The sequence below is a fragment of the Carassius carassius genome, chromosome 40 (genome assembly GCF_963082965.1).
Source record: "Carassius carassius chromosome 40, fCarCar2.1, whole genome shotgun sequence".
Classification (NCBI taxonomy): domain Eukaryota; kingdom Metazoa; phylum Chordata; class Actinopteri; order Cypriniformes; family Cyprinidae; genus Carassius; species Carassius carassius.
Genome location: NC_081794.1, coordinates 19,305,440 through 19,375,317, shown reverse-complemented (window position 1 = coordinate 19,375,317; position 69,878 = coordinate 19,305,440). Strand labels below are relative to the sequence as shown.

Below are 69,878 nucleotides of genomic sequence, written 5' to 3'. Positions count from 1 at the left end.
TAAATGTAGCACATCATCCTCCTCCTCCTCCCGGTCCCCCATTATCTCTGTCATTCCTTATCCCTATATATCCCTGAATCACAAACTCTAAATTTGGTTTTAACCAAGTTTCTTGGATACATACTACATCTGGATTTACTTTCCTGTCTTTGATGAAATGTTTGAATTCCTGGCCGTTGGCCAGTAAGCTTCTAGCATTCCATTGTAAAATAATAACCATTAATATTAACCAATACATGTTGCTTCCTGGCTTGACTGATTGGTGAGGTTCTCCCTCACTTCTTCCCATGTCAGTCCCACTAGTCCTAAATGATTTACTGCTGCTTTGACAACCGGCTGAATTTTATCATTTTTTGATTTAACTTCAGCCTCACTGTCTCACTGGGTAGCTCATACAATATTCTCCCCCTCAATTTCAATCAAAACCGTTTCACTATCCCTTTTCACTCCTTCTCTTGTCGCTTTTAATCTTTGTGCACTCACTACCCCCCCCCCCCCCCCCACCTTTAATATGTCTCTTAAGTTCTTCCATTCCTACATTCAATGGTATCCCTGAGATCACTCCTTTGCATCCTCCACCATTTCGTGCTCCCACCCTCCTTGTGTTTATCACTTTCAGTTTTCCTATCTCTTTTACTTTGAATGCTTTCTCAAATTGATCTTCATTAGCACACTTGACAAACAAATTTCCATCATTTAGGACCTTTGCATATAATATCTCCCCTATCTTACTTGCCAGATGTTTTGTTAATACAAACGGGTTGATAATCTTCATGTTCTCTTGATCTTTATCATTGAATCTTATTATGACTATAAGATTATCATGTATATCCTTCTTATTTTGCTCTTGTCCTTCTTCCTCACTTTCTGACCCCTCATTATTTTCATTTCTTATTCTTTTATTCCCTTTTGCTTGACTGTCTTTCTTTTTTGAAAACTCTCCCTTTAATTTTCCCTCATTTTCTGCATCTTTCCCTTCACTATAATCCATTTCTGCCCACCAACCTACGTCTGATCCATTCATGAAGCAGTCGTGCTCAACCGCTCCTAATACAGTATTTGCAATGTTTTTTGAATTTCCCGCTTTTAGTAGATGACTATTTCCTCGATCACGTCCTGCTGATGTCGCCGCCATTCTTTCCGGGCGTCCCAGCCGAACGAGCCAGCTCTTTTGGCTCACAAACGGCTCTTTAAAAAACAATAATGTTTTGACTATGATAGGTGTGAAAACAATTCTAATTAAATTATTAAATGAAATCATGCTCACGATTTCTTTTAAAATGCATGATTTGTTATTAAAAAAGAATACTATTAAACATTTGCATTTAAATTACAACTTTTGAATGTATAGAAACAACAACATTACAAAACAAATACAATCTGAATCTGAACAACATAACAGAACCCATATTAAAGAAAAATAAATAACTGAAAGGATTAAACTGGTCCCTCTTTTTTGGCATGTTATAAAGTCAGCATGAACTATCTCACTAGTTATGTTTTGTATAACTAGCATAAACACACACACACACACACACACACACACACACACAATGCTGATCATATTTTTATTTTATGAGAGGTTTGCATTCAGAAATGCAAGCTGCCTTACTTTCGAGGGGCTGATGATCATTAAAATGATTCCAAATGCGGCTGTGCTTCCGACTCATTTTCCTGCTTTTGTTTTGTTTTCAAAAGCTGTTGTGTTTTTCCTCTCCTCTCCTCCGAGTTTGACACTGTGTGTGTGTGTGTGTGTGTGTGTGATGGCTCGGCCCCTCCCTCATGCCCTATGGTTGACACCTCGTGTATGATTGACAGGAACAGAATGTGAGGCTGATCAGACAGTCGAAATATAATATATATATTTTTTTGAATTAGTCAATTTTTTAAATAAAATAAAATGCATTCATTATTTCATTATTACATAATGATTTAATTTCTATAGGCTATATATTTTTTTTAAATAGAGTCGGCTCTTCACATATGCGAGCCAGCTCCAGTCGTTCACCTTCAAGAGCCGGCTCAGTCGGCTCATTCGCGAACGACCCATCACTAGTGCACGTACGGGATGAGATCATTCATCAAAATTCCCCGTTGTATACAAACCTATAAATGAAACTATATTTTTTAAAACTGGTATCTGTCTGCTATCTATTTAACTTGGTTGTCCCGCCTTTATTTTTTCTTCCCTTTCTTGATGAGCTCCGTGGGAATACAATATTGGCGATATTTGCACTATTATGAAGTGGTACTGAAAGTCACAAAATTATTGACAATTACTGACAAAACACTGACTAGAAATATTCTGATACTGAGACTAATTAATGGATAATGCTTTATGCCAAAAGGGTCATGTATCGTCATATGGGGCTAGTTGACACACTTTTTACTCCAATTAATATTTCTTAGAATATTGAATATTACTTATCTTTGAAAGTCAATTTTCCATTAGTCTAGGCTACAAAAACGTTTCTGACGACATTTAGAAAAATGCAAACCGTTCATTTATACATTTATTGACCATAATTCCCCCTGTCACAATGCAATTTCATCAGCCATTAAATAAATGGCATGTTATAGGCCTTTTATCAACATTTCAACATTAAAACAATTATAAAACACACAAAATAGCAACAACAGCTCATTGTATTAAATTATATCACTTTGGACAACTTGACTCTACAAAATACTTTACTATAAAAAATGCGTTTAGCTACTTACAGCCACTAGATGGCGCTCATTGAGCGTTTTTAGGCCAGAGGTCGCGTGTTCTAGGGTTCAAGATTGAGTAACTACCCTCCTCAGTCATAACATTATATTATTTTGTTTGATGAATTTTGAATTACAGATATTTTGTTCTTTAAATATTTTGAATAGATATCTACATCAAACATGCCTCTTTGTGTCAGATGCTTGCGTCAGTCAGCCTTGAGAGGCAGTGGGAAAAAGAACTAAATGCCTCCAAGTTTTTATGTTTCTCTCTAACTCACTTTCTCTCTGAGGCATGTATTAAGAAATTAAGATAAAATGTTTTTATAGATACAGTAAGGAGAGTTATATATAAGAGTTCTGATAGTATTTGGTTGCACTGCAATTTCTTGAGGCCACATTGAATGTTCAAGTATGTTAGTACAATTAAATTGACCATAGTTCATCGCAAAATTGTTGTTCATAAAATGCTGCTATGCTGCACAAGTCAGGAGTTACTGAAGAAAATAAAATAGCATAACAATTGATTACTGAGGAAAAAATCTTGGAAATGGAAATGTCATTTGGAGGCAGTAAACATCTATTGCCATTCAAGATGTCAAGCTCAAATTCATGGTAATCACTGGATCAGTCAGGAAACATTTCAGAGAATGTGTTTATTCTAGAAAACACATCTGATACTTGGAAATTAGTCTGCGTGACTGCATGTAACCTAAATAGTAGTATTGTTTCTTCCTTCCACTTATAAACTGATGTATTCACGTTTACTTAAGGCTCTTCAAGACTTTAAATAAATAATTTTAAGAAACATCCTTGTGTGTAGGTTTTCAACAATTACAAAAGCAGAAAGCTGTCATTGACCTAAACTGAAATTGGCACTTTATTCAAAACAATGCCCAATTTTGCTCTTGAAATGAACACATCATAATACAGGATCTCCTATACAGTCCAAACATTATTTTAGTGATGTCTAATACAATTTTAAAGTGGTCACTTAACTATATGGTATTTTAGGTGAAATTGACACTGGCACATCTGTTTTGTAAACAGTCTGATATTAATATTAACTGATCTTCCTCAAAGCAAAGACTCAAAATAAGACTCAACTTATTTAGTTGACGCCTCGGGAAATCTTTCTTAAAACTGCATGACGAATCTAACTTTATCAATTGTCAGGCTAAACACGTGTAAACAAGACTGTCGTTGGAAATACACTGTTGTTTATGAGCGCATATAAAATATGGTACATATCAAGGGGAAACATGAGTTAAAAAAGCGCCCCTTATAAATATTTACCGTGGTAACCATTGTTTCTGCCGACATACCATAATTACTACAGTAACTGTTACTACAATAAAACTGAGGTAACTTGGTATTCGGTGACAGTGCATTCAATAAAATAAACCGAGATTCTGAAAGCTTCTTGAACTGTTTGAAAGATAATTTGTAATGATTTATTGCGGTTTTACAGCTGTAACTAGGGTATTTCGGCGGAAACTAGGGTTACCATGGTAAAATATTTGCAAAGGATTTCCTGTTGTTGTGAGGATCTGCCATTAGATTGAATCTAGACGGGACTCGAGCTCGTGCCACGTTACGCTACGGTGCGTTAGCCTCAAATGTGCTCCCTGTCATTTCTCGGTAAAGTGCTGTCCTTCCATGGATTCACTCAAGTATTTGAGCTGAAGTAAAATAATCGCAAGGAGCATAGTTGTCGGTATCCGTAGCGTCTAAATCTCAGAAAGAGAGGAACAGTGTCATTTTAGTCCAATAGAGCGTAACTGCATTATGCAGAGTGGAGCCCTTTTTCTCGCTCGCAAATAAAATAATGGGAGAGAAATGAGAAGGAAAACAAAAGCGCAGCGAATTCTTGACTACGAAAATGAAGAGGATGAGGAAGAGGAACAAAAACCGGACTGCTTCAGTGTAAGATGACTGATGGAAACGTGTTTTTGAGTGTTTAATGCCTCATTGTTTGTTTGTAACTGTTAATGGCATATGTCTGATCCCAAAAGAATAATTAGTATCATGTCAACCCGACTGTCCAACAGAACGGTGCACAGAAACGAAGAAAAATGTTTTCCTCCAAAGAGAAAGCAGAAGAAAATAGCTCATCCGACGCCGGGTTTCAGAAGTTAGACATCAAGGTTTGGGCTTTTTCTCATTATCGGTGTTTAATCGGATATTTGGATGCATTGGATGCACAGAGAGGACGGACAGCAAAACCTTTCTGTTTTGATTCTAACAGTTGTTCCACGTCGGATATTTGCAGCATTTTACGCAACAATTTCCCCCATAATTTACTGTTGTTGGTTTACTACTGCACTTTTCGCACCGTGTAGCAATAGATTGGATGCTTTGCTATCCTGCAGCAGTGGTGTGAGGCAGGCAGGGCAGGCGGCCATGCCTGGCCGCTAATGGAGAACAATGGGGTAAAGCATGGTACAATACACCCTTTAACCGAAACCTCACCAGGCGCGCGCACTACGAAAGCCGTGTACTAGTACAACCTCACCAGAGGGTAAAAAGTTTTGAAATCTGAAACTTTAGAAAGTTTGAAACAAACTCTTCTTTTCAAGTTATTTTGTTGGTACCCTTATAAAAAATACCATGGTACTTCCCCTCATGGAAAACACCAGCATTGTGTGCGAGGCCACAATATGGGTTCTCATTGAAAGAGTTTTAAGAAGAATTAATTAGCTTTGCTTTTGCATGACAAAAGTGGCTACCTTTGCTGACAAACATCTTGAACCATCTTAGGATGTTTTGCCGGTCTTCTGTCCCCCCACGCTGGCCTCTTCAGTGGTTTTAGATGGGTTTTAGAGACCTAGTCAGAATTGGAGGTCAGCTGAACCATTTTTCCACCAGCTAGTTCACCACAATTGCGTTGACTGATATTTCAGTGGAAGCTTCTTCTCATGGTAAACAAGGTATCAACCTCGTCAATGCAGGGTTAGGGTTAAGCGGTATTAAAGCTACTGTTGTTGTACATATCAGCAAGGCTGTGATTTGGATATACTCAATAACACATTTCTGAGGAAAATTAGCCTATTTATATACTTTTTCCCCCTTTGACTGTTGCTAGATTATTCCTGTATTTCTCAGTACTGTCAAATACTTTTGTCGTTTCATTCACCAATGCAAAGTTCTGTTTTGGTCAAGCTTCTTCAAAGTTTATTGTCCAAGCATCAGCTTTTATAACTCTTTAGTATGCAAAAACAGCATACAGTATAATAACTATTCGATTAGAATAAACATTACGTCATATAGAGATCAAATATATATAAAGAGCATAATAACATTTGAAAAACAACAGTTGTTTTCTGGCCAGGATACTCTCAGTTCTCTGCATCACATCCTGTCTTAGTTTCGAACATCAAAAAAACAAAAACAAAAAAACAAGTCATACTTTATCAAACTATATAAACAGCTTCCCAAAGAAAATAGTTTATTCACCCAAAACATAAGAAACAAGTGTATTCAAACAGTCAGTAATTATTAATGGAAGTTTATATAGTTTAAAACTAATATTTCTTTATTTTCTTTATTTATCAATCAAGCAACACACAAAATCACATCTGTTCTTAGAGAAAGTGTGAGAGAAACCTCAATCTGGTCACAGGGAGAGAAAATGTGATCAGATTTGACTGCTGAAATGAACTGTTGTACAATTATCAATGACAACTGACTGAGTAAATAGAAAATATTAGGACTCTTTCTTGTCATGACAGGTTAATGAGCTGGATTGTTCTTCCGCAGACCTCTTCACTGACAGTCCTCCTGCTTCTGAGTCTGAGGTAGGATGCGAGTTACTTGTGTTCAGCATTCGGGACATTTGCTTGTTGATGTACTTGTTTGCTTGCGAGACATTTGATTCCAGACCTAAGCTTGTGTACTTTTGTGGTGGCAGGAGGCTCATTATTTACAGTCCTATTCGAAGAAGGAGCTTATTACCATGGTCTTGTGCATGCAGAGGGAAATGGACGACTTGAAGGAACAACTTAGGTGCCTTACAGGTCAATATTGTTTGATTCTGTTAGGTGTTTTGATTTATCGAATTGCATAAATCAAATCTTCACATGTGATGTACGCCCTTCAGCATGTGGAAAGCTGGCAAGAAACCTGGAAATGCTGATTGAGAAGACCCAGATGTGGTCAAATGGGAACAATGGGACCTCTCTCGGGACCCCAGATTCTCAAGGCACGGTGCAGGCACCCACCGTGGCAGATGCTGTGATACCAGATGTGCGTTCTCCTCCGGCCATTGTGTATGGGCAATGGCTGAATCAGGGTCCAGGACCACAGAAACCTCATGAGGCCACTCAGAATGCTCTAAGGGACGGGCTCTTTACAGAGGTAATCTATAAAAGTCAGTTAGACATGGTTGCACAACAAATAATCATGTTTTCATCCTTATATTGTAGCACTCCGTATTTTCAATATGACTTCTCTTGGTCATATTGAAGTCTTTGTATTACACTGTCAAAATGATTTTTCAGAAGTTGTAAGTAAAACATATTTGTATGTTTTACAAGTATTTTTACATAAAATAAAATGGTTAAATTTAGTGTGCTACTTGTTGATTATTTATAATTATTTGTTAAATGTATTAGCAATTTTTGTTTAAAAGTAAATAAAAAAAGTAATCCTTATAATTTAAAAGTAATCTTACATCATTTTTTTTCAGTGTACGTGTTTGTTTTTTACAATTGTTTTATGCTTTGCAATGCATAAATGGTTTATCTTTAATCTTTTTTTGTTGTTACTTTGATTTTTATTTTTTTTGTAGGGCAATTAGAGCGGTTTTCAGTACTGCTCAGTAAATTGCAAAAAGTTTTATAAACAAGTATCCAAAAGAATTCCCATAAGATTGTGGATTGTTATCCTGTCTTAAAAAATTGCTATACAGTATTTTTGTCATATCAGCCACTTCTAATATACATCAAAGAAGAACATGTCAAGTCTTATCAAGCTATATATATTTCACAAGTTCTAATAGATAGCATCAGTAATCATTTTGTGTATTTAATTTATTTGTTGTTTTATCAGTTTATCACTCCTGAACTTTTGGAGAGGTGTAACACAGGCACCACTGCCCAAAAACTGACCAACGACCTGCTCCGTGGACTCTACGAGAGGGAATGCCTGGCTTCCCACTCTATATCTGGAGTCGTGTGTAACAAGAGAGGCCAACCAAAGCCTGCTCTCCCCACTGAAGAGGTCCAGGCAATCCTGAGTAAGACGGTGTTCTGTCATTTTGAAGATTGTCAAAATTTACAATCATTTGAATCTATTCCACCTAATTTCTGGAAATATTCCTGTGCAGGAACCGTTCAGTATTTCTTTCCTGGCAAGACTGACGCAGAGATCAAGGGCTACATCCGACAAAAACTGCAAAACGAAGCCAAGAGGCTGAGGAAGAAACCTTCACTCTCAGGCCAATATGAGTCTAGAGGTTTCAATGTACCGTTAGATACGATCGACCAGAATTGAAACGTGGATATTAATTGCGTGTACTCCATTAAATTAGCTTTATTCGGTGTTACTTACAATTAAAGTCCTCGACTCAAGTGAAATTGATGTGCATTGATAATAGTCTTCAAAGAAAGTCACAATGATGTACGATTGCAGCTGCCATTCAGCGCTTGACAGTTCTGGCGTCTCTGATGTGAAAATGCAAATTAGCGAAGTCCAAATGTTGCATTCACGAAAGCCTCTGGCTGCATCGAGCACAGTCGACGCTTAGATAACGAGATGTTTAGATATTAATGAATTAATGGTGTGTCTCTGTGAACGTCTGTTTTTTTAATACTTTGTATTTAACAGATGTAGGATTTCAAGATGTACCATTGTGCGCAGAGCGTAATAGGGTGAGACCATTATTTACATTGTATTTTCAATGTATTTCTTATTTGATGATGTTATTTGGTCTATATGACAACAGCTTTATGTATGTTTTTTGTTATTAAATGCTGAAAACGCAGATCTGCTTATTGGTATTAGTTTTTCAGTTTTTTATTCAATATGCTTTTTGGTTGTTAATGTGTGACACGATGAAATGGATGTGGGAGAGTTGGTAGGTGTATTATCGTGTACAATGGCTTCTCAATGAGGGCCATTGAGAACAATGCAAGCTGCATGTGGAGAGCTGGTGAGATGGAGAGAATCAATGACTGAGCGACACAGGCAGAGTGACAACAGCAGGGGTGCTGGGCCAGTTGTCTTGGCAACCTCAGTCTACTGGGCCACAGCAGTCTAGGTCTCACCCTGGCCATCGCCTCCGAGCATCTGCCCGCTGCAGGGATGAGGGGATTTTTGACAAACAAATGAAAGGCGAAAAGCTTTTAGGGCCCAAAAAGAGATTAGGTCTGTCACCCAGTGGTAGTCTTCGTTTGATCATCAGTATGATGTTATGGTGGAATATTTGATAAATGCTCAGACCTTCGTATTGTTTTTCTGCTCTTGTCGACTGGGCGGAAAACAAAGTGTTTTGTAATGGCTGTTCTTTAGAGCTTCTGTATCAGTAAACGGGCCTGTCTGGCCTGATTGATGGCACAGGCGATGATTGGGCCGAGCACAACCCTCTACTTATCATAGCTTCATCAGAGACAGTGGGGGGAAAGGCAGAGACAGACAAAAGAAAAAATGGATGCATGTGCATTTTGCAAACCAATGACGTGAGAATGCGCCACAGATAATATCTTGGTTAAATGTCGCCATGATCGACGACACAAAGTCTACAATACCAATATGGTATAAAACTTGGGTCTGAAATTGAGCTGTAATGCTTCACTGTTCCTTGCCTTAGATGTAGGGGTGTGCAAAAATCATGTCCATTAGATCCTCAATCTTGTGAGCATAATGTGTTTCTGCCATGTGATTATACCAGCTGCCCCAGGGCAAAACAGAGACAACACAGTGATGAAACATCAGGGGAGATGTATGGCTAGAGTTTTAGATGAGTTGAGCTGCAGTTCCTATGATAATCATATGCTGTTATAAAGTAATTATATTTCAATATAAGTTTACTATAGAATACATTAATGGAATACATCAGCTTTTAATGTAATGTACACAAGTTCAGGTCTGGAATCAAATGTCATTACATTATTTAATAAATATAACTCCGCTTTACATCACATTAATCATTTTTAAAACATTACACAATACATTTGATTTGATTGTAATGTAGTAATTGAAAGTAAGAGCTTTAATCAATGTTAAATGGATAGTTCACCTAAAAATTTAAAACTGATGTTTATATGCTTAACCCCAGGGCATCCAAGATGTAGGTGACTTTGATTCTAAAATAGAACACTAACTGAGATTTTTAAAACAAACTGTTGCAGTCTGTCAGTCTTATGATGGAGGTGAATGGGAATCAATGCTAAATCATACAATAAAAAAAGCTTACACAAACAAAACCAAGTTAAACCCTGCGGCTCGTGAAGATACATTGATGTGTAATTGGTCCACTTGATCATACATCTTGGATGCCATGGGGGTAAGTGGATAAACATCAAATGTAAATTTTTGGGTGAACTATCCCTTTAAAAACAGTTGTGCTATTTAATACTTTTGTGGAAACCATTATATTTTTCTGGATTTTTTGGACAATGTAAAGTTTTTACTGTCACTTTTGATCAGTTTAATGTCTCCTTGCTGAAAGAAATTTCTTTTTTACATGACCCCACATATTTTAAAAACAGTATTTTTTTGTAAATGTCACAACAAATAAGAGTAAAATGCATCATCTGTCTGTATCTCCCCCTTGAAATGGTGTTTTTGGCATATTCCATCTCAGACTATTCTTTCAACTGAAATCATGATGATCTGTTTGACAACATTCATTTTATTGTAGTAAAACAAAAAATCGTTTAAAAATCTAATAAGCTGTTAAGCAATTTTTGAGTGCTTTTATCAAACTCAGCCTTAAAACTAGTAACCCTAGTTAGTATATATATATATATATATATATATATATATATATATATATATATGAAGAGTTCAGTTGCAAAAGCCTCTGAGTGCGATCTAAAATTTTATTCTAAAATTAGCATTTTTATCAGGCTTCTACATTTATGTTCACTTTTTTCACTTTAATGGCAATGAAAATAATCTGTATATTGTCATTAAAGTGAAATTACTGAACCTACACATAGGACACTGAAAAAAAGGCTCATTTTAAAAGAAAATTTCAAATGGCATTTAGAGGGTTTCGCTTTGAAACTCAAAAAAAAAAAATTATAATATTTTAATAAAAATATTTTTCTGACCGTTTCTTTTAGAGTTTTGATATCCTATCCATGGAAAATGCCACATGCTTTTCTTTACAGAAATTAGGGTTAGCAATTGTATATTTAAATGTTGGCCTCTTAAGACAGTTCGTTTACTGAATTAAGCACTTCAGTCTAATGAGGCCAGCTGTGCGCAAGTTATTTACAGCCTTCTTTGAATATTCAAAGCACTGTGACTGCAACAATTTTATTCCACCATAAAAAGGAATCACCATGGAAAAAATATTGTTATGAAATGATACATCTGTGCAGCATGGAAATACTTTTGGTCACACATTAACTCCCATGAGGTTGACGGGCCGGTTGTTGTATCTTTTGGAGATGTCAGCTTCAATCTATTTGCGAGAGAGAGAGAGAGAGATAAAGAGGAAGATATGTATTTAACATATTTTTCATATTCTCCGCCAATACACAATTTAATTTTCAATAAAAGTAATGTCCACCATGACATTTAACAACATTAGTCTAGCTTTTTTTGCTCTATTAACTTCATCTCTTTTTATATTAAATATAAAAGCATTGGCTCTTTTTGCAAATAGGGGAAGAGTGTGAACAGGAATTTAAAGGTTTGCTAAGGTGCCAGTTTCACTTTTGCAGAGAGACGAACACAAACACAACATTATAACAGGTTTACTGTACCAGTTTCTGGAGCTCCTTGGTGCGAGCAGCCAGCAGATCAATGCGGGGCTCCAGCCTGGCCTGTTCTTCCAGAGCTTCCTGTCGTTTTTCAGCCAGTGTGCCACGCTTTAACACCAAGATATCAGCCTGCTTGAGTTTCTGCCGCAGTAACTCTGAAACACGCTCCACGTAGCTGAGAGACAATACCAGATTTATCATTATGACTACAAGATCTCAGCTACATCAACATTACAACTATAGATAACTGTTAAGTGTTTTTTTTATGTGACTAATAGCTTCAAGGAATGGTAAATAAAAAGGAAAAATCACTCAACTCCAGTCCATCAATTAATCCATAAGCCATAATACTGTTTGATCAATATCAGAACACAAATTTCTGACCCTGCATAGACAGCAATGCAACTGAAATGTTCCCAGACCCAGAAACGTACTAAGGACTTTGGTAAAATACTCAGTGTGGCATTATTAAGTGGACTGTAATTTTATAAAGCTATGTGAAAACTTTTTGTGTGAAAAAACTAAACAACTTATTCAACATTTTTTATCCTTTGCGACACCCTAGGGTGCAATTATGGAGAGTACCAAGACACATGCATTGTTTCCGTGCAGAGTTACTCTCGATAATGGCGGAAGATGTGATTTTGAGGAGAAAAATTGTAGAATTAAGTAATTATTTTTGTTTTTTTTCCACTTATGTTTTCTCGCAGCTTCGTAAAATTGTTTCTGGGCCTGGGAACATTTCGGTTGTGTTGCTGTCTATACAGGTCAGAAAGCTCTTAAATTTCATCAAAAATATCTTTATTTGTGTTCTGAAGATGAATGAATGCCTTACGTTTTTGGAACGACATGAGTGTGAGTAATTAATGACTGAATTTTCATTTTTGGGTGAATTATCTCTATTAAAAACATTTCAGTGATGGATTTCTTTCTTAAAAAATACAGCTTTTCACTGCACAAGATGTTTATTGGTGGACTGGAGTAGTATGATGGATTGCGGTGATGTTTTTATCAGCTGTTTGGACTCTCATTCTGACGGCACCCATTCACTGCAGAGCATCTATTGGTGAGCAAGTTATGTAATGCTACATTTCTCCAAATCTTTTCAATTGAAGAAACTCATCTACATCTTGGATGAATGGAAGGTGAGTACACTTTCAGTAAATTTTCATTTTTGGGTGAACAATTTCAGATATGCTGATATATGACAGATATAAAATGCATTTCTTCATATGAAAGGTTTGAGTTTGTAGTTACCGTGGTGATGCCAGGATCATGAAGAGGTGCTGCATTCGTACTGAAGTGAGCCCGTTTAGCAGGTCACGCACGTCTGCCAGCATGGCCTCCACACGCTCGGGAGTCTGGGCCTGAATCACTGAGGGAGCGAGCTGGAACTGACTCATGGTCACCAAGTCGCCTTCTTCACGCATCTCACTGAGCCGCTGACACAGGAACATTTCCAACTGACCCAAAGAAACACAGAAAAAGAGTTTGGTTTGGATGAGGACTAAAGATTATGTCTAATAGTCTTAAAAAATTGACTGTTGTACCTCCTTCAGCTCGTTGATGAACTGGCCACGTGTCTGTGAGTTTTCTAGAAGTGAAAGCGCATCTTCACCTCTGGCAACACCATCAGGACCTGCAAAAGTAAAATTATTCAGCACAATACCAGGACCCAAAAGAAATCTGCAGACCCTGGTGTTGCGCATTATGCACGCTGATTATAATGTGTATTTACACAATGTATATAAATGTGTTTTAAATAGGATTGTGTGTGCCTGTGTGTATTTCTATTATCATTTTACCAAATTGCAGATTTCACATTAAAATAATTAGCTCTTGGTGACCTTTTTGATTAATCTTTTTTTTAATGCTTTTAAAGTAAGTCATTTATGCCTATTAATGAAAAATACAGCAAAATGTAAAATGTTACAACACTTTAAAATAGGTTTTCTATTTTTATATATTTTAAAATGTAAATTATTTTGTGGTGCACCAGTCTTTTTTTGTTGTGTCATGGTCCTTTGGAAATCACTCTTAAAAACAGTGCTTCTTATATATATCATATATATATATATATATTTCAGTAAATCCCTACACACTTACAGTCTGTGCCATCATCAACAATTTCAATTTCCACAGGTTCAGAGCCTCCCCAGTCAATACCACCAGCACTGGTTTCCTGAAGTTGATTGGTAGACTGTGTTAATTCTGTTTCAAAATGAGATAACCAAAGACTTTATAGTTGTACTAAATATTAAGTCTCTTACCTCTGTGCCAGACTCGGGACTAATACCCAAGTCCACACCATCCTCAACAGAAATCCCAAAATTCACCTCCTCAGTATCAGCACCAACGCCAAGGTCACCCCAGTCAATCTGCACAAAACAAGAATGATAGATAGATGACAGACAGATGCCTAAAACTCAAATCATGGAGTCTTATCACACTTACAGTCTCCTCTGTGACAACATCAGGTGGGGCTTCCTCCATTACAGGTTTCTCTACAACTGTGGGCACATTTCCTGTCTTCCACTCATATACAGTTGTGTTTCCTTTCTTCTGGACAAATCTTAGAGTGGGCAGGACTTCTCCAGACCTAAAAAAATTGTAAGTAAAATTGCACTTAGGCGAACATCATGTTAGGGTTATGTTGGAGTTCAATCACAGGAATGATTTCAGAAGTCTAATCAATGCAGCATTAGAAACAACAAGAAGTCGGACTCACCAATCACTAACAAAGTTTATGAAGGCTGCATAAAAGTTTATAGCTTCATCCAGACAGGCTGCTTTTTTACCAGTTTTTTCTAAAACTACAGGCAGATCCTTAACGAGTGCTTGTAACTCCCTTGCCACATTTTCCCCCTGTGAAATATTATAGGTTAGTATCGGTAATCAGCATCAAACGATGTAAAATAAGTTGTAATTATTAGTTATCTGACCTTTATCCCATACTGTTTACAGGCAGCATAATAGCGTTCCCTCATGTCGGTGGCACCGCTCTGACACTCCAGTTCTCTTCGGCTCAACTCCTGCTGCAGCTGCTGCGCTTTAGACACTTGCTTCCTCAAAGCAGGACCTTCATAGCTTACACTACGAATCAATATACTGGCCACTTCAGCTAGGGTTAAAAACACACATACACATAATCATGTCATTGTGTTTATGTAAAAGGCTTAAATAATTAAATGATGATTATTTACCTAAGTAGACATTGTCTTTTTCATACAAGGACACTATTTCTTGCCAATCCTGTTGACAAAAAATATCCACAGCGTATTATTTTTTACTACATTCAAAGAATAATAAACAGCACAGAGATGCATCATCACCTTCATCCTTTGTGATGAATATCGGCCAAAAATATTTTTGGTGGACGCTTCTGTTCCTTTTAATATTTCGATTATACGCAAGCAATGGAAATAGTGGATATCTGCAAATGGAACAATGTATGAGTAATCAAATTCAAACAAAAATAAGTATGTTTGCATTATTATAATGTTTTACATGAGCCTGAGAGCAGTTGTTTGATCTCCTCATTCTCCGGCATATCCTGAATGGCGGCATTGATTTTCTCTCTAATTGTCATCACTGCACTTTGCCATTTCAGCGTGCAGTGTCTCCGGTCCACCAGCCAGTCTGAATGATAGAGACAAAAGCAAAATATTAAATAGATTTATTTTTCAAGATCTAAACTACAGTGTATATAAGTCAAGCTACATCACTTCAAACCATATGTTTAAGAATGGTGTATGCATAAATGACTGTAAAACTGTCTTACCTAAAAGTTTACTGGTTTGGATGTCAATTGGGACATTCTGGATGTTCTGCTAAATCAGATTTTTATTACAAAGGTAAATTATACACACTGTAATAACACTCACGTCAACCTTTTGCACATTATTAACGTCTTATAATATTAATGTAAAGGCACTGAAAAAGTTTAAGCCAAGTTAATAACAATTCAGGCTTTATATTAATAAAAACACATAAGTATGCATTGATGATGCACAATAATACTCTTTGAAATGGATTTTGATAGCTTGTCAATGTCAATAAGCATGCTGACGTTCCTTTACACAAAGAGAGCAAGACTTAAAAAACAGTGACACTTAATTTAACCAAAGAATGTTTTGTTTTACCTCCATTGCAACCGTGGTTTTCGTTATTTTGATAAAATAAAACCTAAAGCTACTCCATGCCTGTAAATCAAACCGATGAGATATGGCTCAAGTTGACAATTTCCACTGACACGTACATGCACAAGCGACCAGTCAGCACACGCGACACTGCTGGATCTCACGCGCAGCCTGCTGAAAGACCAATGAACTACACGAATAGAAGAACCGTTAGTCACTTCCTTGTAACGTCAAAATAAAAGTCACTAGACATAGCTTTTATGGATTTTCCGTGAACTCAAACATATCTGAAATTCACTGTAAAGTGATACAAGTCTACAAATGTACGGGAATCTTAATACACGCTTTCAGATGCTTTTCAGATGTTTATTTATATCACCTTATTTAAATCATATTAAAAAAAGGTGTAAATTCAACATATAATAATACTAATAATAATACTAATAATAATAATAATAATAATTATTATTATTATTATTATTTCAGAAACGTTCCTTCAATGCAACAGCAAATCTCAAACTATTACCGTAAATGGTTTTTGATCATTTGCAGCCTATTTATTTTTCTTATTATGGTAATTTTCGTATATATACAAATGAAGAAGAAGATATATTAATTTGCTCATTTTTCAAAAGGTAAACGCATATCTTGGGTTCCCTTTCATAGGTCACTTCGATGCTGCGGTGACGTCACCGTATGGGAACACCTCTCGGTGTGACGAATGTCTGAAGCCCTATACCATCCCGCCAATCCTATTGGCCAAATAGCGCTTGGCACCGCCCTACGCATGCGTACGCATCGTATACCTGAGTGCCGCGTGCTATTAAGCTCAGATTTCATTTCCTTCAGGAAAGAAAATCATCTGTGCCCTAAGGAAACCATCTCGCGTTCTCAGCGGTTTTTTCTTGGAGCAGTGTTCAACTCCTCTTCGTGGACGCGATGAGTCAACGAAAGGTAAGAGTATAATGGGTTTATCACGGGGAGGCACTCATTAGAGGTTCGTTTAGCAGCCTCTCTACATGTTCTCTCCGTGATAGCCTGCGGGTACAGTTCTGTACTCTGGAGTGTATTTTCTATAGGTCGCCTCACGTCTAACCCCCACCGTTTCGCTTCTGCGGTCGCCGAGGCACCGCATGAGGTGGTGGTTTGGGGCGATGTGTGCGGCTTGGACTATGAATACAGTGATGCGCTGGAGTTTTTTCCACTTTGCTCGCTCTCCCCCACTCGAGTGTGTTAATCAGCAGATTTGCTTTTACAAACTATGTTTTCCCACCGCGGCTTCAGACTCAGAGTAGGCTCTGGCCGGCACATGCGGTTCTCTCCCTCCAAGCGGACAGGAGAAACGCGCCTCCCCTTCCTCAGTGAGCTGTTGAATGTGGTTACCCGCGTGGTGGATAAACTATCCCCCCCATGAGCCGCTACCCTTCTTCACGGACCTCCACCAAGAGGTTTCGAGGTCCTGGAAGCAGCCTTAATCAGTGCACGTCACGAACGCCACGGGTTTCACCACCATTGCTGACATGGCGGACTGCTGTTATACAGCGATGCCGCAGGTGGACGAACTCTCTAGCCGAACGGATCACGCCGAACTCGACCGAGGCCTAAAGTATTGTCGAAGGCATGTCGAGGTGTCTAATCTCTGCAAATTTACTTCGCTTTATGGCGGTTCTTAACGAGAAAGATATTACAACCGGAGGCTGTGAAAAAGCTGCGGGGGGCAACAGATTTGGCGCTAAGTGCTACCAAACATACTGCCCGAGCAGTGAACCGTTCTATGACGGGGATGTTAACGGTCGAGCGCCACCTTGGCTAATCTTGCCGACATTACAAAAACCTGAGTTGGACGGCAAAAGCCTCTTGTCCTTTATCCCCTTACAGCAGTTCCTATACTTCTGCTGTTCGTCAGGGACTGTGCCCTCCACTAGAGAGTGCTGTTGGACTGCTAACGCACATCCAACCCTCTCACTGCAGTCCCCACGCCTTAACATTGACTGTCTTGCAGCAAAGGCACCTCGAGCATCATTGGATTGAGCTATCACTTGAGCGCCCCCTCAGACACTCTGCACAATCCAGCCTTCAGAGTTTGAGGGATGGCACAAGAGGCTGACAAAGACAGCCAGTTTATGACGGCTCACACAGCTGCCGTGTTGTCGCTAGCGGCGTGGCCCGATGTTTATCTTGTTGGATTAAATCCTGCAGTGGATACGCTTCAGGATTACACACAACGAAATGCATTGACTTTGATGCATGCGCTTCCCTTCCTGTTCGTCAGGGACTGTGCCCTCCATTAGAGAGCGCTGTTGGACCGCTAATGCACATCCAACCCTCACACTGCAGTCCCCATGCTCTTACACTGACTGTCTCGCAGCAAAGGCACCTCGAGCATCATTGGATTGAGCTATCACTTGAGCGCCCCCCTCAGACACTCTGCACAATCGAGCTTTCAGAGTTTGAGGGACGGCACAAGAGGCTGACTAAGACGGCCTGTTTATGATGGCTCAAACAGCTGCCGTAATCACGCTAGCGGCGTGACCCGATGTTCATTTTGTTGGATTTAATTCTGCCGTGGATACGCTTCAGGATTAGACACAACGAAACATAGTGACTTTGACACATGCGCTTTCCTTGCTTATGGACGCTGTGAGCTGTCCGTGCTCGGACGTTAATGCATGTGGGAACGCTGCAGGCGGAGGCTTGGAAACCACTACGTTTTATGGGCCGCAGGACAGCGCTTGCCCGACATTTTCACTATGGGTGTTACGCGCAATTCGTGGATACACCGTTCAGTTCAGAAAGGCCCGCCTTTTTGCCGTGGAAATCTTCCCATGGTTGTTAACCAATCGTGGTGCTGCGGCAGGAGCATCTCTGCGGGGAATAGGGGCTATAAAAGTAGACCCCTCTCAGATGGAGTCAGGTTTTACAGCCGCTATTTTGGTAAAATAAATAAAAGTGACGATTTACGCCGTTTGAATCTTGCACTCAAGATGAGCAAAATCTAGATGTTAACGGTAAAGTCTATTCTGTCTCAGATTCAACCAAACAGTTGGTTTGTCACGATCGATCTGAAGGATGCATATTTTCATATTCAGATCATCAAGAGACACAGGAAGTTCCTCAGATTCACTTTAGAGGGCAAAGCGTATCAATACTGTGTTCTTCTTTCAGCTTAGCCTTGGCTCATCTAGTATTTTCGAAACGCATGGACACAGTTCTGGCCCCGTTGCGGCTCCAGGGCGTTCGTGTATTGAATTGCCTGGACGATTGGCTGGTGTTAGCACAATCGCAGACTCAAGCACACTCCCATCGGGATCTTGTGCTAATAATCTAAACAGCCTGGGCTTATGCACAAATTTCTAGAAGAGTGTTTTAATTCCCTCTCAGCGGATAACCTTCTGGGAATAGACTTGGTCTCTCGCGCGATGACAGCAAGACTATCTCTCCCGCGCGCTCAGTCTCTCACGTCATGCGTGCGTCACTTCAAAGTGGGTTGCACAGTCACGGTGAGTTTGTGCCTCAGACTTTTAGGTCTAATGGCAGTGGCATCCCCTGTAATCCATCTGGGCTTACTTCATATGCGCCCTTTTCAGTGGTGGACGACAAGCTGGAACATTTCACCCCGTTGTCTTCCGCATCGGATGATTTCGGTGACACGGAGGTGTGTTATGTCAATAAGACTATGGATGTCAACCGAATTCCTTCTAGCTGGAGTTCGGCTGGGGATTTGTGCTTCCCGAGAGTCTGTCACAACGGACGCGTCTTTGACCGGTTGGGGAGCTGTTTGTCAAGGGTGCCCAGCTCACGGAGTATGGACGGCGACACAACGCAGTTGGCATATAAACAGGTTGGAATTACTGGCAGTTTTTCTAGCTCTCCAGTATTTCTCGAATCTGCTGATCGGCCGTCATGTACTACTCAGGTCAGACAACATAGCGGTTGTGTCGTATCTGAATCATTAAGGAGGATTACGGTCTCGTCCCCTGTGCAGGTTGGCGAAAAATATTCTTCTTTGGTCTCAGAACAGATTTCTGTCGATCCGAGCGGTTCATGTCCCCGGACGTTTGAACTTCGGAGCGGATTTGCTATCCAGACAGACTCTGGAGCAGGGGGAATGGAGGTTGCACCCCCAAACGGTGAGCCTTTCATGGCAAATATTTGGAGAAGCAAGAATGGATTTATTCGCTTCTAGCATGACTACGCATTGCACGCTGTGGTTCTCCCTATGCCCTCCATCGCCCCTAGGCTTGGATGCGTTAGCTCACAATTGGCCCAGAACCAGCTTGTATGTTTTTCCCCCGATTCGTCTAATTCCAGCGGTGTTATCCAAGATACGGCTGGACAGAGTGGAGCAGCTTCTGCTGGTGGCTCCGTGGTGACCCACACAGCCGTGGTTTGCGGACCTGATCAGTCTGTTAGCGGGCTCTCCATGGGAGATTCCCCTCAGACAGGACTTACTATCGCAAGCACAGGGAATGATTTGGCACCCAAGGCCAGATCTATGGAAGCTGTGGGCGTGGCCTCTGTGCAGAGTGAGTTAAAATGTCCCGGTCTTTCTGTTGAAACCACCGAGACTATAATGAACTCTAGGGCAGCTTCTACGAGACACTTATATGCTTTCAAATGGATTCTGTTTATGACCTGGTGTGGAATTCGTAATATGGATCCGGTTTACTGCCCAGTGGCTTCAGTACTGGAGTTCCTTCAAGACCGTTTCTCTGAATGGAGTAATGCCAGCCACTCTGAAAGTTTACGTGGCAGCCACTCCCGGGTTCTGTCCGCTTGAACAGATGCTTTCCTTGGATTCCAACTATCAGGTACGTTAGGCGTTATGGTATAAGGTTCCCATACGGTGACGTCACTGCAGCATCGAAGTGACCTATGAAAGGGAACATCTCGGTTATGTATGTAACCACGGTTCCCTGAATAGGGAACGAGATGCTGTGGTCCCGGCCGTTCCGTACCTTGATAGCATTTCTTCATGAAATCTGAGCGAAATAGCACGCGGCACTCAGGTATACGATGCGTATACATGCGTAGGGCGGTGCCAAGCGCTATTTGGCCAATAGGATTGGCGGGATGGTATAGGGCTTCAGACATTTGTCACACCGAGAGGTGTTCCCATACGGTGAGGTCACCGCAGCATCTCGTTCCCTATTCAGGGAACCGTGGTTACATACGTAACCGAGATGTTTTATTACGTCAAATAACCTATTCGCTTTCCTTTGACTGAGTGACAAACAGCAGAAGCGGTATGTCCACTAGATGGCGCGATTTCCTTAAAAAAATAGCGTGACATATTAGTTTTTCGTACTTATAAACAGGGCTGGCAATAACAGCATGAAAAAGTAAATTTACATTTATTGCACCATATGCATTGCATTTGTGTTTCCTTTTTATTGAGCTGCTTGGATAATTCATAAAATACTTGAACACGCACTTTATGTGGACATGAATTTGTGGTAAATATCCTGCTCTTTTCTCAGTTTTATTTTGAACAAGGTGGTTTTAAAGATTCTTCTGTTTGCCAGATCACAGCACTCCTTATCTAAAGTGCCTGCCATTGGGACTTTGACTGTTAATATGACTGCAGGTGTCTCAGGTGTTTCCATCAAGAGACTCCTCCCGTGTACAGTCGACAGAAATACCTTAAGTATTTCTTCCTCTGTTTTCCGACAGAACAGATTAAAATCAGCAAAGAAACAAAGCAGAAAGTTTGAAATAAAGGTCAGTATGATACTATTATGCAATGTTAAAATCAAAGATAGGATTGTAGTTCTGTTTCTTAAAGTTTGGATATCTTGGGCAACTCCAGTAACACTACACTTAATAACCAGCTTACACAGGAGAGGCCTTTGAAAATAAACTTGCATTGTACTCCAAACAGAGAACTTTTAATCACTCCAAAGACCATTTCAGCACCTTGCTGAGAGCAGGAATCAGAATTTTAATCCTAAATCGGATAAGCTCTTTTATAGTCTTGTGAAGCACAATGGCTGTAACAGTTAAAGGGAACAATGTAGGCAATGCTTTATTTTCATATTTTTTGAATGACATTCAGACCTGCTCCTATCTCAGCTGGGGATCCAGTGTCTGTCTGTGATTTCCCCACATTATGCAAATGTGGGCATCATCTGTCTGGCAGCCTTGCGAAATTAAACATCAGAGGCAAAATTGTGAACAAGCTCAGGTGTGGAAAGCATCCTTGTGTTGTTAAAACCCCCTACAATCCGATTTTTTTTTTTATAAAACCATATTCAAGAATGTAAACTATGTGTGAACACAAACCACTTACTTTTGCATTTGCAGTATTAAACTAAACCAGAGCAAACATATGAACAATTATATTTTCTTTGTCAAAAGATTTAAGTGTAGACATTTATTTGAGAATGCAAAGTAAACATTCGCAAAACTCAATTGACCCATATAATATCTCATATAGTTGACTTTAATTGTCATAGACAATATATATATATTTTTCTATTTTGCATTTGTAGTATGCTCTAGACAGATAGATATATAGACAGACAGACAGACAGACAGACAGATAGATAGATAGAGTTTCTCTGCAATCTATCTTGATTTGGTAAGGTGAGCACCTTTTTCGTTGACCATGCAAATGTTAAACCAACTTCACGCTCCCATGAGTTTGTTCAATTGGATTGCCCTCCCTCTTTCGATCACATGGCTGTAACATTTACTCATGTTGCATTGGGTTGGACCTAATGTTCAGCTTGGACTGAAACAGTGTGTTTGTGTGAGGTAATAGGCTGCTGTCTGAGCAGGAGTGGTAGATAAAACGAGACTGATAAAGAGAGAGGGAGTAAGGGAGGGACCAAGATAGAACACCTGTAGCATGAGACACTGCGCTCAAAGCAGACATTCAGTAGGGAGATTAATTAAGAGAAGGGGAAGCAAAAAGGTGAGAAGGTATTAGCAGCTCTCAGCTAACTGAACTTGAGTGGTAAAGTGAAGTTACTTGAACACAGGGGGCAAGGCTGTCAACACGACAATGGTTTAACTTCTTCTGGACACCTGTTCTTCTGAACCAAGAGCAATTTTGAAAGAAGTGAACGCATCTTGTCAGGTGAGAACTGATCAATTGCTCCTTTTTGTGTTTTGAAGTGAATTTGTTAAAATAGTGTTTGTGAATGTGTATTTTTTGTGTGCATATTTAAGAACATTAGAGTTCACATTCTTAATTTGGCCGATTTAGTTTAAAAAAAGCATGAGGATTATTTTAAAACTTAAATTAAATACATAAAACATTAACAAACTAAAATAAGATAAAAGAAAATTGTAATGAATTAGATTAAACAAAATATAAAATGAATATAAAGTTAGCCAAAAGTATGAAATGAAATATTTAAAAAAGTCTTAGAAAATCATAAAATATAGAAAATCTTATAATGTATAGAAAAAAAAATGAAATGATGAAAACTATATAGACATTTTAAAAACAGTCCTAATAAAAAAAATGACAAAAATGCACAAAAAATTACTCAAATTTAACTGAAATTTACATGAGAGCTGAATATATAATAAAATATACAGTACAGACCAAAAGTTTGGAAACATTACTATTTTTAATGTTTTTGAAAGACGTTTCTTCTGCTCATCAAGCCTGCATTTATTTGATCAAAAATACAGAAAAAACTGTAATATTGTGAAATATTATTACAACTTAAAATAATAGTTTTCTATTTGAATATACTTAAAAAAATAATTTATTCCTGTGATGCAAAGCTGAATTTTCAGCATCATTACTCCAGCCTTCAGTGTCACATGATCATTTAGAAATCATTCTAATATTCTGATTTATTATGAGTGTTGGAAACAGTTCTGCTGTCAAATATATTTGATGAATAAAAGGTTAAAAAGAACTGCATTTATTCAAAATATTTTTTTTTTCTAATAATATATACAACCGAATTCCGGAAAAGTTGGGACGTTTTTTAAATTTTAATAAAATGAAAACTAAAGGAATTTCAAATCACATGAGCCAATATTTTATTCACAATAGAACATAGATAACGTAGCAAATGTTTAAACTGAGAAATTTTACACTTTTATCCACTTAATTAGCTCATTTAAAATTTAATGCCTGCTACAGGTCTCAAAAAAGTTGGCACGGGGGCAACAAATGGCTAAAAAAGCAAGCAGTTTTGAAAAGATTCAGCTGGGAGAACATCTAGTGATTAATTAAGTTAATTGATATCAGGTCTGTAACATGATTAGCTATAAAAGCTTTGTCTTAGAGAAGCAGAGTCCCTCAGAAGTAAAGATGGGCAGAGGCTCTCCAATCTGTGAAAGACTGCGTAAAAAAATTGTGGAAAACTTTAAAAACAATGTTCCTCAACGTCAAATTGCAAAGGCTTTGCAAATCTCATCATCTACAGTGCATAACATCATCAAAAGATTCAGAGAAACTGGAGAAATCTCTGTGCGTAAGGGACAAGGCCGGAGACATTTATTGGATGCCCGTGGTCTTCGGGCTCTCAGACGACACTGCATCACTCATCGGCATGATTGTGTCAATGACATTACTAAATGGGCCCAGGAATACTTTCAGAAACCACTGTCGGTAAACACAATCCGCCGTGCCATCAGCAGATGCCAACTAAAGCTCTATCATGCAAAAAGGAAGCCATATGTGAACATGGTCCAGAAGCGCCTTCGTGTCCTGTGGGCCAAGGCTCATTTAAAATGGACTATTTCAAAGTGGAATAGTGTTTTATGGTCAGACGAATCCAAATTTGACATTCTTGTTGGAAATCACGGACGCCGTGTCCTCCGGGCTAAAGAGGAGGGAGACCTTCCAGCATGTTATCAGTGTTCAGTTCAAAAGCCAGCATCTCTGATGGTATGGGGGTGCATAAGTGCATACGGTATGGGCAGCTTGCATGTTTTGGAAGGCTCTGTGAATGCTGAAAGGTATATAAAGGTTTTAGAGCAACATATGCTTCCCTCCAAACAACGTCTATTTCAGGGAAGGCCTTGTTTATTTCAGCAGGACAATGCAAAACCACATACTGCAGCTATAACAACAACATGGCTTCGTCGTAGAAGAGTCCGGGTGCTAACCTGGCCTGCCTGCAGTCCAGATCTTTCACCTATAGAGAACATTTGGCGCATCATTAAACGAAAAATACGTCAAAGACGACCATGAACTCTTCAGCAGCTGGAAATCTATATAAGGCAAGAATGGGACCAAATTCCAACAGCAAAACTCCAGCAACTCATAGCCTCAATGCCCAGACGTCTTCAAACTGTTTTGAAATGAAAAGGAGATGCTACACCATGGTAAACATGCCCCGTCCCAACTATTTTGAGACCTGTAGCAGAAATCAAAATTGAAATGAGCTCATTTTGTGCATAAAATTGTAAACTTTCTCAGTTTAAACATTTGCTATGTTATCTATGTTCTATTGTGAATAAAATATTGGCTCATGTGATTTGAAAGTCTTTTAGTTTTCATTTTATTAAAATTTAAAAAACGTCCCAACTTTTCCAGAATTCGGGTTGTATTCTTATAATATATTTTCTTTACTATCACTTTTTATCAATTTAACACATCCTTGCTGAATAAAAGTATTGGTTTTATTTAAAAAAGAAGAAAGAAAAAAAAAATTACTGACCCCAAATTACTGACCAGTAGTGTATATTGTTATTACAAAATATTTATATTTTAAAAACATAGCTTCTTTTTTTTTTTTTTTTTACTTTTTATTCATCAAAGTATCCTAAAAAAGTATCACATGTTCTGAAAAAATATTAAGCAGCAGAACTGTTTCCAACTTTGATAATAAATCATCATATTATAATAATTTCTAAAGGATCATGTGATAATGATCCTAAAAATTCAGCTTTGCATGACAGAAATAAATTATAATTTATTTTAATAATAAATTTAAAAACAATTATTATAAATTGTAATAATATATCACAATATTACATTTTTTTCTGTATTTTTGATCAAATAAATGCAGGCTTGATGAGCAGAAGAAACTTCTTTCAAAAACATTAAAAATAGTAATGTTTCCAAACTTTTGGTCTGTACTGTATGTATATATAAAAACTATAATAGTATCGATGTGATACTAAAGTAGTAACACTGCTCTAATGAGCAATGAATTTAAAGTCAAATGAACAAACATGTATAGTTTTGAACGCAGATGAGAGGAATATGCACTTGTGTTAATAAATCATGAATTCTCCTAACAGAGCCCTTTATGAACAAATGCTCTATGAAGGCCTCCCTTGAGAGACTGAAGGCCACATGGGAAGCTTGATATGCTGTATTACAGGCCCAGAAGAGAGAGAATAACATTTTGGACACAAACGGCAGCAGTATGATGTCCAGGCCTCTGAATACGGCAGGGCCTGGCTGCCCTTGAGTTAACCTCTCCTCTCCTCAAACATTTGTATCACCGGGAAGGCTTTGAACTTGGTTAGTGATTTCCTAGGTTTAGACAGGCACAGTGTACTCTCTCTGTGATCTTTGAAGTTCTTAGTGCTGCTTAGTCACACAAGGAGGAAAACAAAGTAACTTATTATCTAGCTCTAAGGATACTTCCTGAGTATCAGAATGTCTTGTAGAAGGTCAGGTGACTTTCAAGAAAATGCTGCAAAAGATATATTATATATTTCAGAAGAATAATTCAATATATGAAAATTATTTTATTGCATTTTAATATCGCAGGAATTAATACTTAATTTTTTTTCCTAGCCGGTCTGTAAAGCACATCCAGTCTGGCACATTTCAGTTTGAAGGCTGTGACTCACAATTTAGCATTAACAATTCATATTCAATAAGCATGAACAATAAAACCATTAAATGAACCTTCATACCACCCAAGCGGAGGAAAGCACCTGACTCTACCAGGATTAAACTTTACAGTCATTTTCAGAGTGCAATAAGAATTCCTCTACATACATCTACAGTCTACTTGGCTACAATACACTAAGTGCAATTAAAGTGAAAGAGTAGTAGCTGCTTCAAAAAGGGACTGAATCCTGTCATTATGTAATTGCAGAAGATCAGTGACAAATCCAGTGGAGACAGGAGAGTCTCTGTTTTCCCCATAAAATGGCCATATTCCCTTGTGTTAGAAATGCCTTCTTATCTTGTAAAAACTGCGACATTACATGAAAACGTTTGATGTGTTGCATTAAGGCTGTTGTTTTTGTCTCAGAACATTTCTGGCAGTGGTTTTAATGACCTCCAAATATGATGATCTCCTTGCAAGTGACCTCCTATTGTGAACAAAAACAATTGAATAATAAAAAAATAATAAAAATGAGTAAGAATGTTGTTTTTACTTTGTAAAAATATCTTTTGCAAAGTTAAAAAAACTGGCTTTTAATACTGATATTTTACTGATGACAAAAATATTTCACATTTTAAATATATATATTTTTTCTACCCAGATAATGCCAGGTGTTTGCATTTTACACAATAAATATTGTACCAAAGTAGTTTTGCAGAGAACAAAACTTACAACTGACAATAAGCAATATAGAAAGATACAAAGTACAAACGATTATTTTAAACAATTCTTTAAAAAAAAATATTTACACTTACATAGCATATATTAAATATTCAGATAGATAGGTAGATAGATATATAGATAGACAGACAGATAGATAGATATATAGATAGACAGACAGATAGATAGATATATAGATAGACAGACAGACAGATAGATAGATAGATATATAGACAGACAGACAGATAGATAGATAGATAGATAGCTCAAACTTAATTTAAAAATATTTTAAATATTTTTAAAAATATTTTTTGCCTGATCTCTTGATCTAAATCCAATTTCTTTATTGTACCAAAAATGAATTGCACCCGGAAGTCAGAAAGGAGCTTTTCACATTTTAGTGAAATTCGCCATAAAAAGTATATTCACATGGAGATCCTGCCTTGTTTCATGCACAAACCCTACCAGAAAGTTTTAAGTATATTGGGTGGCACCGGCCAAGTGAAGTGTGTGTTTACTAGAACTTTCTAAAGATCACTTCAGGTCTGATACTTAAAATCTTATCGCACACCACTATAAAACCTGCTGCATATGCTGGATGACCCATCACATGTTCATTGATACATTTCATTTAGAGATGACTATGACAATGTTGTTAAGGTACCAGATGACACTTTATCATTACCAGGTGTGTGAGTCTCCAGTGTTTACACTGGTTGCTATCACATGGGCAAATCATTGTACAGCCTTTGTGATGTGTACAATAGCTACACTCTGTCCAATATTACATAACAAAGGAAACTCTATCAGAGTAGGTCGAAATACTAAGTTATCCATCAAGGAGATGTTCAAGTGTCTTGGTTCACGCAATGTTATTTCGGTGCATCTCAGATCTCAAGGGAGTGACAGGGGATCCAGTGGTGCTGTTCATTAATTAAACAGCTGAGCAGGAGTCAGGTGTTCTCTTGTTATTCTAATGAAGAGACACACATATGAACTCACAGAGAACTAGTGTTGCTGCTTACAATGTTCTAAAGTATGCAAATGAGCCTTTATAAGCAGCTTGCAGATGCACTGTTAAATTATGAGTTGGAATCTGTATTTTGAAACATTTCTCAGTGTCTTTCATCTACCTAACAAATCTGCATTCGTGTTGCAGGTCTACTTTGCTATCTTCCGTTCGCAGCTGTCATGGCCGATCCTGCCTGGTGGAAGATCACCTTCCTGAAGAAAAAGAAGTCAGAGCCAAAGGTCCTGTATGAAATACCACCTGACTTCAGCACCAACAATGTGAATAAAGACCTGGGCAACGACAACGCAGACAGCAATTTAGACGCCAGACTTGAAAAAATAGTGGATAAATCTGCCACCAAGGGCCGTCATGTAAAAGTCTCCCATTCTGGTCGGTTTAAAGAGAAGAAGAAGATTCGCCCGACTCTGGCGGAAAACCCAAGCCTTTTCCCCGAACCTGCTCGGATTGACAAAAGCCATGTGGAAAAATAACTTCCAGACGAAGCACATCGTTTGCAGCCTACATACAAACTAATTTTGACTCATTATTATTTGAAAGTCTTCATGTTGAGTGGAGTTACCACTGAGAGCGAAGATACTGAAACAGAAAATTATTATTTTTTACCGGCCATACTTTAATTGAAAAGAAACCCCAAGATGATTATTAAGGAGTTAGTGTTTCCTGTAAATCATAAACACAGTATTGTCATCCTCATAAAATGCGTTATCATGACTGTGGGAAAACCCTGACAAGGAAGGCACAGAAATCTTATCCACTCTCATTTATAAATCACACAAATCCGTTCATTTGTAAATTTAAAGTGGAGAATGGTCTTAGAAAATGTTGTGTAATAACTAATCTCAAACCTGTGGGAAACAGACTGTTGTTAATGTTGCAATTTGATTAGCACTCGATCACGTGTTTTTTTATGTTGGTTTTTTGTTGTTGTGGACGCTCAGTTGTGCATATTTCTGATTTGATAATTTATCATAAAAGGGTTTCAATTAAGGCAAGGACAGTTAAAAGGCACGTTAGAGGTTCTCCATAACGTAAATTTGTCTAGTTTAATTTGTACTTGTCTTTTGTTTACTGCAGTCCCTATTGTTAAAATATTAAAAATAAATATTTTTTTTATCGCATTGCTGATAACGTGTTAAATTGTGGAGAGGTACAAAAAGTTTTGAACGCCACAGCCATCTGCTGGCAAAAAAAAGAGATCACTGCTGCAAAACATTCAACAGGTTTATTACTTCACATTTACAAGAAAAAGTCACCATCCCTTACAGAATTACAGCCAAATTCAGACAGTTATTTTAGGTCAACATTACATCTGGCACATTTATAACACACAATATAAACATATTTCACATTTGTCATGTAGAATATTTGTTGTTTGTCATGAACCCATTTAAAGATGTTCAAAACATCAATCAGAGCAACATGTCTGAAGTCCAAAGTCTATATTTTCTGAAACTACATTTAAGGCTGCAAGTAGAGCTGTGCTTTTTTTTTTTTAATTATTAATAAACATCAGACTTTGCACTTACAAGTAATAGATTAGAATGTGTTAAACTCAGTCTTGAAGGCTTAAAAATGCTGCAACGCAACTCCATTTTGTAATGCAATATGATTTATATTCATAAAATCATGTATGCAGTTGTCAACATATAAATCTCCCTCCTGGTTTGGTTAAGATGATACGAATGCAGGACGAATATGCAGTGATAAGTCTTCATTAGTCAGTTCATTAGTCAGTTGATGCCCTGGTGGCACTATCAGTTGCTGTCAAGTAATGATGATGTATTGATGTCACAGACGATGATGTGGATTTCACAGCATGTCCTCTATTAGGGGGATAAGCGTTGGTATATCCAGCCTCCCTCAGCTTGATGCTGCATATCCCCCAGCTCAGTCTCTCCCTCTTTTGGCCGCAAAAAGACTATTCGGTCATGTAATCTATTGGTCTGACCCTGCCAGAACTCAATCAGGTGGGGTTTCACTATGTATCCACCCCTGCGAAAATCAATGAAACTAAAATATAACTGTCTAATACAAAGGGATTTGATATTAATAAAAAAAAAATTACTCACCAGTAATCTGGCATCGGTACATTCGTGTTCGTATACTTTTCCTCAAGCTCTGCATTCTTGTCTCTCAGGTACTTTAAGGGACACACACAACAACTTATTAATAAATCAGGTGTTGCACCAAACCAGGAAAATAATTAACTTTAATTGTGTATAATTATCATTAGTGTTTAGCTGAAAGCTGAAGTTGATTGGTGGCTGTGTTAATTGCATTATTTTTTTATATATATTTATTATTTTTATTTGCAGTTTGAATTAGCTTTTATTTTTATCTTTTTAATACATTTTCAGTTTTTAATTTAATTGTATTTTTGTTATGTGTTTTTGTCAATTGTATTATTATTATTATTTTTATTTTTTTTTGGATGTAACTTATTTTTATTATTTATTTACAGCTAGTAATTTTAGTACTTAAACATATTTCAGTTAGTTTCCAAGACAACTTAATTAGTTTAATTAGTTTATGGTTTTTATTTAATATTTATATATTTTATTTCAGCTTTATTTCAATAAGCAAAAATGTTTCTTTTTAAAAAAAATAGTTTTAATTGATGATAAGACTCACTTGTCGGCTTGGTATTAATGTGCTCTGCCTGCTAACAACAGCACCGATCTGACTGCTCTTGGGCCTTGAGTGGAAATAATCACATGAAATCTCATATGGGATTCTCTCTACAGTGCCTTCGATGCGAATCTGTTGCGAACAACAACAAAATACAATGGGGTCAAAAACTTAATTCATTTAAATGTAATTTAAGCTGAAATATGTAAAAGATTATCCAAAGAATTAGCTGGAGTTGAGCCCCCCCCCCCCCCCCACAAAAAAACATTACCTGTCTGTTTAATGGCTCCCAGTAAAATACAAGACAGGCATGGGGATTGCTCTCCTATTTGATTGCAAAATAAATAAATTCATTTTAATAATACAAGATGTGAAAAAGATGAGAAGATAAACACGCAAGGACATTTTCTAAACAAAATCTGGTTTTAATTTAAAGACTCACCAGCTCTGTACCTTTCCGACTCTCATAGTTGGTAAAGAAGCGAAATCCCTCCTCGCTGTAGCCTTTTAGAAGAACCACGCGTGCAGAGGGCCGACCATCCCTTTTGAGAAAACAAGAAGGGGATATTTTGGCCAAATTTAAAAAGCAAATTAAGTACGTATATGCATTATATTTAAGTTGCTCTGTTTATTCATCGAGCAGCCTATTGATGAACCACACAACATCCATTCTTACTTGGTGGCTGTTGCAAGACACATTGCATTGGCTTCGCCCACCTCAGGGCATTTAGTGGCTTGATCGAACCAGGTGCCGAATTGCTTGATTGGATCTAAAGAAGCAAGCTGATCCTCCTCAAAACACTGTAGGATGAAAATTATAAATAAGAAAATGAATACATTTAAGCATTACTTATCTTTCTGTGATATATATGGCAAAGTAGGTTTAAATACCCCATAGCGTAACTATTACAGTGTCTTTTACTGTGCTGTTACTGTGTTTAGCCAGTAGGATCTTTAACAAATATGCTATTTAGGTAACACCAACCCATGCATCAATGATATGGAAAGCATGGTTGATGGTCAAAGGCTGTCTCATAATTGTGTTGACTCTTTTTATATCATCTTAATAAGTAAGTGATTGATTGATGAGAGTCAAGGTCAACTGACAATGCATGGATTTCTGAAAAGGCATTGGGCAAGCACGTAATTTAGCTGCAGATAATACAAAAAATGACCAACAATGTAAAAGCACACTGACCAGGTTTTATACAATAATACAGAAAATGCCAGCTCTGCATATCTAGCTTTTTGATGTAAAAATCATGAAATGATACTCTGTATAATATGTCCTTTGAATAGGGTCTCAGGTCATGGTCATACATATACCTGAAATAAAAACCCTCACAACCTAAAATATACGTGTCCCACCTCCTGATCGCTCTTATAGCTCTTTCTCATGTTGCTCAGATCCATGTCGGTGCCGCTGTCAGTAAAATTCCTGCAGAAAAACGAGGTAAATAACGAAGTACTGCGGACTTTCAGGGTAACACTGGGTTCAATAAACTTCACAATATCGCCGATGATCCTGGACGTGCAGAAGCGCAATAGACGTGTCATGCCTGCAACTCCAAACCTGCGTCATCACGTTCATGCTCTTACATAAAATGTTATGAAAAGCAGTCGGTTTTGTAACTAACCACTTATTTTTGGAATTAATTTAGGAATTAATAAAATATGGGAAAAAAGAAGTTAATCAACCAATCATTAATTTGATATTCTAAATTAATATATATTTTAATTACCTTAAAAATATAATTGTGTGGTGTGTATATATATATATATATATATATATATATATATATATATATATATATATGCCATCTTGATCCGGATTTGACGTGGGTTTTGTTGAATCGTACTTACAAAATAAAAGTCTTTATGGTTCCGCAAAAAAATAGATATTTTGTATATACTTTTATTTTGTAAGTACAATTCAACAAAACCCACGTCAAATCCGGATCAAGATGGCAGCGACCTTGTGTGGCAGGCTTTTCCCGAAATCGGGTAAGAGTATGGTTTGATATCATTGCAATATTATACGTAAATAACATATATAAAAGGACAACACCTGTCATTTACAACCACGTAAATTGCTATTTGTGGTACTGTATCTATCAGAGAATAAACAATTCATATTTGAGGTACTTATTGTTATTTGCTACATCTCTTCATGTTTAGCATTTGTTATGTATGCATTTGGGATTTTCAGCAAGCCCTTGTATTTGTTTTCATGATTAAAACACCAGATGTGGTGGTTTCATGATATTAGTGAATCATTTGTGGCATCCTTAACATTCATAATGTCATCTGAATAGTAATGTTTATATTCTAGCCTTAATGTTATTCTTATTAATATTTACATATTATAACCTACAGGATGGCTGCCATTAAGCCAGAGTGTTCGTCACGGCTCCAAAGCTGTTACTCGTCACAGAAAGCCAGTACACTTTCTGAAGCAGAAGCTGATGGCTGTCACAGAGTACATTCCCCCCACACCTGCAGCTCCTCCTGCTGCTTTGGCTCCACGAGTCAGAAAGACTGAAGAGGTCAATCATTGCCATAGCCTACATACTAAACATTATCTTACAATGCTTCAAGTGCATCATTTTAAGTGTTTAAGTGATATATCTATACTCTCTTTCCTTTTAGGAAAGTGCTCTGGCAGTTTTGTTGAGGAAAGACCTAGAAAACTTGTTTAAGGAATGTAAGATGATTGCTGTGGTCCAAAACAATGCAATCAATGCAGAGGACCTCATGGTGCTGAAACACAAACTGAACAGACACAATATCAGTGTCAAGTTCTTCCCAAACCAGGTAATGGCAGACTATAGTGATGCTTACCGCTTTTGAGATCTGTGCTACTGCTTTGTGACAATTTATTTGTGTTTCTTTGCAGGTGACAAGGTCCTTTCTCAGCAACAGCATTTACAGTAACCTGTTGCCTCTATTTGTTGGCCAGACTGTGATATTTGTTAGTAAAGAGCCAAAAGTTAAAGAGATGCTCCAAGCGTTAAAACACAGTCCTCAGATGGTGCTGTTAGGTAAGTGTTTCTTAAGCATGAACTTGCATTCTTTAAGGAATGGTTCACTCAAAATGGATCCTCTGCAGTAAAAGAGTTTCGTCAGAATGAGAATTCAAACAGCTTATAAAAAAAAAAGTAATCCACGTGACCTCTAGTCAATTAATGTCTTGTGAATAAAAAGTTGCATGTTTTTTTTTTTTTTTTTTTTTTACTTCAAATCATTGCTTCGTGCTAAAATAGTCCTCTGTTCCACATAATACTGCATTCTCAAGTGAAAAGTGAAAAAGTTGTCTCATCTGAATCTGGAGAAAAATAAGCACTGATCAAGCATTTTTGTTTCATTTATGGGTAAACTATTCCTTTAAAAATCTTTTAAAAATGGTTGGTATTGTCTCACAGGCTTTCTGAACCATTTCCTTTCAGGCGCTTGTATAGAGAACACATTGCTTTCATATCAAGGCATTCTCAGTTACTCCAGACTCCCATCTATGACCACTATCCAGGGTGAGATAGTTGGTGGTCTAACCATGATGACTTCACGGACTGTCTCAATGCTGCGTCACCATCCAGCTCACCTTTCCGCCCTCCTTCAGCAGTACGTCAAACAGCAAGGCTCTGGGGACTCCACAAATGCTGTTACAGATAAAGATACTTCAACAATACAGGAAGCAGCAGCTTGAATTGTATAAAATAAATGAATAGCTGTGAATGGTTGACATAAAATACATACAATAAAATTGAGTTAAAGTTGGTTATTTGGTCATTTATATGCTATAGTTACAGGTGAATTTTTTGTTTGTCACTGTTCATAATGTGAAGACTGGGGCTGCATTTGATAAAGACAACATCTCAGCTGTGTTCTCTAGCAGTGATTTTTGTATGTTAGTTTAAAATGACTAATTAAAAAACATTAAATGAGAATAATACTACTAATAATTCTGTCTTTCAAAGGGTCAATGACAATTTTTTAATGAAATTATGTAATCTTATACAATTTAAGAATAACAATATTCGCTATGTATGTTTGTTAATAATTGTTTTACTGTTAAATGTTGCTGAAGAGCCACTAATAGGCTATTTAATGACAGGTTCCTTTGTTACAATTTACCCCATATAACTTGGCACCAAATGTCAATGTGCTTATTGAACTGCATCTTTTTTTTTTCTTCAGACTTCACGGTGGTAATGCAACAGCTTTTTTTCTAGTCAAGTCTTTAAGGCATGTACAAAAATTTTAAATTTCTATTAAAAGGAACAGTGTCTTTTTTTTTTCTTTTTTTTTCTTTTTTGCCAGGGATCTACAATCCTGCATACTTCAATTCCAATCCTGCTCCAATACACATGCAATTTTCAGGTAACCCTGAACACCTTGACTTGCTTGTTCGTGTGTGTTTGGTTAGGACCTGGAGGTGAACTCTGTAGGACAGTAGCTCTCCTGGAGCAGGGTAGAGACCCGGTAAGTGTGATTTCACCAAGTACAACATGTTCCTGGATCAACCACCTTGTTGATCCTGGAACAACATTCCATTCAACCAATCAGAATTGAGATATAACTTTACAGAAAATATCTGTTTTAGGCTTACGATTAGGGTTAGGTGCTTCTATACCCTTGTTAATCAGATATTATTTCCCACTGATTTTAGGAATAAATTATGGGTAGGGTTAGGTTTAGTGGTAGGGATTGGGTTAAATCTATATTGTTGGACCATAATGTTGATCCAGTAACATGTTTTACCTGGCAAATTCGTGGCGACCGTAGAGACCCCAACCTATGCCCCTTTTAATATTTAAACAATTTAAAGTGTATTTGAACTGATTTGTAAGTTAAAAAGCCAAGAGAAATGTGTTTGTACTGCCAAAAAAAAACACTAGCTAGTGGTCACGGATCCTGATTAGTGCTAATCTCTGGATTACTTTTAATCTAGGTCATTTAGTCCTTTATGGTTATAACTCTGGGTTCAGTGTAGAAGTGTTTCTGTTCTTCATATTTTGAGTTTATTTTAAGACAGTTTTACAATTACAAAAATCATGTGAATTTGTAAAACCTCTATTAATTAAATAGATGTGCTCTGTTTGTGGTAATATATGAACCAATAGAGAGTTACCCACTTGAATATCACTACATTTGGAGGTTATCTTATCTCACTAAACAGGTAATGGGAGATCATTTCAATAGTTTCAGATGTAATGCATCTGAATGGCTGGCTGTCGGTGAAATGTATCCTACATGCCTGTAATTCCAACAGTTTTTAAGAGACTAATGCGGATAATGAGTTGGACGGGAGCCTTAGATGGATTTGTAGGATGTTTAGTCACCAGTGGAGGATAGTTTGTGAGCTGTCCGCCATTCATCGGTCTGGTATGCTCATGAAAAATCTTCATTCTTGGATTTTTAGTAGAAAGTGGTTGAACTGGTTTCCTGTTCTGAGAGTAGAGTGACGCAAAGTTATACAAATGGGGGAACGTCAAACTCAGGCGCTTGTAAGGAATCACTCAGAGATACACCACACGCTGCTGGCCAAGAGCAGGCACCTCAGGTAAGAGCTTGAGTTACAATACTTAAAGAAACTTTGTGGTTTTAAATGCTGGTAGCAGTAGAAGTATATATTTGAAGTGGATTTGTATATTTACTGTTTGGAAACGGATGTGTATGGAAAGCAGCATGTATTAAGTGCATGGTGAACCTAACTGGAGAAGTAAAAAAAAAAAAAACACAAGCCCAAATTGCCTGTAACTATATATATATATATATATATCACTTGTTCAAACACGAAAGTATTAAAGCACATCCAAGAGTTAAATTTCTTAGATGGACATTCATTATTTTTTTTTTGTCATCGGCATCTTGTGATCATGGGGTGACAGGTAGGAACTGTGCAATACAGTTTTCTATTCTGTAGAGTTCATCTTAATTTTAAATTATATAAAAAGAGCAAGTCTTCAGCTAAACTAGGCTAGTTTCTCAGTAATACACAGATGGACATTTATATATGACTGAGATGTAATTGGAAAAGTGCACATTTTGTCATATGCATTTTATTGTTCCCCACTAAATTAAGTAAAATGAATTAGCCATACTATAAATTACTAGATGATATTTCTATGCTATTGTGATTATTCAAACGTGTATGTCACATTGTGTTTTCCTGATGCTGTACATCATATTTACTGTGACCTGTCAGCATGCTCACAGTGAAAAGCTATTCAAGCTAAGGGCTGCTATAAAGGGTTCTTCAAAGCCAATTATCAATGACGCTAAGCCTCTACCGGGACCGTTACCTTTGTGGGGTTACGAACCATACGCATGTGTTACTGTGCATATTATGCCTTCCATAAAAAAAGGATATCTAAAACAATTTAAAACTTACATGATGAATGATGATTTTTGGTAATGATTGAATAATGCCAATTGCTTTTACCTCAAATCGGCCTATTTACTGCCAATTATGTAATCAAATAGTTCATTACTCTACTGCAAGTTCAGCTGTTTACAAAAAATATAATTTGCCCTCATTCCATTTTAATGGGCATGTATGAGCTTGTCAGTGTTGTCAAGACAATAAGAGATTCTAGAAAACATGTTTGGTTTCTGTCACGCCCTTCTGATGACATTCCATTCGGATTATATCTAGGAAAATGTATTTTTCAATGATCTGTCAGTATGTTATTAAGAATAAACAGCAATACAGGTGTTTAGTTGGTCTAAATGGTTAGACTGTTATGTAATTATGAGTGTATTATTTTGGTTTCTTTAATTTGCATCATTAATCTTGTTGTGTTTCATATTAAGCCATTTAAAGTTTTTATGAGACCAATGAACCAATGTGATCTAGTAAAGGGCAGAAGTTAAAAAGTCACGCTCAGGAAGTGTTGGTTAAGGCAGATCCCTGCTATTAGATAACCGAATAACAGGTGTTTTCTCTGGACACTGTTTTGCATTTGTTTTTGTTTGCTGTCACTGTACCCGTTAGCCCACTGCACTGGCTATTTATGGCATTTAATTGTACAAAACGTCAATAAAAGTAGCCCTGAAACAAAGGCAACTATATATTTTCATGTACTGTTTGAATAAAAAAATAAGTGCAGTATCACAAAGACGTTATTTTCAAAATTAAGTAATTGTCTTTTATAGTTCCACTGTACTAAAAATCAAAACGGTATAAAAAGAAATTATAGTGTTTTCATGGTATTTTTAAATACCTCTGATATCGACAATATGACTAAATGTTTTCCTAACCCTGCTGCATAATATAGTATACAATTGACTTTCTTAACAATCCTAACACATGCTTGTCTGACTAACCAAAAAATTATTTGTCTTTCTAAAAATCCAATAATGAAAACTCCTTGCTTTGCAGACATATTGTGCTTTGCTTTAGTGTACAATGATAAGGAGTCTCTAGCAGAGCGTATTTTCACACCAAGCTCGACTAATAATTGCACAAGAGGACATTTTCAAAATGGACTCCCATGGGTCTTCGCTGGACCATGTCCAGTCCCAGCTGGGTGGTGTGGAGAAGGAGTCTAGCGGCTGGCATAAGCCCACTCATTCCAGGAGCAGCAGCACAGCATCCTCACGTCACTCACGGCTGGTTTGTACCATCTGCTTGACATAAACACACTCAAACTCTGGTTTCTTCAACTGATTTTTGGACACACCTAAAAATTTTCCTTACAAGTACATATGTGAAAAGCTAGCAGTAATAGTTCTGCCCTTTTGCATTTTTGAAACCAGTTGCTCAACACCTAACAAGTGTCCAATCAGATGGCGTGAAAGCCAAACCAACAAGTTTATGTGTCTTGACAAGTTCAACAGTTACGTTTCGTTTAGGGACTACATGTTTTAAATAAGAGACGCCCTGTTGTACGTCAACTGTGATTGCATTTTTCCCTCTGTTCCAAATAGAACATTAAAGACTGGGAAGTAATGGGTGATTTTCCAGTAGATGTGAACTTCACTGGGGAAAACATGCAGGATGCGAACACTCCAGGAATCTGTGACGGCTATTTGATGAAGAGGAGAAAGTGGCCTCTTAACGGGTGGCATAAGGTATGAGAAAAAATTTGTTTCATGTAATCTTTTTCTTAATAGTTGTAGAGATAGCTGTAGAACAGTGTAAAATTGAATGAACTTTAAAGTTATACTTTCTTACAGAGATACTTTGTCTTGGATAAAGGGATCCTGCGATATTCAAAAAACCAACATGATGTGAGTATGCTAATGTTCTTTTTCCTTACCAGAAACTGCATATTTTGGATCTAGCCCTTTTTTTTTTTAACAGTCAGGGATTTTCTTTTTACAGTTTTCCAAAGGGAAAATGCACGGTGCAGTAGATGTCAGTCTCGCAGTTATGTCAGTGAACAAAAAAGCAAGGCGCATAGATCTGGATGCTGGAGACATTCTGTATCACATGAAAGTAAGTTATTGCAAATTTCTCGCATTAATTGAATGAAATTTATTAATGTTTGTTTTAAAACTAATATGATCTTTGGTTTTATGGAAGCTTGTTTTTGCCATGGGATAAAAAAATAAATAAAATTACGTAATTGTGACTTTCACAGATTTTTTTCCTCAATCACAATGTGAGTTCATATCTCACAATTAAGACTTTTGACATTTCCAGATTGCAAAATGTAAACTCAATATAAACTCAATAAAAAAAGTTAGAATTGTGAGATGTAAACTTTGAATTCTGAGGGATAATTTCAGAACTGCGAGATACAGTCTTAGAATTGTGAGTTAAACTCAGAATTGCAAGAATAAAAGTCAGTTTATATTTTGCAATCCTGATTTTTACCTCATTTTTTTTCTTCTCATGATTGCAAGGAAAAAAATCTAACTTTTGAGAAGTTGCAATGAAGTATTATTATTATTTTATTCTTTGACTGAAATGGGCTTCCATAAGTTGAATTCTTAAACACTTGTCCAGGATCTTCCAAACTGGGGTTCACAAAACCCTTAAGGTTTCTAAAGGAAATGCAGGGGATTCATGAGTTTATGAAGAGCTAAATCCATCATTTGAAAATAAAAACAATCAAAATAAAACATTCTAAAAAGGATTAAGTGTTTCATTTGTTTACCTGCATGTCATTTGACTACCTTTCCTTCATCCAACAAATTATGCTATTATTTAATCAAATAAACAAATAAATTCACTGTCAAAAAAGTAATTTACTTTTCTAACTAGGCCAAGACTCCAGATTTATATTACTTATGGGTCACAAAGCTGAGTGCCCACAGGATGTATAAGAAAAACGAGGCTGCACACGTTCACAATGGCTTCCTCCAGGCTCTGTCCCAGAGCAGTCATTTATCTCGCAAAAACAGTCCCATGCAGGACATGGTGAGTAAAGTGGTTTCTACACTGACTTCCTGATGCCCTCTAAATCACCAGGGATTAGGAGAATGTGTCCTCACAGTTTAAGTACAAGACGAATTAGTGATTAGACCTCAGTGTCCCAGATGGTGGTTTTATCTGTAAATGTACACTAATAGATGTGTCGGTGATGTAATTGTTTATTTGTCTGATGGAAGTTACAAATGAATATCTTCTGAACAATTCTAGAGCACGTCTTTTGTGGGTGAACCTCTGCCATGTGTCAATCCTGCCGTTAATGGGAAAGTGTCAGCTTGGCTACAGACCCAAGAACCTGACATCTGTGCACAAGGTACAGCTCTGCTTTTAAATACTAGTGAAACACTAATAAATGGATGCATGAGCACAGAATAAGATGCACCGCTGTGTGTTGTTTTCCAGAGCTTACCCGTTGTCAAATGGAGATGAATGAGCTGCAACGGCTGGTCCTAAAGTTGCACTCTCTTGAGTCTGGCCAAAAGGTCGATAACGGAGATCTCCAGAGAATTATCAGCATGCAAGTTAGTAAAAGCAGCAGGGTGAAGACAGGCCTTTACTAAAATAACTTGCAAGTAAATGTTTCCACATGTGTTTGACCCATAGAATCTCCTTCTCGACAAACCCAAGAAGAAGAGTGGAAAGATTTGGGGTCATTCTCGCACTCTGTCTCGAGTTGAGGCTCTTGGAATGGTGAGGCTGCTCAGTTTACATGTTCTTCTTCTTGATATTAGGATATCTTAGATAAAGCCTTGGAAGCAATTATAATCTTTGCCTATAGGGAACACTCTGCCATTGGGATTATTTCATGTTTTCCACAAAGGTTTGGAAACCATAATGGAATGTATTCCATATTCATGTGCAGTGTCATCCCAAAGATCTCTGTGTATTTTTGATTTTATTTTATTTTTGCTTACCGCAGTCAGGCATTTGTGTTGTGCTAGTCTATAGTGAGCATTAGAGCTTCAAAACCTCCATTAATTTAGTCAACTCCTTTTTTACTTGAAGCCATTTCGTGGGATTACTAAATCGGTAAGTCAGCACAAGAAACACTGATTGTAAATTCCTTGTAACTTTCGACACATACCAAGTAGCAAAAGCTTTACACCAAATGGTGGTTCTATTGTATGGAATGATATTGCGGACTTTATTCAAAAGGCATTGAAAATTGTATTTGCAATTGCGTTTTCAATTTGTGGACGCATAAAATGTGACATAATCCAAACGCAAATGCAAATCGCGCATTACCGTTTTCATTTTCGATTAAGTGAACGCACAGTGTCTGCCAAATTTAAAATGGAAATGCAAAGTCCGTTTGCAATTGTGTTTCCCATATCTTACTAGCTATGAGCCTGTCATATTTAAATAGCAATATTAATTACCACATTTGCCTTTTCACTCTCTCTGCACTGTGCATGTAAACTGCCAAAACTCAAATGGAATCGCAATACCTTTTGCATTTGAATTTCCAACGTCTACACGGAAACCTGTCAATCAAGTGACAGGGGTGGAGCCATTTCATTGGGCATGTTTGCATTGGGAAGTGACGATCGTACTAAAATGTACCATGTTTTTACTAGGGTAAATATTAGTTAACGAATGTAGTCAGTGTTCTGCTATTGTTTATTTTCATAATAGGTAAACACAGGCCACAAGTTAACACGTCACATTTCCTTGATTCAGCAGCTGCACAATGTACAGCCGAGAGTCCTGTCTTGAATTTAGAGATCTGGTGCTGATTCAGTGTAGCTTGGTAGCTCAGTGGTTAGTGACTGTCATCTGTCACGGCATACCATCTTTTGGCGCGTGTTCGAAACCCGGGCCAACATAGACGTTCTTTATTTTTTTGTTTATCCTACTAACTTCAGCCGCTGATTTAGGACTTGCATCCTCAGTAGTTCAGACTTTGTGCATTCGACTCGGGAGTGTGATGTCTGCGAGGACGCAGGTCCGGTAATTCTGCAAACAGCAGCGTACTTGATAACATGTCAGCTCGCCTTGACTACTGCAATTTTCCTCACTGTATGATCGCCCGTTTGGCGGCTGAAGTTAGTAGGATAAACAAAAAAATAAAGAACGTCTGTGTTGGCCCGGGTTTCGAACACGCACTAAAAGACAGTATGCCGTGAGAGATTACAGTCACTAACCACTGAGCTACCAAGCTACACTGAATCAACACCAGATCTCTCAATTCAAGACAGGACTCACGGCTTTACATCGTGCAGCTGCTGCATCAAGCAAATGTGACCGTGTTAACTTGTGGCCTGTGTTTACCTATTATGAAAATAAACAATAGCAGAACACTGACTACATTTTATGGTTCATGATGTTAAAGAACATTTCATAATGTCTCAGACAACTGTACATTTGTGGCTACTGTGGCTTAATTATAAACACTATCGTTAACTAATATTTACCCTTGTAAAAACATGGTACATTTTAGTACGATCGTCACTTCCCAATGCAAACAGCCCAATAAAATGGCCCCACCCCTGTCACTTGATTGACAGGTTTCTGTGTAGACGTTGGAAATTCAAATGCAAAAGGTATTGCGATTCCATTTGAGTTTTGGCAGTTTACATGCACAGTGCAGAGAGAGTGAAAAGGCAAATGTGGTAATTAATATTGCTATTTAAATATGACAGGCTCATAGCTCGTAAGATATGGGAAACACAATTGCAAACAGACTTTGCATTTCCATTTTAAATTTGGCAGACACTGTGCGTTCACTTAATCGAAAATGAAAACGGTAATGCGCGATTTGCATTTGCGTTTGGATTGTGTCACATTTTATGCGTCCACAAATTGAAAACGCAATTGCAAATACAGTTTGCAATGCCTTTTGAATAAAGTCCGCAATATCATTCCATACTATTGCATTTCTCATATTGTATAGTTCCACAAAAAATGTATGTTGGTAAGTCTCTTATCTATTGTTAAATATCATTGCAATTAAAAATAAAAATAAAAAATCAAGATTTTTTTTATAAATAGAAAGTTCAAAAGAACAGCATTTATTTGAAATTTAAATAATTTGTCTCTCTATCTCACTTTTGATCAATCGAATGCATCCTTTTTACATAAAATTAATTCACTGAATGGTAGTCTAAATTGTATTTTAGTATTTTAGTACATGTACTATAGCTTCTGATTGTTACCTATTTTTTTCTACCCACTTTTTTAATGTAGCTATCATCAAGCCACCTGTCCAGTTCTGCCCACCTGGGAACCTCTGTCCCTTCAATCCCTGATTATGTCTCCAACCAAGCAACCCCACCAGCCTCCACCTCATCAGAAAGCAAGAAACTCCACCAAGACATCTGCTCCATGTCCTTGAAAGGTATGGAAGGATAACACCTTCATGATTTTATAGATGAAATTCAAACCCAGTTTATGCTTATTGCTGATTTAGTTTGATTTAGTTAAGGTCAGAACTGTGTCTTTTTCTTTATAGTCCATGCCTCTTTGCGTACTGCACATGAGGCACTTACTCAGGAGCGCCAAAGGCTGCAGGACACCTGGTTCAGCAGGGAGCTTCACCAGACCACCTCTGCCCAGATCAACAACCTCTGCAGCCTGGCTGAGGTGACACGGACTTATATTATTTATTGAAAAGCACAAAGTGCTGCAGTATTGCCTTGAAATTTTCTTAAGAGAATAGATTTACTATAGCTTATCTTGTTATTAAAGATGCTTTAAGCTTATAGAGCTTAAAACAAACACCCCTGCTAGTAAATGCTTTAATAAAGTGGTTCTTAATCAGGGGCCTCAACAGATTTCTAAAAAAGTTCAAGATGATTTGAAATGATTTAAAACAAGCATTAAAATATGCTAAATAAATAACTGAAAATTGCTGATTATTTCATAGTTTTTAAGGAGTAGTTCATCCAAAAATGAATATTCTGTGATCTTTTACTAACCCTTAAGTTTTTCCAAACCTGTTTGAGTTTCTTTTTGAGAAGGTATTTTGAAGAATGCTGGTGATCAAAAAGTCACTGGTCCCCACTAAAAAGTACTCATATCATGGAAATCAATGGGGACCAAAAGCTGTTTGGTTACCCATATCCTTCAAAATATCTTCTTTTATGTTTATCAGAAAAAAGAAACTTGCACAGATTTGGAACAGTTTGTGGCTGATTTTCACAACCGGTGAAGTTATGGGGTCTTTGAATATTGTTGTGGACAATGAGGGGCCTTGAAGTCAAAACGGTTGAGAACCACTGGTTTAATAGTTTATTTTCAGTCCATTACATATTATGTTTTACTGCATAGATGTGTGTGTGTGTGTGTGTGTATGTGTATCTTCAGTTAGATGTTAAGTCCCGTCACACCAAAATCCACAAACTGTCAGTGTCCTCCGACTCCTCAGAAGAGTCATTCCGTACTGTGCTACAAAGGAAGGTGTGTCTCTTTCTACCCAGAACCTACTCATCCTGTTCCAATTTTCAACTCTTTCTTTCCCTCCTCCACCCTCTGCTTTCTTTATTCTGTATATAGGTTGATGGGTTTCACCTACTTCATATGCCGCCAGGCTCTTTTGTCATCTCATATTTTTATTGTCATAGCAGTATGGTAGAATAAAGCTTACAGTTTCTGACTAACTACATGTCTGTCTGTGTTTCACTCAGTCTGGCTCAGGCCGTAGTTTGTCTTTCCGTGCACCCTCGGTGGCTGACTCAGCGGCAGAGTATTTTGACGCATGTGATGAGCTTATGTGTGCGAGCTCTTCTGAAATGTCCGATGAGTCCGGTCTGAGTGATGGATCCAGTAATTCAGAGCCTGATGAGGCTCGTGGTTAGTAAAATTATAAATTCTTTGTAGGCACATATAGTATGTGTGTGGTGTTTAGGTGTCCATATTTATTAACATTCTAAAGTTTGGGCTCAGTTGGAGAAATTCATTATTTTTAAAGGATCATGTGACACTGAATACTGGAGTAAGGGCTGCTGAAAATTCATTTTTTTAGCATGACAGGAATAAATTAAATTTTAAAAATTATTATTTCACAGTATTTGTCTGTGGTATATTCTTGATCAAACTATTGCAGCTTAAGAGACAAAAAACTGTATCAACCCCAATTTCTTTTTTAACTCTAATTTAGTTCTGTTCATGTAAATCTATTACATTGTGTTACAACATTATCTTTTTCTTATGAACTTAACAGCAATGGCTTCACGCAAGTACAGGGCCAGCCTTTCAAAGGCAGCACCAAAATTGAACAGCATAAAGAACACTGGACGTCGTACCACTCTGCCTGCAGTCTGCCCTGACAACAGCCACGTCGGATTGATGACTATCCTCTACAACAACATAGGGAAGGATCTTTCCCGTGTCTCCATGCCAGCAGCTCTGAATGAGCCTGTGTGCCTGCTGCAGAGACTCTGTGAGGAGCTAGAATACTCTGACCTACTGGACACTGCCAATCATACCGATGACCCCTACCAGAGGATGGTAATAATTACAGAAACTTCAGCAAAACTGTATATGTCCGAATGATCACAAAAGGAATGATTAATTTAGAAGTGTATAAATGATAAATAATCTATTACTTTATCTGTATACTATAAACTTTTTTTTTTTTTTATTGATCCAATTAAAAACAGTAATATCGTGAAATATTATTGCAATTTAAAATGTTTTTCTATATGAATCTATTTTCTATTGCAATTTAATCCTGTGATGGAAAAGCTTTTTTTTTCAGCAGCCATTAATCCAGTCTTCAGTGTCACATGATCCTTCAGAAATCATTCTAATAAGCTGATTTGGTGCTGATTTAAGTTAAACACACACACACACACACACACACACACACACATGCACGCACGCACACACACGCACACTCACACACACACACACACGTTTGTGCAATGTTTGTTTTTGTGAAAAGTGGGGACATCCCATAGGCGTAATGGTTTTTATACTGTACAAACTGTATATTCTATGGCCCTACACCAACCTACCCTAACCCTCACAGGAAACTTTGTGCAGTTGTACTTTCTCAAAAAACTCTTTCTGTATGGTTTATAAGCATTTTGAAAAATGGGGACATGGGTTATGTCCTCATAAGTCACCCTCTCCTTGTAATACCTGTGTCGTACCCGTGTCATTATACAAAGTTGTGTCCTGATATGTCACAAAAACACGCCCCCCCCCCACACACACACATATATATATATCTTCTGACACCAAATGTTTGAACAGTAGTGTACTTCTTTATATTTAGAAAATTCTGTTTTTGTCCTTTGTAAAGGTTTATATTGCTGCTTTTGCCATATCTGGCTATGCCACAGCTCAGTATCGCAACCGTTACAAACCTTTTAATCCAGTTCTGGGAGAGACATTTGAGTGTATCAGTGAAGACCGAGGCTTCCGCTACATCAGTGAACAGGTAATTAATAATCACATTTAATTATATATCAGATAAATTGCGATAAAGCAGTTGTTTATTCTGTGGTTTTATTTGCCCTCAGGTTTCCCATCATCCTCCAATATCTGCGTGTCATGCAGAGTCAAACAATTTCAATTTCTGGCAGGGTATGTTTTAAGGCCTGTGTGATGATGTCTTATTGTACTGTCTGTTTGAATTTGAATCTCATTCTTTTTTTTATTCTACATGCTGAGAGCAGACCAGAGATGGAAGAACAAGTTTTGGGGCAAATCTTTGGAGATTATGCCAACAGGGATGGTGAATGTGACTCTAAAAAAGCAAGTATCTGCTTTGGTGTCAGTGGAGTGGAATCTTAATTATGAAGAATTCTGATCTTTGATTTTCTGTACTTGTAGATACGGGGACCACTACGAATGGAACAAAGTGGTGACGTGCATCCACAATGTCCTCACTCAGCAGCGATACCTTGAGCACTATGGCGAAGTCATTATTCGCAATCTGAAAAGTTCGGTCTGCACCTGTAAGATCACATTTGTCAAGGTGTGTTTGGTTTTGATAGCAAATTTTGTTCATTTGAGTACATATAGATGAAGTCTTTGTACAATTGCTGAATTTTCCCCTTTCAGTCACGTTACTGGGGTTCAGATGGTTCCAAAAACGAAGTGCAGGGTCAAGTTCTAGACCAGACTGGTAATGTCATTCATCGTTTTGGTGGATTTTGGCATGAAGGCATCTTCTGTGACACCCTTCCAAATCCACAGTGTATCTGGAAGCCAAGTGAGTAGTCATCTTTATTCATTTTATTGAATACTGATTTATTTATATTTAAGTCAATGAACAGCCCTCAGGAACTCCCTCAGCTGTTTTATTAGAAACAGTCACACAGTAGCATTTACTAATTTTCTGTAAATGAATGCCAAGTTAAAAAAACACAAAGTATAGTTATAAATGAACATTAAATTTGTTAAACCGAAAACATATAAAAAAATAGATTTACAATTTTAATATCTGTGAAAAATTCACCACTGTGAAATAGGTTCATTGTTCACAAGAAGACCAGGAATGTATTGGGTCAATTCTGAATGGGATCATTTTTGATTTTGTCACTGGTCTGTCTGACAAAACAAATAAAGGAAAGATGTATCTTTGTATTGGCAGATGTTGTCAGAATATCTGTGCTTCCTTACAGACCCACAGCCCAAGAACTACATGATTTACTATGGCTTCTCTAGCTTTGCAATGGAGATGAATGAGCTGACCCCTGACCTTAAGCCCCTGCTGCCCCCTACAGATACACGCTTGCGCCCTGACCAAAGGTGAGACCTTCTTAATAGACAATGATAAATAGACAGACGTTTGAGCCAGAAGGATTTAAGAGTGCTACATAAATGGATTCTCTCCATGTCCATGAAATGCTTTTTTTAGATCGTCTGTTTTAAGTTTGCTATGTGTTGGTGTTGTTAGGCTTCTTGAGGAGGGGAAAATAGAGGAGACTGATAAAAAGAAGGATGAAGTGGAGGAAAAGCAAAGAGAAAGGAGGAAAATTCTGGCCAAGAAAGGAGAGGAGCATATCCCTCGCTTCTTCAGGTGAGTTGACATCAACCCCACAAGTGATTTCTTCATACGAATTAGAGTTGGAATGTTAAAATATTCCCATCTTAAAGGAAAACTTTGGATGATGCTGGAAGGGACGTTTGGATTTACAACGGAACATATTGGAAGATCAGGGATAAGCCTGGTTTTGCCAATATTAAAAACCTGGAATTATGGTGAAGAAGGCAGATTGCTGCAACACTGTGGACACTTAATGCCTGTGATAAATTCAGTTTGCATACAGTTTTTGAACGACTTGGAGCTTTTGGGATCAACGATGAATTGCCAAGGGTTTTCGTACTAAACCAAATCCATTGAGCAAGGATGATGCTTTTACCAAACAGCAAGAGGACGGATACATTTTGAGAATTTCTGTTTAATTTATGGTTAACGACACCAAAACTTGGTGGACAGTTTGACCTTGTCTTCCACTTTGGAAAAAATATAAGCCAAAAGGTAAACGAGAATGTATGCAAGTTTTATAGATGTTTAGTTTTAACAATTACACACACGCACATTTCTATGGACAATTTTAAGTTACTTTCACTTTATGTAAGTACTTACATGCTCGGTGGAAACAACAGGAATCTGGATAAAGAAAATTATTATTTGATCATGTGTAATATTCAGAGGAATATTAACTAACTTTTTCTTCCGTAAACTCATCAGTTTCTCATGTCTCAACCTGAGCAGGATTGAGCAGTAAATGAATTAACTCTAATTTGGGCCCTTGTTGACTTGTGCTGAAGGTGGTTTCTGAAACTTGGCCACATCACTTTTATATTGCACTTTTTTTTAAAAATAAACTAAATGTCATATTATGATTTTAGACAATGATATTGTATTTATTGCGATTTAAGTATGAATTAAGCTCACAGTTTCAGTCTAAAGGACCATTTTGTGTAGGCCTGGATTAAAAAAAATCAGTGTACAGTACAACTTTCAAGTCATCTCTTGTATAGTTATTTAAAACCGCAATAAAACATACAATATTAAAGAATTAAAAAAAAAAGAATTTGTATAGTTCAGTCTTTATTACATTTAGAATGAATCAAAAACATCATTTAATATTATATACAGTGTTTTGACAGCTGTATCTGAGGCTCAGTTTGCTTGGCTGAGGAAACTTACTACAGAAGAACCTCTTTTATTATTAGTAACATTACTTAAATTGATAGACAAGGATGGTGCCAGTCTGAGACAATAACCTAAATAGGTTCCTGCTATTGACACTCTAACATATGAGGAGCATAATGTCCACCAGGGGTCAGCCTAAACATGGATTGACTGCTAATATGACAACAACAGACAATTTGTTCATTATTTTCAGTTCACATCAACAGTAACAAACTTCTCAGTGCATTTCAGTGTATAAAAAGAAACCAAACATAAACATTACATTAAATTAACATAGAAACACTTTAATTGCACTTTAAAATACTAATTTGTTCTTTAATGTTGATTGTCAGTTAAATATTTTTTTGTTTATCATTTATGTTTTTTGTTTATCATTGACAAATTCCCAATAACTAACCTTAATAAACCCATAAGAAAATTAATGAATTACATTTGTAAAATATTACAAATTTCCCAGCATCTAAATTGCATGGTATATGCTAAATAACTAAGCATGATATCTAAAAATGGTTTTCTAATACAGTAATGGCATTTTAAAATAATGTAGTCTTAACCATATTACTCTTGTTTCATTTGCTTTTGCATCAAAATACATGTATGAAAAATTAACAGAGGCAGTTAGAGTCAGTTTGCTGACTTAAACAAAAAAAAAAATCCTGTGATCACATAGTGGCCACAGAATATTGATGCCATGTTGGTTTTTGCAGCACTTTACAATTTCTCGAAAACTTCTTTGAACACAGATGGCAATGCATTTTAACAAATAGTCATCATTTTTAATTGTTTTATTTTACAATGGTTTCATATTAGAACACAGACCATATGCATATGTCTGTGTGCATATTTGTGATCAGAAGATGCAGGAAGCTTCTATAAATGGACAGTTCACAGGTTTCTGGTTTGTTCCAGAAGTCATCTTGTCACCCACTTATCTGTCTGAGGTCATTCTCACCTTTGAATGCCAGCGGTGCCTGATAGGCTTAGACTGAAGGCTCATTCTTCCTCTGTGTCACTGATGTCTGTGTGTGGGCTGTCTGCATGTTACTCTGTTGTTTGAATAAAGATGATGTATAGTCAGTCTGAAGCCCCTGCCAGGTGTCCATTTTTCCACCCTGTCTATCTGTATACCATCATGTGCGACGCCTCAAGACATGATGCTGTTGGTTTAAGTATGTCCTGTTACAGGTCATCAGCTTGACACTAGTGTGTTTATCCTAACTCGTGGGCTTTAGCTAAATGAAACCTGAGAAGGCCCTGTCTCAAACAATCACCAAGTTGCCAGTCTACAGTATGAAAAGTAAAAAAAAAAATTTCTTTCTCTCTTTCAGAATCATAAAACTTTAGAGTAATCAGGAAATAATTACTACAGGTCTCAGTTTTGCACTTTAAATGTAAAATTTATTAACCTTCCCCCCTGTGTTTTTGTGTATATCTGAAGCAGTGCATTTTTTGTTTAAAGACTTTTGCAATATTTCAAAAATAATTCTTGGCTGCATTTATTTGATCATAAACCTGATCATATTTTGTTTTAAATTTGTCTTCAGTGTCTCATACTGCTTTAGAAATCATTCTAATTTGATGATTTGCTGCTTGACAGTTCTTATCATGTTGAAAACAGCTGCTTAATATTTTTGTGGAAACCATATTATTATTTTGAAAATAATAATTAATTTTAATAAATAATTTAGTAACAATGGTACTAGTCTTATGATAATTTAATGCAAAAGTACACTTTTCTAATATATATATATATATATATATATATATATATATATATATATATATATATATATTAGTCCCCCAATTTTTTTATTAATACTTATAATATATAATAACTGTCAAGCATTCTGTCAAGCTTTATTATGTCTATCTATTAAAGGATGGAATTCCAGCTGGTGCATAAAGCCATGGTCTGTTAGACATCATGGCTATTTTATTTCCAGCATGTGTTGTCTGAGTGGCCTGGACTTTAATGTGCTTATTGGTTGTGCTCTCTGTAGGAGTGCATTTTAGGATTGACTGGACATAGAAATGTTGCACTGTAATAAAGGCTCACATTCAAATGCGCAATGTATTACATTTGTATTGTGCAAATTTTTTATGCAGCACTCAAGTGCATGCAACATTACTTTGTTTAAATTTAAATCATCTGCTTAATATGTAAATTTCTGATGTCTTTTCCAATGAGATCATCCGTCAAATAACAACTATGTCAGAGCAACTGATCTGAAGATGTTATATCAGCACATGCTTACAGGTGCACAGCATCACATCTTAAGCAAGTCGATTTCATGGCATTTAGATACAACAATCCAGTTGTTTTTGAAGTTATGAATGCAGAGAGTTAATAACAGACTATACCTCTAAGTCAATTTTTTCAAGATAGATATGAATGTGATCAAAACGATTTGATTATCTGTTTGAGTGTGCTTGTGGTGCGTGGGTTTTGTGAGGTGTTTTCATGTCTGTGGCTGACGAGGGGGACAGAGACAGTTCCTTTGGGGGAGTGTCAGCAGGTGTGCTGTGAAATCTTAAGCTGCTAAAGTCACACAGGTCTGTCTGTCTGTGTGTCTCCAGGCCAGTGTCTCAGCGCAGTCACATCGTCTTTCTGCTTTTGTGTGACAGTGACCTTCAGAACACCTCCACATGACCCTCAAACATCTAACACAGGGAACACAAAGCACAGAGGGGCCACCTAACACATGGCACTGTGGCTACTATCACAGAGAGCTCAATCCCTGCGTCTCGGGCCATGCAGACAGATGGTGGGTGGAAGACAGCAGGAGCACATTCTGAGTGCTAGTCTTCAGTGGGTGTAGAAGCCGTAGTAGCCCGCGTCACTGCAATTGTCCTTTTCGCAAGCCTCTGCACTGCGGTTGGGAGGGGAATTTTCTGTGCTGGACGTGTAGGGCGACACACGCCTCTTCTTGCTCTCTCCTCCCTCGAACAAACCTGAGTCAGCTGAGTCCACTGATTTAACCGAGGGGGCTTCCATCCAGGTGTCCTCCCCAGACTCTTTGGACTTGTCTTGGAGCAGCGGCTGGCGCTGGAGATCCAGGAGCGATGGGGAGGAATGGAAGCGTGAGTTCACCGCTGAGGGAGATGAAGACGCGGCTGGGGTCGAGATGGTTCGGAACCAGCCAAGACTAGACCCGGGTTTACTGTGGTGTGGGTGATTAAGGTACTGTGTTGAGGGCCGTCCGGAGCTCCATGCTCCAGCGCTGGCGCCAGAAACCGGCCCGGAAGCGAAGGGGCTGTCAGAGTAGTAGCCTAGAGGGTGGTGTGGGGACGTCTGAATCGGAAACGGCTTGTAGAGGTTGTTGGAAGTGTATTCGCTCTCATATGCGTTAAAGTCGAGGCGGTTCGGTGGCACCCCCTGCTGGCTGGGCAGGTAAAAGCGGCTGTGAGGGCTGGCGGCAGGGTCTTTGGGGCACTGCTGGGTCATGCTGACCGGCTCGCGGCTGTAGAAACGACTCTGAGGCATGGGGCTCATGTACTGATCAGACAGGTATGGCTGGTGAGGGTAACAACTGCCTGGGAGGAGCTGCTGGCTCTCGGTTGGGGAAGGCGTAAGGCGGTCTGAGTCAGGAGGTGCATAGAGCCTACATGAGAAAATAAAATGGATCAAAGGTCATCTACAACTGACAAAACCCCTTCTGAAATGTTAACATGTTACAGTTTTTCTCTATAGATTTGAAAGTTTTCTCCAATGTAATGTAATTGTTCTCAAAACAGTTAATATAGCTATCTAAGCACAAACTTATCTTAACCAAACAGTTACATTTTACCACCAAATGAAGCACTGGTATTTTTTCTAGTAATGCGTTAATTAAATATTAAGTAAATATTTACATCAAATCTATATGTTTGTTCTCTAATGGTGATGAAACATGTCTGCTGTAGATGCACAAATACACTAATGAAAATACATGTTTATTGCAATTCTTCAAAAGGGAGTTTAGTTTTATATATACTGTGTTTATCTAAACAAAATAAAATTTTTTTTTATCTAACTCCAAAACCCATGTGAACCCATGTGAAAACTATATTTATAGACATACTGTACATACTATACTGTACATACTGACCATTATTTATTCATTTATTTATTTGTTTGCATATTCTTTCCCCCCTTTTCTCATTTACAATCAAAGCATTTATGATAAATGTGTAAAAAGTGTGAAAAACTGTGTTTACTGTGCTGTGCGTTATTAAGTGAGCAGTTATTAGTTTGGGGCCAACTGAAAATATACCATTGTGCATTTGATGATATGACAAATGTACAATCTGGTCAGGACTGTTACAAAGTGTGCAGCTCAGTGGTAACCGTTTTGAGAACAGTGAACTGAGTTTACAGAAATGTGTCAAATCCATTGAGAAGAACGGTAGTGTTAATAATGTTGCACCATTAATTAAACTTAGAATGAAGTTCCTGAATTTTATTCAAATTTCTGTAGCAAACAAAATGCAGAATTGAATGTTGGTTTGACAGTCCTTTTTTTATTATAAAAAAATGAATTAAAAAGGCTTGAAGTTTGAAGGTTTATAGGATTGAAGATCGATCGATCCACAGAGACCGATTTCTGTATTTAATTTACTTCAGGCTTACTTACGTGTCATAATTGTCCCGGAAACCTTTAGCAAAAGGGTTATGATCTATTTTCAGCTGAGTGATCTGTGAAAGAAATGGCAGAGGAAGAGGTTGGAGAAAGGGCAGAGAGAGAGAGAGAGAGAGAGAGGGTAAGAGTAAAGTCACATGGGTACAGGAAGCTTAGTCAGGCAGACTGATAGACCACTGCCATTATGAAATAATTCATGAATTACACCCATACTTTTTCCTACAATCAGACTTAACATCTTCTGCAAATACACAACACTTTACAAACATCACAGACTCAAAGTGCAAACATAACACAACTCTCTCATCTGGGTCATCCCACACTGTGATGACATCTATTTTTGTTTGCTGTAAGCAGTGGTTATGTGGCAGTTGCAATCTGATTAATAAGAAAATATCCCACAGCATGATGCATTCAGATGACGTGACTTACATCTGCATTCTGGTAGGCAGTGACGGCAATGAACTGAGTCTCAGGGAAGACTAACGTCTGAGTTTTCGAGGTCAGAAAGGGGTCCTCTGTTCCATCCTCTTTCACCTCCACGATGTGAAGACGTGGTTGGTATTTATGGAGCGACTGCAGCACTATCATCTGTATTCCAAGCAATGCAATTGTTAGAGAAATAGTGCAGATATGTTATAGTGTTATATAGTCTACCTAAATGATAACCATAATCTCTTTTTGACTACAACCAATGTTGACAGAGATGACTCAGGTTTGGGTATATTGCAGTAAGTCGGCTTTAATGAAGGAGTTTATTATTATATTCAATTACCTGTGCTACATTGTTAGAGCTGCCTTTGTTATTGGTAAGTTTCAGTTTGCCAAAGGAAACTTCCTGTCTCATCCAATGATTCCCAGTGTTGGGAGAGTCTGGGTGCATATACATTCTGTTTCCTGTAAAAATGAAAATAAAAAAATTAATCACTTAAGCATAAATATATATGTACTGAATGCAGTTTAAATATTCATGTCTTTAAACCATATTTTACTGTCAACGACAGTATTTTATTGATATACACCATTTAAAATACCATTTAGGTTTGGGGTCAGTATGATATTCTAATGTTTTTGAAAGAAGTCTCTTTCAAAAGTCTCTGCTCACCAAGGCTGAATTTTTTTGATATTTGAAACAAAAAAGTTTTGATGCAATTTTCTTAGTAGCAGTCTTTACTGTCACCTTTGATCAATTTAATGCATCCTTGATTAGTTAAAATATATATTTAAATACATTTACTGACCCCAAAATGTTAAGGGTAGTGTATTTTTTATTATTATTATTATTAACTATTATACAGTATTGGTATATTTTATACATTTTATTATATTATATAATTATTATAATTATACATATTTAGGTAAGGAAAGGTCAGGAGTTTAGGTAGAAAAAAACTAGGTTAAGTTATGCAGAAGTATGAGTATTTAAATGTTTGCACTTTGTAAACTGATTGGTACGAGCCAATTAAGAGTGCAATGTCAAATGTCAATGTCAAATGTTTCACACTCGCACTACCATGCAGCCTGCCTTGAACAGCAGTTGCAGTGCTGTTGTTGTTGTGGTGGGCCACATGCTTAGGCTCCTCTGATTGTGGCATACAGTGGTATCAAAAAACTCATGCATTTCTAGCCACAAAAAGACAAGAGCTATTGGCATGTGAAGTTTTCTGCACTTTCTCAGAAAAGACACACACTGTGAAAACCACAATGCAGATAAAGCCATTTATCTTGTTTGTAGGGTTTAAAAGTAGATAGTGGGCAGAAAGGGCACTGTGTGACTGTTGGGTACCTGGCATGTTGCCTTCTGCCTTGCCACACTGGACCCATTTGCCTCCTTGGTACCTCCAGTGATGCTGGTCTGCAAGAACCACATCCACGTATATGTTATAATGAGCCGAGGGGTCCAATGAGCTAATGTTAAAGCTGAGGAAAGGGAACATCCTCCTGTTGACAGACAGATCAGAAAACACAAGATAAGATCACATTATTAGGGGTGCAATGATGGTACAATTTTGGCCAATAGCGATAAGCTGACAAACAAATATTTTTGTTATAAATATATACTTTTTTAGATTTTGTCTAAAACAAATAAATACATTAATGCAAATATATATATATATATATATATATATATATATATATATATATATATATATATATATATATTCAATGTAAGATTTTTTTTTACATATTCATTTTAAAGTTTATGAAATAAACTGTTTATTTAAAAAAAAAAATTTATAGTAAAGGTGTCATTTATTTATTTATTTAGCTTTGATGAATAGACAGCTCAAAAGAACAACATTTATTTGGAATAAATTTTATTTAGTATAGGAGATAATTATCCTGGTGGTGAATGGTCTTCTTTTTTCGTTTTAGTTTACATTCATTGAAAAAAAGAAGGTTTAAAGATTAGGTGACGGAAGAGCATGGTGCACCCGGCGTTGTAGAATCAATTTTATTTGGAATCTAAATTTTTGATCGATTTAATGCATTTTTGCTAGATAAAAAATTTATTTCCTAATAATTATGAAAAAAAAATGTATTTACTGATTATGAATTTTTAATGGCATTGTACATTTGTGTTATATATTATTTATTTATTTATGTATTTGTTAACCTTTTTTATATTTTGTATTGTAATATATTTTATTTTGTTATTTTATATATTTTATTATATTAGAATTGTATAAGTGCCATATTTAGGAAATTAAAAGTAAGTGGTTTAGATAAAGAAACCCTAGGCTAAAATAGTATTTTGAATATTTTACTGAGTATATAAGGAAAATATAACTAAATGAGGTAACTTGAACAATGTAATACTGTAATATGTATTAATTGATGTGATGTATTTTTTTTTTGTCAAATATTCATTTAATATGCCACAATTTTACGCTATCCTTTATGCTAACATCTAATAGATGATTGCAATCTAAAAATATGCAGAAATGGTTTAAAACAAATGTAAAAAATCCTTGGGTACAATAAATGTAATTCATTTGATATGATCCCAATAAATCATGCATTTCCACATGCTTATTTGAATGCGGGTGGTATTTTGTGGTAAGCAATAGTTATGAAGGCACAGACATTATGATAGAAAGGCAACTGGGAGCAGGCTGTGTGTGAATCTTTAATATGAAAATTAATAAAACATGCTGGGAGATGCATCTGCTTGATTGCTGTAGTTTCCCTTGCTAGACAGATTTTGATCACGGTACAGAGATGGAGAGGAGGTAACTGGGAGGTCACTGTGTCCCATGGCAGGGTGAAGTTTACAAAAATGTGACTTAAGACTCAATAGACCCCGTATGAAATGTGCAGCTTCTGTTTTTCTGTGCCATCCTGCCTTGGCACCACTTGTTGTGTTAAAAAAAAACCTCTGACATAAGGCATGCTGGCTTTAACTCAACCTCACCCAATACTATGACGCTTTCAGTCTCACTGATACACTCCAGAGATGATGTCTATGCCACACGGCTGCCTCTCATTCAATAGATTCAACAGTTGCAGGCTACTGCTCAAGCTTGCATGTTTCCCCTCAGCAGGATGCTCCTGTCAGGTGACACTCAAGTGCAGTTGTCTGCTCATATCTGTGTCTGTATCAATTCCATGAATTGGATACAAACCAAATAATTTGTATATGGCTCAGAATGGATTTAGGTTGTGAGTATGTTTATAAAAAATCTCTCACTCTCTATCTTGCTCTGTCTCCTGTGCTTGTGAGCTTGCTGAGCGAAACTGTACACCTTCGAGAGCGTATTAGGGTCAGATTTTTAGAATTAGTCCAGCTTTATATATATATATATATATATATATATATATATATATATATAAACCCAATCTTCTGGGTGGTTTTATTTCAACTATTGTTTAAAAATGTCCTATATGGCTGACTTATAATTAACCCAAAATTAATTACTAGAGGCATCAGCAATAATCTAAAGGACATTTAAATATTTTTTATTATTTAATTATTGTTTATTAATCTTATTAATAAATATTCTTTTATTGAACATATTAATAAATGTTAATTTACAACCTATTTTGGGTACATTTTAAGCAGGAAATATAGTCATTTTTAAGCTATAGTGTATTGTAGTTAACTTAGCATTTTTCATAGTAAAATAACATGTACATGTACACTTTTAAAAATAAAGGATCCAAAATGGGGTTTTCACAGAGATGCCATAGAAGAACCAGTTTTGGTTCCCCAAAGAACCTTTAACTGAACAGTTATTAAAAGAACCATTTTTTTTCTTAGTGTGAAGAACATTTTTATAATCTAATGAACCCTTTTTGGAATGAAAAAGGTAAAGGTGCTTTATGGAACCGTTGATGCCAATAAAGGACCTTTATTTTTAAGATTGTATAAAATCTATTTATAAAAAATAAATAAATGAATACTTTAATTCAGCGAGGATGCATTAAATTGTGATCAAAAGTGGCAGAAAAACCTTTAAAAGAGAGAATTACGAGATATTTTGACCTGAAATAAGCTCAGTTTCACAATTTCTCTTTTCAAGTAGGGTAAAGGACACCTATCGAGGATCAGAGGACGAGGGCGATGACGCTCGTTTGCTACAGGACGGCATAGCACAAGCGGATGGACTGCCCACCCACGGGCAGCTGTAATCAATCATCATTCTCAGATGTACCCCTGGCATTGTGGGGCCTTGTGGTGGTGAAGAGACCGAGCAGGTGAAGGGTTTCTTCTTCCACATCAGTTGTCAATATAAGTGAAAACAGAAACCAGAATCGTCTTTGTATCATTCAACGCTCATACTGCTGCCTCCTCGCACTGAGTTATAACCACACCGTCTGTAGCAGTCACTTTCCTCTTCTGACTGAGCCTCAGAAATTGTCATACTTATTTAAAACGAGACATTTATAAGAAATCAGTACCTGGAGAGGGGGAAACCAGTGGGTTTGCCACTGAGAGGAATGTTTTGCATGAGTGGGAGGTTAAGGTTTACGACAAAAAGTTAGAGGTTAACCTTTGGAAACTTATCTGCCACTCCTTGACTCAGTGATGGAGCCGTGAACACGCTAGTAGGTGGTTGCCAAAGAAAAGTGCCTCCTCTGCTGTCTAGGACTTTAGGAAGGTACAGTTTTCCATACATATATGTGTTTCCCCTAAGCAGAAGAACTGCTTGATGTGATCAAGGCAACACTGCTCAGTAAGAAAGACAGGAAGGGACACCCCCCCAAAAAACAAACTGTCTGGATATCGACTTGTGGTCACTAATTCGCCAGGACAGAAGTTCAAGTTCAGTTTATGTCATCCTCCTAGTCTTCTAAAAACATGCCAGTCTGCGGCTGCTAGCTCACTTTTTTACACGTTAAGGTAAAATATCAAACATGACACAAGCAAATTGAGATGTACAGTAAGTACGGCGTGTTTACGTGGTTATTGTATGCTATTATGCGAATGTGGTTACTTTCAGAAACCACTATATATTTGCTGATGTTGGAGAACCGTCATAGCTGTAGTGATGAGTTTGTAGCACGGCTGCTGAAAAACAGCGGCTGGAAATGGAGCAGCCAGCAACCACAGTTACATGCGATCCCTTTGATCTTGATGGCGTTCTACTGATGTGCTACTGTCACAACTCATCTGTTTCTGTCAGAGCTGCTTGATGGGATTCTGCTGGAATCATGTACACAGCCATAGGTCTGTCCTGCAGTGAGCAAAGCCGATTCAACAAGTTTGCTGCTTCTGAGGTCTGGCTTTTTGCAGCAAAACTGCACACTCCATGCTACCATATACAGCTGAACAGGAAGTGATTGTTAGTTGAAAAAAAAAGAAAGACAGAAAGCTCAAAGGCTACAGGCAGAGAGACAATGAGTGGTGCAGGGGGAGAGATTGCATTTTATGCAGAGCCTGGAAGACCTCAAGAATATTAATAAAATTATTGCACGGGTTGCTCTTGGTGCAAATCTTTACAAACGCATAAATAAAGTGGCCCCCAAAAGTAGCGCACCTTAAAATGTATTATTACATAATAATATTGTAAGCATTTTAGCTTTTCAAGCACTTTTCAAGCTCAAAACAAACAAAAACATTGTTAAGTTTTATATTAACAGTATTGCATTTTTTGAACACTTCTTGCTGGATCTTGGGTCATGTATCGGGATTACTCTGTTATGGGATTTTTGTGGACTTTTTAAATCTACTAAAATCACCTTGACATCTGTTAGTAATTCAAAAATGTAAAGAAAGAAAAATTGTTCAGAAAAAAGCTAGTTCTGAGTGTTGGCAGATGCCACTTGGTTTGCTATCCTTTTTTATTGTACACTTTAAAAACAATTTACTTTGAAAGCATTTTCCCTCACAAATTGCAAATGCATTTCACAGATAATTACAAAAGAAATGGTAATGGATTAAACGTTAAAGTAAAATGACTGAAATATGATTTTCCTGTAAAATGCACTCCAATAATCTTTATTTACCACTGCGAAAAATCATTTTTACAGTGTAGGCAATTCAATTAATGCATTGTTAAAAGGATAATTCACCCCAAAATGTAATTCTTTATTGCTTCTGCAGAACACAAAAAAATAAGATATTTTGAAAAATGCTAGTAACCAATTTAAGGGAGGGCAAATGAAGGCCAGATAAATTATGTACAACTTTTTGCTTTGCTGCATGATTTCATTATGCAGTATACTTCGCTATACTATGATGTGTGTGAAGATAAAAAGTGTAAAGAAGTTCCTAAGAGCTTCACCAAACAATTTTAGACTTCATAGGCATAAGCAAATGCTTGGAAAGTTTCTAGCTTTTGTGGTGTTAAATATGAGACATGTGAATCCACTGAAGCAGAAATTTACATGTAATCCATTGACCCATGACTCTTCCACCAAGCTTACGAAGAACCTACTGATTCACATCTCCTATACAAGCACCTGAGACCAGAATATATCTTTTATCTTTGACTTTTTAGTTCTTTTAGTTTTATAGTTCCTCTTTTCAGGCATGTTGCAGATGCATTGACAAGACATTTTCAGACACGGAGCATGCAGTGAAATGGATTACCTGTGGTTTCAAATCTCTCCCACTGACTTTCTGTGAATCAACATCTTTCATGAATTTCATTCCAGTTATTAGTCTGACAGGTGCATGTTCCCTTATTTGGATCGCAGACTAGCATAAAAGCGAGACAACGCTCAACTAAACAAATCTATGTTTAGAGATCGTGGCCCCATGCCTGTTTAAGTTTGTGAAACCTGGTGGCAGGGGTGAGGTTAGGGGCTAGTTTTAGAGTTCGACTTGAAAAGGGCCGAAGACCTCTGCTCTCGTCTCAAGCTATGGGCCTTACGGTGCATTTCAAAGCCTCGACTCGGACTGCACCTCGACTTCTGAGGAAACGTGCATCACTGCGCTCACAAGGTACCAGACCAGAGGAGAGAGAGCAAAGAAAAAGCGAGAAAGAGAGCGAGAGAGAGGAAGAAAGTGCCTTCCTTCATTTCCTGCACTTCAAAGCTGCCTTCACTGATGTGTATGGCCATCAGAGTCTCAGTGGTGCTCACCAGCTTTACCCCCAAATGTACCACCCCCACCTCCTTACTTTTCCACTTCCTGTCTTGGGCAGAATTACCTGAGCTCTGACACTCATTGGCAATGAGAACCAATAAAAAGAACCCTCATGTTGTAGATCGTACAAACCAGAATGTAATAATAGTTCACAAAAAATATATATATTGTGTATTTAAATAAACTGACTCAAACTGTTGCAATCTGAAGCATGTGAGAAGATTACTTCATTAGATTAGATACAACCAGGATTCAGAGGCTAAGAATTAATCATCAATATGCTGATTCAAAACAAACAAGGTTTTCTTGAGTAAGTCAACGATTAAATCTCACAAATAGTCAGTTTAATTGTTACTGGCACATACAGTTGAATAGAAGTATGGTATATGTTACATCTTTGATATTATATTAACGTATACAATTAATCTACTACATAAAACTTGCACCGTTGAATTTCTTTCTTTCTGAATGTATTTATTCTGAATGCGTTGAGCACCGCTGTAAAGACGCTTTGCAAAAGGCAAAGGCACCTGTCAGTAGGTTACAGGTTACAAAAGCGTGCAATCACACACGAACACCCGCACAAACAAATGTACTGTACACACAGATTAACGCATATCTGCGGAAAAGCTACCAAATTATAAATAATAATAATACTATTAAGAAAAAAATAAATACATAACTATGTTTTTTTTTTTATTTAGACTTTGAAGGATTAGTTTTAGGTGGTGCATACAGTACAGTACAGTGCAAAATAAAATAATGAAAGTTATAAGTGATGACCATGACATCAATGGGAATTTCTAAGGCAATATCGTGGTCAGGATTTTACTGCTATAAGATAAAATATAATAACGGTGTAGAAGTATTTTGTGAAACTCAGTTAGTAGCTAAAACATTGAGAGAAAAACATTTAGTGAATTTTCCATTTCAAGGTTACGCCTGCTTCCAATACCAAATTTAAAATGTGTAGTATTTCTTAAAATCTAAATTAATATATGTCATATATGCATACTTAGAATGCTAAATAAATTCCAGACTACAACGGTAAGATTTTGTCTTTTTGTGAATAATTTTTTAATTACTCTTTCTATGCATTTAACATGTGAGCCCCCCCCCCCCCCTGCTTGTTATTAAGTGTTTCACGTGCTGTCAATTCTCATATATTTTAAAAGGAATCCTTTTAATGGTGACAGGTGTTATCAGTTTAGATATTATAGGTCAGTGCAACAGTTTTAAGTGTTATTTATTGGAACATATTTAAGAATCTGTGATAAGTATTTTCATCAAACTGACTTATGAGGGCCTACTTAGAAACAATTATGTAGTTTTCTCAGTCAACATTTAAAATCTGTATTATGCATTGACTATCTAAAGTATGTCTTGAAAGCAGTTCTAAAATGGAAGTGTTGCACATCTGTAGATTATAATCATCAGAGACATGTTTAGATATTAATGCTCGGTGACCTGCCAAACGTCCCTAAAAGCATTTTCCTCCCTCTCTGGGGTCCCTAGGGAACACCACCAGCGGTTTATAAAGCACATTTTAAATTAACAGTGCGTATTTTTATTTTATTTGTTAATTGTATTATTATTACTCGCACTATAAACATGATAGCTAACTAAGTTTGATTATCACGTTCTTTCATAACACTGTCGTCATTATTCTCAGGATTTAAAAATAACGTATCCAAAACATCATCAAAATTCAAGAAGTCCTTTCAGAATGGTTCAAGACAGTGAGGCATTTCACTTTCAAAGATTTGTCAGAGTGCGTCTAGGTACAGTGAGAAAAATTTGACAAATTGCAGTATTTGTTTACTTTTGACAATAACTGAAACCAGGTCGCGGTCTGGAGAAAAAAAATCAGAACAAAAGATCTCTGTAATTAGGCTTTTAAATGTAAGACACTTTCCATGCCCACCTGCCCTGGCTGGCACAGCTGGAATTTAGATAAGTAGCCTACATAATAAGAAACTGAACATTCAGTTTCTTATTATGATCCATGCTGTTATCTCGTACAAAAAACTGTACCTCGATAACGACGTTAAGGCTAATGAGATATTAGAGAGTGGCAATCCTTTATGCTCCTTACCGTCCTTGTTTCGTTATGATCATCTCTGTCTGGTACTTGTGGAACTTTGCCCACAGCGGGTAGTTGTTGAGGAGCACTTGAGTCTTCCCAGACACCTGTAGACCAGGTAAAGAGTACATCGGTGCTCGTGGATACCCGTGCTGAAAAGACGCCGGGTAGCCGTCTGCGCTGCTCGGAAACACGTCTTTACCGTTGGCTGAAGAAAACGCATCGGCTCCGGCTGGAACGTAAGTATGTCCCGTCCCGCTCCGGCTGGTGAAGTGACAGCTGCCGAGCGGAGCCGGTGCGTAAAACCTCCCTGTCTGCGCCCCGGAGCTTTGGTGGTGTTCAGCGTGGAACGGCAACGTCAAACTGTCCTGTCCGTTTGGGATCGAGTCCTGGTAGTAAAACCTCGTGTCTTGGATGCCCATTTTGAAGTCCGGTAAGTCGCGGTTTCGGTGCAGGTGGCTGTTCAATTCTGGGTCTTTGGCAAAACTTTGCGCCTCTGTTCCATTCAACATATTGAGATACAAATTCCTGCTTATGCCGCCCATCTGCAGCACCGGTTCGAGCTCACTAGAGGTGTCATAGGTTTAGCGTCCGTATGCGTTAACATTTAAATTAAGACTCCAACACAAACTCTTTATAGACTGCAAGTTGTGGAGCTCGTCTGCGAAGCGCACCGCGAATCCTAATCTAGTTGTAAACTACTAGGGAAATCTTCACTTTGATTTATCTTAATATGTTGAAGACATTGCCACTATGTTTTTGGAATAGGAATCGGACTTCAAACACATGATAAGACTCTATGATATATCCATATCTCGAATGGTAATTGGTCCGGAGGTGGGCTTTACACTCAGAATGGGCGTGATAGGCTTGATACGCGAGGACGGGCCTTCCCCTGTTTACTGGGGCTTCAGTGTGATACTCGCTTAATAGAACTGAACAGTCTTTATAATGTATATTCACAGAGTGTACTGATTTTAAAAAGTAATTTGTAGGCGCGTATAAAGGTATTTGTGTCGGTAACTGTTGTGAATCATGTATTTTGTATTAGTTTTTAATGTAAACAATTAGCATTCAACTAACTAAAAAGCAGAGCTGTATTTAAACTAAATTCATAGGATAGCCTAACTCATTAGATTTGTTTCCAGGTGTTGCTAAATAATAAGTGGAATACTATTGCAACAAAAATCACAGAGAGCAAGTCGTTTTCCAGCCATTTGAAATTGTTATTTTTCTTTTTGAAACTTACGTTTATAACAATCAATTCCACTCACGGAAACAGTTTTTTTTGTGTGTGTGTGTGTCCACTATGAGAGCATTTTATTGAAGTTTTACATATGAAATATTTAATCACTGTAAATAAGTGCACTGGTTTTTAAATTTAATTAATTTGTTTATTTTATTAACCATTCCGTTGTACATATACAAAATGAAGTTATATGATGACGTTACCAGCAGTATTATATGGCATTTTAGTAACGGCACACACGATGCCTTAAAGTACACTACAAGTGTATTTTCCAACAACTGCTGCAAACTTTCCAACAACTTGCAATATTTATAAAAATAAACACAAAAGAACATCAACATAACACACATGACAATAAAATAATGCAGTAAATACAAATAATGTAAAATGCCACATACAATACGAATTATGTACGACTTTTGAAGATAAGAATTTAAGAAATAATAATAAAAAAGTAAAAATAAGAAACAAACTTTTTTTAATAGATTCCAAAATGTTATGGTATGTACAGGGGATTCTGGGAATGCCTCTTTTAATAAACTACAAAAGCAATATTTTTTACTTAACCTTTTCGCACGTAAGTTCTAAAATAGTCAGACCAGCAGTCTGGCGTGAGTTTTTTTCTGCGACCGTTATTTTGCAATCAGTCGCGTTCTAATTTCCATGGAGACGCATGAACCTTGTCATGTGACATTTCAGTCAAAATGGCGCGCACACAATGGATAACCGTCTGCAGGTGAGTAACGTTAGCTTGGATATTTCGCTTTATTTAATTTTTTTATTCAAAACCTCTCAAATAATTTGTTAGCGTGTACCGACTATGGTTGAAATGGTTCTGTTTGCTGCCCCCCCCTCCCTCCACTGCTGTGAACTTCGCTTGCACATGGTACTTTGCATCTCCCCCAGAAACGCCGCGTGACAATTGTTGCATCTCCCCCAGAAACGCCGCGTGACAATCGGTGCATCTCCCCCAGAAACGCCGCGTGACAATCGGTGCATCTCCCCCAGAAACGCCGCGTGACAATCGGTGCATCTCCCCCAGAACAGCCGCGTGACAATCGGTGCATCTCCCCCAGAAATGCCGCGTGACAATCGGTGAGTATTAGTATTTAGTTGTTAATTTTATTCTGAAGCATCTAGAATTATTTACAAGCATGCAATAAATATGAATAAAGATTTTATGTCATAAAAATTATCTTGTAAAACGGACTGCTCAAAAATGTGGTCGTTCACGTCATTACGATTTGTTTGTCTATTTTGCATAAGTTATTGCAAAAATGTTCCATAATCCGTGCATTCAGGGGGTAAAGTCAGGGTTCAGTTGAATTGATACGTTATACATAACGTGAATATAACAAAGCACATATTTGACGTTAAATCAATTTTCTTGTTTGTTTTAGTATATTGCTCACCGAGTTTTATATCTCTCAATTGCAAAGCAAATCAAAAGATGCCATGTTAAAGCAGAGTAAAGCTACATGGCATGACATTGTTAAATGATATTTTCCTAGCCTACAAAACATTTGAGTAAGCTAATAAGTGAAGTGTGACCATATAGTCTATACAATTATTATATTAATATATGTTCACACACATTTTTTTTTTTGTTGTTGTTTAAAGCGCTATATAAATAAAGGTGACACCTCACTTATCAGCTTGCTCAAATGTTTGTATAGGGAAATATAATTTGATGATGTCATACCATGTAGATTTCATACCATGTAGTGAGAGATATGTATAGCATATGCACAGCTGCACTACTTCCTGAACTTCAGCTAGCTCCTTTGTTTTCTGTCTGCCATTATTGGACAAACTGATTAATCCAGGTGTGCCTGACCTAAGGAATCACAGCAACAATAATCCGACAAACCTGGATTAATCAGTTTGTCCAATAATGACAGACCGGAAACAAAGGAGCTGGCTGAAGTTCAGGAAGTAGTGCAGCTGTGCATATAGCCCAAAAAGAATGTATGTTTTGGGCTTCATGTATGTTTTATTAAAATGTAAGGTAAATGTTTAATACAAACTATTATACAAAAACGTTTATTATTACTATTACAAAACAGAAAACAAATATATTTACAATGACTAACAATTAAAATAGTATCATAAACAAACACAAAATCTGTAAATATACTCTGACTTTTGGTAAATGTTTTTGTTTAAAACAAACTATATTATACATACTGGTACCTTTTATATTTAATAATATAATTACAATAAATTATAAAGTATCATCATAAATTCATTAATATAGGCTACTCTGACTTTTTACAGGCTTAATAATGCTTCATGAAAACCAGTCATCATATCAGCTTTGTAAACAAATATAAAAACAAATATATGTACAATAAATATTAAACAAAAAACTATAAATATACTGACTTTTAATAAATGGTTTTGTTTAAAGCAAACTATTATACACAATAATATGATTACAATAAATAATAATTAACAATGTATCATCATGAATTAATATACTCGGACTTTTTACAGGCTTAATAATGCTTCAGTGTGTGGTACTCCTCAAAACACGGGACAGCACACAAGGGAGTGTTGCATGGCACACACATGTGCTTGGTGAGGCGCCTCTGCTTGCCCTTGCGTGTGCTGGAGAGGCAGACCTTGCAGTGCCGCCTGGTCTTGCTGCCCTGGGAAGTGGTCTGAGGGACTTCAGATGGGAAATGCCTGGCTGTAAGGCGCAGAGGAGTGTCCAAGGCAGGACGCCCGCCTTTGGTTGGACCTCGCAATGTGCTGTACTCCTCCAGCAGCCCTCTCATCAGGTTGGTCCTGAATTGTAAGGAGGTGATTTCCTTTCCTACTCATAGTAGAGCACATCAATAGGAAGTGAGGAGAAAATAATAGTATGTGACCGTGTGGTCTGTTTATTATTGTGAATTTGTTAACACTTTAAATTACATTAATTAAAAATGTTAGCACTTTTTATCTTGTTTATATTTATTTGTATCCATTTCTCACCAGTAATTTGCCGGTAGACGATGTGGCTGTTGAGTAAAACCGTGTCGAGTACATGAAAAAATACTTTCTTGTACCACTTGGTAGACTTTCTGGTGCATTCATGAAAACCAGTCATCATATCAGCTTTGTCCACTGCACCCATCTTTTTGTTGTACTCCAGCACACAGACTGGCTTCATCATTGGTTGCCCAGTGAGGTGATCCAGCTTGCCTGTGGCTGCCATACCAGTTGGATGGACTGTGGTAAGGACATGAACATCCCTCTTGTCATGCCATTTTACTGCCAACTGTGACCCATTCTCTTCGAATTCCACCTCACCTTTTTTCATCTTGCAGGTGAACTTTGGCATCCCTTTTCTGTTTCCGCGCACAGTCCCACAAGCTCCAGTGCCAAGTGACAAGAGGTGCTGGAAAAGTGTGGGACTACTGTACCAGTTGTCAACATATAGAACATGACATTTGCTTACGTAAGGTGCTAAGAGTGTCATCACAACGGACCCAGAAATCCCAAGTCCTGGGTAATGTTGGATGTCAGTGGAGGATCCGGTGTAAATGATCATGTCCTCCACATAACCAGTTAGCACATCACACAAAACAAAAAACTTGATCCCAAATCTGTGCCGTTTGGATGGAATGAACTGACGAAATGCCAGCCTGCCTTTCCACTTCATCAGAGACTCATCCACACACAGATCCCTGTATGGCACAAAAATGCGACGAAAAGAGGAGGTGAGCGCAGTGAATATGTCTCTAATTTTTTTCAGCGGGTCATTGGAAACTGCTGTCGCATTGTTTGCAAAGTGAAGACAGCGGAGGAGCAGAAGGAAGCGATCCTGTGAGAACAAAGACCCAAAAAATGGGGTCAAGAGCATGGGGTCTGTGCTCCAGTAATCACGAAGTGATGGTTTTTTGATCACACCCATTAAGAGAACTGACACTAAAAATGTGTACATTTCAGGGATATTTGTTGGAACCCATTTAACCAGCTTCCCTTTCATTTCCTTCTCTTGCAAGTCAGAGGCATAGCGGTTTGTTTCCTCCACAATTTCTCCCATGACATCTTCCGTTAGAAACAATTTAAAACAATTTACCTCACTGGGTGATTCTGGTGGATTTTGCACACCACAGTGCTGGTTGTTAAAATTGCCTGGGCCAGGAGGATAAAAAAGGTTGGTTGCCTTCCACAACGAGTTTAACGTTATCTCTTCTGCCTCATTAGGAACTGGTGTCATCTCTTCATCTTCAAAGTTGTCCAGAGCTTCAAGATTTGGGGGAAGATCCTCATCACTGTCACTCTCTGCCTCGCTGTCAAAAATCTCCTCATCAGAATTAAAAAAAAATGTCCTCAATTTCCTGATTTGTCAGTTTTCTTCTTTTAAATGTATTATCTGTCATTTTCTCTTATGTTGGTGAGCTGGATTAAAGTTGTGTCTTTAAATTACAACAAAGGCGATTGTGAGGTAACGGTGACGTCAGCTTTACTTCAGTTATCAGCGGGAAAAAAAGACTGCAATCCATGACAGTTAAAATATTTTTATTTTTTATACAAAATATTTACAAACTTGTAGTTATTAACATCGTTAAATATATTTAAGTTAACTCCTAATGTGGTATTAATACTTGGTGAAAAAAAACATCATGTTTGTTGATCGGTAAGTTATCACGTGACGGGCTATTGGCGCCGCCATTATTTGTTTACAACGCTGATGGAGAGTTGGACTTAGAGCCTGCTGGGTTTACAACATGCAAGATCATCCATGTTTCCCGGAATAAATGACTGTAACCCCCGCTTCACTGCATCTCACGCGACGCTCCTGCTTGACGCTCACACGCTGCTCCTGGAGTGAATGCACTCATTGATTAACATGCACGCACGTCTGAAAAATTACCCGCTGTTCACGCGTTGCTGACACTTGCGGTGTGAAACAGCTGTTATCTACAAGGTATGTGTTTGACTTGGATAAATATTAATATTACATGTTTAAAATGTTCTTTT

General features: G+C 37.4%; 7 protein-coding genes and 1 long non-coding RNA gene across 15 annotated transcripts; 5 read left to right on the top strand and 3 right to left on the bottom strand.

The window, feature by feature from the left end:
* Nucleotides 1–4,061: 4,061 nt before the first annotated feature.
* On the top strand, nt 4,062–8,692 carry si:ch211-194k22.8 (uncharacterized). 3 transcript variants are annotated; one of them, XM_059532398.1, is made up of 7 exons: nt 4,062–4,628; nt 4,751–4,856; nt 6,441–6,506; nt 6,620–6,725; nt 6,809–7,065; nt 7,759–7,945; nt 8,036–8,692. In XM_059532398.1, exons 1-7 carry the CDS (start codon nt 4,549–4,551, stop codon nt 8,200–8,202), a joined length of 969 nt encoding a protein of 322 aa, XP_059388381.1. In that variant the 5' UTR covers nt 4,062–4,548; the 3' UTR covers nt 8,203–8,692. The 3 variants fall into 3 exon arrangements, with proteins under 3 accessions (XP_059388381.1, XP_059388382.1, XP_059388383.1); XM_059532399.1 differs by having other exon boundaries at nt 4,063–4,635; nt 4,761–4,856; XM_059532400.1 differs by having other exon boundaries at nt 4,066–4,635; nt 4,725–4,856.
* A 2,295-nt stretch (nt 8,693–10,987) lies between these two features.
* cdk5rap3 (CDK5 regulatory subunit associated protein 3) lies at nt 10,988–15,952 on the bottom strand. Of its 2 annotated transcripts, none has more exons than XM_059532396.1 (14): nt 15,785–15,952; nt 15,424–15,472; nt 15,150–15,281; nt 14,975–15,075; nt 14,846–14,894; nt 14,585–14,763; nt 14,371–14,507; nt 14,097–14,241; nt 13,913–14,020; nt 13,749–13,824; nt 13,193–13,281; nt 12,900–13,105; nt 11,646–11,817; nt 10,988–11,341 (listed from the first exon to the last, which is right to left on the bottom strand). In XM_059532396.1, exons 1-14 carry the CDS (start codon nt 15,788–15,790, stop codon nt 11,276–11,278), a joined length of 1,515 nt encoding a protein of 504 aa, XP_059388379.1. In that variant the 5' UTR covers nt 15,791–15,952; the 3' UTR covers nt 10,988–11,275. The 2 variants fall into 2 exon arrangements, with proteins under 2 accessions (XP_059388379.1, XP_059388380.1); XM_059532397.1 differs by having other exon boundaries at nt 15,424–15,469.
* Nucleotides 15,953–28,455: 12,503 nt separating this feature from the next.
* Nucleotides 28,456–28,767, top strand: prr15lb (proline rich 15 like b). The gene has a single exon (XM_059531616.1). It carries the CDS (start codon nt 28,456–28,458, stop codon nt 28,765–28,767), a length of 312 nt encoding a protein of 103 aa, XP_059387599.1.
* A 1,034-nt stretch (nt 28,768–29,801) lies between these two features.
* pnpo (pyridoxamine 5'-phosphate oxidase) lies at nt 29,802–32,506 on the bottom strand. The gene is made up of 7 exons (XM_059531538.1): nt 32,294–32,506; nt 31,602–31,726; nt 31,368–31,467; nt 31,197–31,250; nt 30,929–31,057; nt 30,367–30,437; nt 29,802–30,289 (listed from the first exon to the last, which is right to left on the bottom strand). Exons 1-7 carry the CDS (start codon nt 32,480–32,482, stop codon nt 30,124–30,126), a joined length of 834 nt encoding a protein of 277 aa, XP_059387521.1. The 5' UTR covers nt 32,483–32,506; the 3' UTR covers nt 29,802–30,123.
* Nucleotides 32,507–32,837: 331 nt separating this feature from the next.
* mrpl10 (mitochondrial ribosomal protein L10) lies at nt 32,838–34,884 on the top strand. Its single transcript, XM_059531537.1, has 5 exons — nt 32,838–32,929; nt 33,302–33,471; nt 33,575–33,739; nt 33,822–33,966; nt 34,372–34,884. The coding sequence occupies exons 1-5, from the start codon at nt 32,890–32,892 to the stop codon at nt 34,626–34,628; spliced, it is 777 nt and encodes a 258-aa protein (XP_059387520.1). The 5' UTR covers nt 32,838–32,889; the 3' UTR covers nt 34,629–34,884.
* A 347-nt stretch (nt 34,885–35,231) lies between these two features.
* osbpl7 (oxysterol binding protein-like 7) lies at nt 35,232–49,298 on the top strand. Of its 3 annotated transcripts, XM_059532393.1 has the most exons (25): nt 35,267–35,302; nt 36,046–36,101; nt 36,195–36,307; nt 36,383–36,485; nt 38,307–38,540; nt 38,855–38,998; nt 39,104–39,157; nt 39,252–39,365; nt 40,137–40,292; nt 40,515–40,617; nt 40,707–40,825; nt 40,908–40,994; nt 43,491–43,641; nt 43,756–43,886; nt 44,610–44,702; nt 44,930–45,095; nt 45,466–45,752; nt 46,552–46,689; nt 46,772–46,835; nt 46,928–47,006; nt 47,085–47,229; nt 47,316–47,466; nt 47,879–48,005; nt 48,154–48,276; nt 48,354–49,298. In XM_059532393.1, exons 5-25 carry the CDS (start codon nt 38,409–38,411, stop codon nt 48,460–48,462), a joined length of 2,673 nt encoding a protein of 890 aa, XP_059388376.1. In that variant the 5' UTR covers nt 35,267–35,302; nt 36,046–36,101; nt 36,195–36,307; nt 36,383–36,485; nt 38,307–38,408; the 3' UTR covers nt 48,463–49,298. The 3 variants fall into 3 exon arrangements, with proteins under 3 accessions (XP_059388378.1, XP_059388376.1, XP_059388375.1); XM_059532392.1 differs by having other exon boundaries at nt 36,195–36,485; XM_059532395.1 differs by lacking the exons at nt 36,046–36,101; nt 36,195–36,307; nt 36,383–36,485 and having other exon boundaries at nt 35,232–35,302.
* A 2,184-nt stretch (nt 49,299–51,482) lies between these two features.
* tbx21 (T-box transcription factor 21) lies at nt 51,483–64,447 on the bottom strand. The gene is made up of 6 exons (XM_059532391.1): nt 63,668–64,447; nt 55,825–55,979; nt 54,814–54,935; nt 54,471–54,629; nt 54,033–54,094; nt 51,483–53,021 (listed from the first exon to the last, which is right to left on the bottom strand). Exons 1-6 carry the CDS (start codon nt 64,198–64,200, stop codon nt 52,226–52,228), a joined length of 1,827 nt encoding a protein of 608 aa, XP_059388374.1. The 5' UTR covers nt 64,201–64,447; the 3' UTR covers nt 51,483–52,225.
* A 1,053-nt stretch (nt 64,448–65,500) lies between these two features.
* LOC132121784 (uncharacterized) lies at nt 65,501–69,227 on the top strand. Of its 3 annotated transcripts, XR_009426314.1 has the most exons (6): nt 65,501–65,640; nt 65,947–65,999; nt 67,401–67,687; nt 68,044–68,125; nt 68,219–68,611; nt 69,102–69,227. It is a non-coding gene; the product is annotated as an uncharacterized LOC132121784 (long non-coding RNA). The 3 variants fall into 3 exon arrangements; XR_009426313.1 differs by lacking the exons at nt 65,501–65,640; nt 65,947–65,999 and adding an exon at nt 65,883–65,931; XR_009426312.1 differs by lacking the exon at nt 65,501–65,640 and having other exon boundaries at nt 65,923–65,999.
* Nucleotides 69,228–69,878: the final 651 nt, after the last annotated feature.

Bases quoted from the DNA above. Each gene is read 5' to 3' on its own strand.
- si:ch211-194k22.8 (XM_059532398.1), top strand. From the start codon at position 4,549: ATGAGAAGGAAAACAAAAGCGCAGCGAATTCTTGACTACGAAAATGAA. The intron at 7,066-7,758 runs GTAATCTATAAA...TTGTTTTATCAG, and splicing joins GGGACGGGCTCTTTACAGAG to TTTATCACTCCTGAACTTTT. The intron at 7,946-8,035 runs GTAAGACGGTGT...ATTCCTGTGCAG, and splicing joins AGAGGTCCAGGCAATCCTGA to GAACCGTTCAGTATTTCTTT.
- cdk5rap3 (XM_059532396.1), bottom strand. The intron at 14,021-14,096 runs GTAAGTGTGATA...TGTTTTGTGCAG, and splicing joins ATGTTGTCACAGAGGAGACT to ATTGACTGGGGTGACCTTGG. The intron at 13,282-13,748 runs GTAAGTGTGTAG...TTACTTTTGCAG, and splicing joins TGTTGATGATGGCACAGACT to GTCCTGATGGTGTTGCCAGA.
- prr15lb (XM_059531616.1), top strand. From the start codon at position 28,456: ATGGCCGATCCTGCCTGGTGGAAGATCACCTTCCTGAAGAAAAAGAAG.
- pnpo (XM_059531538.1), bottom strand. From the start codon at position 32,482: ATGACACGTCTATTGCGCTTCTGCACGTCCAGGATCATCGGCGATATT. The intron at 31,251-31,367 runs GTGAGTCTTTAA...GCAATCAAATAG, and splicing joins GTCGGAAAGGTACAGAGCTG to GAGAGCAATCCCCATGCCTG. The intron at 30,290-30,366 runs GTGAGTAATTTT...TGATTTTCGCAG, and splicing joins GTACCGATGCCAGATTACTG to GGGTGGATACATAGTGAAAC.
- mrpl10 (XM_059531537.1), top strand. From the start codon at position 32,890: ATGGCAGCGACCTTGTGTGGCAGGCTTTTCCCGAAATCGG. The intron at 33,740-33,821 runs GTAATGGCAGAC...GTTTCTTTGCAG, and splicing joins TCAAGTTCTTCCCAAACCAG to GTGACAAGGTCCTTTCTCAG. The intron at 33,967-34,371 runs GTAAGTGTTTCT...ATTTCCTTTCAG, and splicing joins TCCTCAGATGGTGCTGTTAG to GCGCTTGTATAGAGAACACA.
- osbpl7 (XM_059532395.1), top strand. From the start codon at position 38,409: ATGGACTCCCATGGGTCTTCGCTGGACCATGTCCAGTCCCAGCTGGGT. The intron at 38,999-39,103 runs GTATGAGAAAAA...ACTTTCTTACAG, and splicing joins CTCTTAACGGGTGGCATAAG to AGATACTTTGTCTTGGATAA. The intron at 39,366-40,136 runs GTAAGTTATTGC...TTTTCTAACTAG, and splicing joins ACATTCTGTATCACATGAAA to GCCAAGACTCCAGATTTATA.
- tbx21 (XM_059532391.1), bottom strand. From the start codon at position 64,200: ATGGGCGGCATAAGCAGGAATTTGTATCTCAATATGTTGAATGGAACA. The intron at 54,095-54,470 runs GTAAGTCACGTC...TTTCTTTCACAG, and splicing joins CTGCCTACCAGAATGCAGAT to ATCACTCAGCTGAAAATAGA. The intron at 53,022-54,032 runs GTAAGTAAGCCT...TTTCTCATGTAG, and splicing joins TTCCGGGACAATTATGACAC to GCTCTATGCACCTCCTGACT.